The sequence below is a fragment of the Macaca mulatta genome, chromosome 7, assembly GCF_049350105.2.
Source record: "Macaca mulatta isolate MMU2019108-1 chromosome 7, T2T-MMU8v2.0, whole genome shotgun sequence".
Lineage (NCBI taxonomy): Eukaryota > Metazoa > Chordata > Mammalia > Primates > Cercopithecidae > Macaca > Macaca mulatta.
This window is the reverse complement of record NC_133412.1, coordinates 122,677,580-122,749,668: the sequence shown is the minus strand read 5'-3', so window position 1 is coordinate 122,749,668 and position 72,089 is coordinate 122,677,580. Positions and strand designations below refer to the sequence as shown.

Sequence of the window (72,089 nt, the reverse complement as noted above, 5' to 3'; positions counted from 1 at the left end):
TACCCCAAATTAGAAAACATAAGATCTACCTCTTAACACGTCCTTTAAGATGGTTTTAAAGATCTGCTTGTTTTTGCCCTTTGTACTCTGCAGTTTCCTGATCCCTCATGTTTCTTTCAATTTTGTCAGCTCCTTCCTGGTTTCATTTCTTTATCATTCCAGATGAAATTTCATGGCACATCAATCCTTCAATCTTCCTTGCTGGTATCCTTAATTCCTTTGTTCCCTTGTCTGTCTGTTAGACCTGTCCTGCAACTTCCAATTCACATCTTCTTAACATCTAGGGAGCTCCATCTCCAAAACCTGACAGTCTGAGAAATGCTGGAGGCAGTCACATAACATACACATATACTGGTGTAGATGAAGGTTTATAGCATCCGGTGTCAAGGCAATGTACAACTCTGGCAACCCTTTAACATTTTCTTCCACCTCTCCAAGTCTTTCCAGACTTCCAGCTCCCCTCTAGCTACCTCACTTTCTGTGGACAATCTTACCTACCATTTTCCTACCTACTGAAAAGACAGACAGTAATTGCTCCATGTCTACATTTGTCTCATCAGCATCAGCCTTCACCTCCTGCTGCCATGCTTTCAGGATGAGTCTCTCCTTCCCACGGCTCATCTGTGAGCTGAAGTACTACCCTCCAGTCTCTTCCACGACCTCACTCTATCGAATTTCCCTTCTATTTTCTGTATTTTTATCCTCTTCCTGTTCAATGGCTTCTTCCTTGCCAAATATAAACACTTTCAAATCTACCCCATAGAAAACAATGGCAACAAACACACATCTGCTGGTGGCCCAATGCCTCTTGTAGATATTCCCCTGCTCACTTCCAGCTCTCTTCCCTTCACAGTCAAATCTCATCACACAGCTGTCTACACTGCCTCACCTTTGTTTGCTCTTCAGTCATCAGAAATCTATTTTCTTCCCCATCTTGGAAAGGTTATCAATGACTTTCCAGTTGTTAAATTCAATAGACACGTTTCAGGTGACATTTTATTTAAACTTTCTGGGGCATTTGACCTTTTTGATCACTCCTTTCTTGAAATTCTTTTCTACATTTTCTTGGCACTATTCTCCTGTTTAATCTAGTTGTCTCAGTCCTTCTCAATCTCCTTTGTTTAGTCTTTAAATATTAGTTTCCCTTAGGGAAATCTTCCTCAACCTCTTTCCTCTCAACCTTCTTGTATTCTTATTTTCTACCTTCTTCTTGGGTAGTCTCATCTCTGCTCATGACTTCACTCACTTACATGAGTTACTTCCAAAGTCACTGTGTTTAGTCTACTGTCTCTGGAACTCTAATCTAGTGTATTTAATGTATTTTATTTATTTATTTTTTTGTGAGACAGAGTCAGCTCTGTCGCCGAGGCTGGAGTGCAGTGGTGCAATCTCAGCTCACTGCAACCTCCATTTCCCAGGTTCAAGCGATTCTCCTGCCTCAGCCTCCTGAGTAGCTGGGATTACAGGCACATGCCACCATGCCCAGTTAATTTTTGTATTTTTAGTGGAGACAGGGTTTCACCATGTTGCTCAGGCTGGTCTCGAACTCTGACTTCAAGTGATCCGGCCGCTTCGGCCTCCCAAAGTGCTGGGATTATAGGCATGAGCCACCACGTCTGGCCTATTTAATGTATTTTTTGGTGGCATATCCCAAAGGTACATGAAAACAACACTTTTAAAACTTAACTAGCTCATTATCTCTCCTTCTGGTGATCTCCATCCCCACTCAAACTTCCGGGAATTCCCACCAGTCCTTATTTCTGTGAAGTACACTATCAAAACCCAAGTTCCCTGGATAGGAAATTTGGGCATTATTCTAAATCCCTCCATTTTTTTTTTCTTCTTAGAGGTAGAGTCTTGTTCTGTTGCCCAGGCTGGAGTGCAGTGGTGTGATTGTAGCTCATGGCCGCCTTGAATTCCTGGGCTCAAGCCATCCTCTTGCCTCAGTCTCCTGAGTATCTGCGACTATAGGCACACACCACCGTATCCGGCCTAAATTCTTCCTTTTACTTTGCTTCTTTCTGAGCTTGAAGTTAATTAATCTTTTCTATTCTGTTTTCTAAAAATCTTTGGTACTTTTCTCCTCTTTTCCATAGCCGTTGCTTCTCCTCTTTAAATTTAGACTCTCCTGCTTTTTCTTTCAGAAGATTTCTGAAGCTGTGTGACCTGCCTCCTTGCAACTGCCAGAGCTGCTCAAAGCTCCAGGATTCCCTGCTGGGCAGCCACATACCTGCCAAAGCATCATGTTCAAGGCTCTCAAGAAACTGCCATGGAAAGCTTCCCACTTCAGGAAAAATCCCTTGCATGACTTATTCAGAAATCATGGAGGCCCATACAATTGCAGACCAGAGGAAAAAAATCTGGCTATGTTGCTGTTAAAACGCAATTCAAAGACTCAGGCTCCTTGAGCTCCCTGCAGGGTGATTTTACTATTTCCCCAGAGGTAACCCAACTGGAGTCTATCTGACTGTGCCAGTCCAGATTTTCACATTTTGTCTTTTTCCTCTATCTTGTCACTGGGGAAAACAGCTTGGAGTTTAGGTTCATGAATACAACCTCATTGTTTTGCTTTTTTTCCCTAGTGTCTCAAATCTTTTCCTGCTTCTCATCCTCTCCTCAGTTGCCAGTGTGATTTTTCTACATTCTCTTGGATCCTTTCTTCCCATTTCCCATACGCAGCACTTGACCAAGAATGTAAAGGTGGGCTACTGGGCCTGGGGGAAAAAGTGTAACATGTAGTTCCTCCTGCCCAAATTTAGGGCTCTGTAATACCAGCCTTCTTCATTCCATTAGGCAAAGCTCTAAGCTTATTTTCAGTTTCAGCTCAAGCTCAATTTCCACCATGGTTTTCCCAGGCAGATTGTGCCTTCCAGCCTGCTCCTGACGCTTTGTACAAACCTCTCCGGCCCTTCAGCAACCCCTTCATTGTCATTGCTCTTTGCCTGTGTGTTTTCCCACAGCAATATAAGCTCTGTGGGGGCAAGGATTTGCTTGTTTTCTTCTTGATGTTTCCAGGGCCAAGCACATTCTAGGCAGTTAATTAAAGCTTGTTGGATGAGTGAGTCAAACTTTACATCCCTCTCCATAAGCAATTCAAAAAATCCAAATCAACAAAACACAGGCATCCTCTCTCATTTGGATACATCACCATCTATCTGGTTATTTAGAAATATTCAAACTTCCATTTTTTTCATTTCCCAAATCCCCAAATTAAAAAAATTCAAAGTCTTGGTTTTTGCTCTCCTTCTGTTTTTTTTTATTTTATTTTATTTTATTTTATTTTATTTATTTATTTATTTATTATTATTTTTTTAATTTATTTATTATTATTATACTTTAAGTTGTAGGGTACATGTGCATAACGTGCAGGTTTGTTACATATGTATACTTGTGCCATGTTGCTGTGCTGCACCCATCAACTCGTCATTTACATCAGGTATAACTCCCAATGCAATCCCTCCCCCCTCCCCCCTCCCCATGATAGGCCCCGGTGTGTGATGTTCCCCTTCCTGAGTCCGAGTGATCTCATTGTTCAGTTCCCACCTATGAGTGAGAACATGCGGTGTTTGGTTTTCTGTTCTTGTGATAGTTTGCTAAGAATGATGGATTCCAGCTGCATCCAAGTCCCTACAAAGGACTCAAACTCATCCTTTTTTATGGCTGCATAGTATTCCATGGTGTATATGTGCCACATTTTCTTAATCCAATCTGTCACTGATGGACATTTGGGTTGATTCCAAGTCTTTGCTATTGTGAATAGTGCTGCAATAAACATACGTGTGCATGTGTCTTTATAGCAGCATAATTTGTAATCCTTTGGGTATATACCCAGTAATGGGATGGCTGGGTCATATGGTACATCTAGTTCTAGATCCTTGAGGAATCGCCATACTATTTTCCATAATGGTTGAACTAGTTTACAATCCCACCAACAGTGTAAAAGTGTTCCTATTTCTCCACATCCTCTCCAGCACCTGTTGTTTCCTGACTTTTTAATGATTGCCATTCTAACTGGTGTGAGATGGTATCTCATGGTGGTTTTGATTTGCATTTCTCTGATGGCCAGTGATGATGAGCATTTTTTCATGTGTCTGTTGGCTGTATGAATGTCTTCTTTTGAGAAATGTCTGTTCATGTCCTTTGCCCACTTTTTGATGGGGTTGTTTGTTTTTTTCTTGTAAATTTGTTTGAGTTCTTTGTAGGTTCTGGATATTAGCCCTTTGTCAGATGAGTAGATTGCAAAAATTTTCTCCCATTCTGTAGGTTGCCTGTTCACTCTGATGGTAGTGTCTTTTGCTGTGCAGAAGCTCTTTAGTTTAATGAGATCCCATTTGTCAATTTTGGCTTTTGCTGCTGTTGCTTTTGGTGTTTTAGACATGAAATCTTTGCCCATGCCTATGTCCTGAATGGTACTACCTAGGTTTTCCTCTAGGATTTTTATGGTATTAGGTCTAACATTTAAGTCTCTAATCCATCTTGAATTAATTTTCGTATAAGGAGTAAGGAAAGGATCCAGTTTCAGCTTTCTACTTATGGCTAGCCAATTTTCCCAGCACCATTTATTAAATAGGGAATCCTTTCCCCATTTCTTGTTTCTCTCAGGTTTGTCAAAGATCAGATGGCTGTAGATGTGTGGTATTATTTCTGAGGACTCTGTTCTGTTCCATTGGTCTATATCTCTGTTTTGGTACCAGTACCATGCTGTTTTGGTTACTGTAGCCTTGTAGTATAGTTTGAAGTCAGGTAGCGTGATGCCTCCAGCTTTGTTCTTTTGGCTTAGGATTGTCTTGGAGATGCGGGCTCTTTTTTGGTTCCATATGAACTTTAAAGCAGTTTTTTCCAATTCTGTGAAGAAACTCATTGGTAGCTTGATGGGGATGGCATTGAATCTATAAATTACCTTGGGCAGTATGGCCATTTTCACGATATTGATTCTTCCTATCCATGAGCATGGTATGTTCTTCCATTTGTTTGTGTCCTCTTTGATTTCACTGAGCAGTGGTTTGTAGTTCTCCTTGAAGAGGTCCTTTACATCCCTTGTAAGTTGGATTCCTAGGTATTTGATTCTCTTTGAAGCAATTGTGAATGGAAGTTCATTCCTGATTTGGCTCTCTGTTTGTCTGTTACTGGTGTATAAGAATGCTTGTGATTTTTGCACATTAATTTTGTATCCTGAGACTTTGCTGAAGTTGCTTATCAGCTTAAGGAGATTTTGGGCTGAGACAATGGGGTTTTCTAAATATACAATCATGTCATCTGCAAACAGGGACAATTTGACTTCTTCTTTTCCTAACTGAATACCCTTGATTTCTTTCTCTTGCCTGATTGCCCTAGCCAGAACTTCCAACACTATGTTGAATAGGAGTGGTGAGAGAGGGCATCCCTGTCTTGTGCCAGTTTTCAAAGGAAATTTTTCCAGTTTTTGCCCGTTCAGTATGATATTGGCTGTGGGTTTGTCATAAATAGCTCTTATTATTTTGAGGTACGTTCCATCAATACCGAATTTATTGAGCGTTTTTAGCATGAAGGGCTGTTGAATTTTGTCAAAAGCCTTTTCTGCATCAATTGAGATAATCATGTGGTTCTTGTCTTTGGTTCTGTTTATATGCTGGATTATGTTTATTGATTTGCGAATGTTGAACCAGCCTTGCATCCCAGGGATGAAGCCCACTTGATCATGGTGGATAAGCTTTTTGATGTGTTGCTGAATCCGGTTTGCCAGTATTTTATTGAGGATTTTTGCATCAATGTTCATCAGGGATATTGGTCTAAAATTCTCTTTTTTTGTTGTGTCTCTGCCAGGCTTTGGTATCAGGATGATGTTGGCCTCATAAAATGAGTTAGGGAGGATTCCCTCTTTTTCTATTGATTGGAATAGTTTCAGAAGGAATGGTACCAACTCCTCTTTGTACCTCTGGTAGAATTCAGCTGTGAATCCATCTGGTCCTGGACTTTTTTTGGTTGGTAGGCTATTAATTGTTGCCTCAATTTCAGAGCCTGCTATTGGTCTATTCAGGGATTCAACTTCTTCCTGGTTTAGTCTTGGAAGAGTGTAAGTGTCCAGGAAATTATCCATTTCTTCTAGATTTTCCAGTTTATTTGCGTAGAGGTGTTTATAGTATTCTCTGATGGTAGTTTGTATTTCTGTGGGGTCAGTGGTGATATCCCCTTGATCATTTTTAATTGCGTCGATTTGATTCTTCTCTCTTTTCTTCTTTATTAGTCTGGCTAGTGGTCTGTCAATTTTGTTGATCTTTTCAAAAAACCAACTCCTGGATTCATTGATTTTTTGGAGGGTTTTTTGTGTTTCTATCTCCTTCAGTTCTGCTCTGATCTTAGTTATTTCTTGCCTTCTGCTAGCTTTCGAATGTGTTTGCTCTTGCTTCTCTAGTTCTTTTAATTGCGATGTTAGAGTGTCAATTTTACATCTTTCCTGCTTTCTCTTGTGGGCATTTAGTGCTATAAATTTCCCTCTACACACTGCTTTAAATGTGTCCCAGAGATTCTGGTATGTTGTATCTTTGTTCTCATTGGTTTCAAAGAACATCTTTATTTCTGCCTTCATTTCGTTATGTACCCAGTAGTCATTCAGGAGCAGGTTGTTCAGTTTCCATGTAGTTGAGCGGTTTTGATTGAGTTTCTTAGTCCTGAGTTCTAGTTTGATTGCACTGTGGTCTGAGAGACAGTTTGTTATAATTTCTGTTCTTGTACATTTGCTGAGGAGTGCTTTACTTCCAATTACGTGGTCAATTTTGGAGTAAGTATGATGTGGTGCTGAGAAGAATGTATATTCTGTTGATTTGGGGTGGAGAGTTCTATAGATGTCTATTAGGTCTGCTTGCTGCAGAGATGAGTTCAATTCCTGGATATCCTTGTTAACTTTCTGTCTCGTTGATCTGTCTAATGTTGACAGTGGAGTGTTGAAGTCTCCCATTATTATTGTATGGGAGTCTAAGTCTCTTTGTAAGTCTCTAAGGACTTGCTTGATGAATCTGGGTGCTCCTGTATTGGGTGCATATATATTTAGGATAGTTAGCTCTTCCTGTTGAATTGATCCCTTTACCATTATGTAATGGCCTTCTTTGTCTCTTTTGATCTTTGATGGTTTAAAGTCTGTTTTATCAGAGACTAGTATTGCAACCCCTGCTTTTTTTTGTTCTCCATTTGCTTGGTAAATCTTCCTCCATCCCTTTATTTTGAGCCTATGTATGTCTCTGCGTGTGAGATGGGTCTCCTGAATACAGCAGACTGATGGGTCTTGACTCTTTATCCAGTTTGCCAGTCTGTGTCTTTTAATTGGAGCATTTAGTCCATTTACATTTAAGGTTAAGATTGTTATGTGTGAACTTGATCCTGCCATTATGATATTAACTGGTTATTTTGCTCATTAGTTGATGCAGTTTCTTCCTAGCCTCAATGGTCTTTACCTTTTGGCATGTTTTTGCAATGGCTGGTACCGGTTGTTCCTTTCCATGTTTAGTGCTTCCTTCAGGATCTCTTGTAAGGCAGGCCTAGTGGTGACAAAATCTCTAAGCATTTGCTTATCTGTAAAGGATTTTATTTCTCCTTCACTTATGAAACTTAGTTTGGCTGGATATGAAATTCTGGGTTTAAAATTCTTTTCTTTAAGAATGTTGAATATTGGCCCCCACTCTCTTCTGGCTTGTAGAGTTTCTGCTGAGAGATCTGCTGTTAGTCTGATGGGCTTCCCTTTGTGGGTAACCCGACCTTTCTCTCTGGCTGCCCTTAAGATTTTTTCCTTCATTTCAACTTTGGTGAATCTGGCAATTATGTGTCTTGGAGTTGCTCTTCTCGAGGAGTATCTTTGTGGCGTTCTCTGTATTTCCTGGATTTGAATGTTGGCCTGCCCTACTAGGTTGGGGAAGTTCTCCTGGATGATATCCTGAAGAGTGTTTTCCAACTTGGTTCCATTTTCCCCCTCACTTTCAGGCACCCTATTTATTTATTTATTTATTTATTTTTTTAAAGACAGAGTTTCATTCTTGTTCCCAGGCTGGAGTGCAATGGCATGATCTCGGCTCACTGCAACCTCTACCTTCTGGGTTCAAGCAATTCTCCTGCCTCAGCCTCCTGAGTAACTAGGATTACAGGCATGTGCCACCATGCCCGGCTAATTTTGTAGTTTTAGTAGAGACAGGGATCTCCATGTTGGTCAGGCTGTTCTCAAACCCCCGACCTCAGGTGATCCACCCACCTCGGCCTCCCAAAGTGCTGGGATTACAGGTGTGAGCCACTGCATCCGGCCCCCTCCTTCTTGAATGGCCTAGAGTTTACTTCCTATCTTCCATTCCATTAGTACCATTTACTACCATGCTTATCAAGTTCTGTTTTCTTTCACCAAAGACTAAGTAGATATTTTTTTTTTTGTGGGATTAAACACTACTGCTTTAGCTCAGGTTGCTATCCTAAATGACCATAGATGGGGTGGTTTAAACAATAGACATTTATTTCATACATTTCCAGAGGCTCAGCAGTTTAAGATCAAGGTGCCAGCATATTCACTTTTTGGTGAGGATCCTCTTCCCGGCTTGTAGATGGCTATGTTCTTGCTGTATCCTCACATGGTGGAGAGCAGGAAGAGCTCTGGTGTCTCTTCCTCTTCTTACAAGGGCACTAATCCCATAATGGGAGCCCACCCTTATGACCTCATTTAAAACTAATTACCTTCTAAGGGCCTATGTCCTAATACCATCACATTATGGGTTAGGGCTTTGTCTTAGTTCAGTCTGTTTTTTTTTTAAAATACCTTAGACTGGGCAATTTATAAATAATAGGTATTTATTTCTTGTGGCTGGGCATGGTGACCCATGCCTGTAATTCCAGCACTTTGGGAAGCTGTAGTGGGAGGATTGCTTGAGCCCAGGAGTTCAAGACCAGCCTGGGCCACATAGCGAGACCTTCTCTCTCTCTCCCTCTTTTTCTTTTTAGAGAAATTTATTTCTCATAGTTCTGGAGGCTGGGAAGTCCAAGATCATGGTGCCAGGATATTCAGTGTCTGGGGAAGGCTCGCTCTCTGCTTCCAAGAGAAGCACTGCATCCCCACTGTGTCCTCATATGGCAGAAAGACAAAAGGGACTAGCTAGTTCTCTTGAGCCCTTTTATAAGGACACTAATCTCATTTATGAGGGTGGAGCCCTCATGACCAAATCACTTCTTAAAGATTCCGGCTGTTAATATTATCTCATTGGGGATTAAGTTGCAAAGGGAATTTTGGAAAGACACATTCAAACCATAGTAGGCTTTAACAAATAAATTTTGGAAGGACACAAGCATTCAGTGCATAACAACTACCATTTGGGTGACCACCCTATGCCAGGTGCTGATTGGTTGTAAGATTCTGCTCCAGGGATTTTTAACCTAAAGTTCAGGGATGCCCCAGAAAGTCCTAGGAATGGGCTCTAAAGATCTGTCAACTCCCTGAAATATTATGCAAAATTTTCGGTGTTATTTTTTCCCCCGGGACCAAAGGTTTACCTTTCTTCTGAGTTTCAGAGGGATCTGTGCTCCCTTCACTGGTCTTCTCACCTCCAAACCCTTCTCATCCCAACATGGTGTACCTGGGCCAGAACCCCTCCTGAAACATCACTCTTATGCCAATCTCCTGTTCAGACTTGTCTGCTTCCTTGATCTTGTTGCATCCTATTTTTCCAGCCTTAATTTACACTCCTCTCTTGTCCTGAACCCTTTGATCTGGTAGCCTTATCTCCTCTGTCATGGTTTTGACTCTTCCTGCACTTGGCAGAGATCCTGGGCAGTGGCGACAAGTGGGGGGCTCTCACTGGAACACCCATGGAGAGCTGCAGAGGGCAATGTAGAAGAGGGAGGAAGCTGGTACACGTTGCTAAATGTGCCTAGTGGATCCTTGTTGTCTGAACCTGGATAAGTGAAGTTTTAGAGCAGGAGATTTATGGAATATGTGTTTAACAGAAGAGCTCCCAAATATTTAATGATCTAGTTTAATCAGCCAAAAAGACGGAAACAGGGTGGTGGTTTGGCTGATGTTTTGGACCTGTCTGCTCACAGAGGGTGGCAGGAGGGCTCAGATGTGGGCAGTAAGGAAGCAGCCACCGAGTGCAGGTGAGAGAGCACAGAGCAGCGTGTATATGGGGCACCATTCTAGGTCAGGATCAAGGAGACCAGTAGAAGGTAGCTGGGCAGTCAGTCAATGAGTATTTCTTGTATGGCTACTGCATACCTGGCAGAACTCCATCCATGGGTCTGAATTTCAGAAGCTGGATTTTAGTAACCAGATGGAGACTAAAGGCATACAGCCTATGGTAGAGGAATTGGACATTGGGCAGATTATAAAAGCAGGGACAGTTACAGGGGCCCAAGGTTGGAATCTCATTTATAACAGAGTAAGGCAGGAGCATAACTGGTGTCTTAACTTGAGAACATGAATAGAATATAATAGAATATATTTAATAGAATATCCTTGACTAACATCAAGGATAGATTCTTTCCCTCACTTACAAGGGTTAAGTCTTTATTAGGTAGAATTTCAGACATCATGAAAGATAATAGATAATATCTCACATTTATTGAGCACTTACTATGTGCTAGGTACTGTTCTAAGCACTTAATGTGTATTGTTTTATTCAGTTTTCACAACAGTTCTGTGAAGTCAGATGTACTATCATCTTCATTTTTTTAGAGGAGGAAACTGAAGAATGGAATGATTAAGGACTAACTTATTCAAGGTCATGTACATATTTAGTTAGTGATGGAGGTGGCATTTGAATCTAGGCTAGCCATTTTTTAGCAGGAGACCCTACTTCAGGCCCTCAAATTCACCATATAGGTAGTTGACAGCTTTGCGAATCTGACTCCTGGAGGTACTGTAGCCTTCAGGGCACAGACAATGCTCAGTGAATATTGCTGTCTTACTAAGTGTTATTTGTCTATTGCCTCCACCCCTCTATTTCCTCTGCATACCCCACTGTCTTCTACCCTGTGGATGGTCCTGACGTTAAGCATTGAAAAGGCAAAGACAGAATGGGGAAGGTTGAGAGTAAAGCAACAAAAATGATTCAGGAAAGAAAGGGATTGACATATGTGGGAAGATAAAAAGAGATATATTTATCTGACTGGGTTGGGTGATAGCTAAGAAAGGATGTGAACACCCAAGAGGGTAAAGAATGGGCCAGATCTGTCTTTTCTCTAAGGCACTTTACAGATCCAGCATCAATCCTTCTTTCTCTGCAGTCTCTTACTGAAATCCAACAAGGATTTATTGAATGTAGGAGGCTTCGCTTTTAGATTCAATGTGTTTTCAGAGGCTGTGTCTTAAGTGGATCAGTTGTAAGGCAAAAACGCGAGGGCACCTGAGCTAGTGCCTTCATCTGAGCTGATGTGTTTTGGCATCATTGTTGGAAGTCATCAGATGAATGGGATAAGATAGGAAGATATGATTTTTATACCTGAAAGGGACCTTAAATATCATATAATCTTCATTTTATAGGTGCAAAAAAGAAGCCTCAAGCAGTTAAGTGATCTGTGCAAAGTCATATAGTGAATTGGTGATGGGGGCGGTGGGGAGGCATCCTGATTGGAAAGAACAGCTTAAACAAAAGCTGCAAAAAAGGGTCAGGTTCAACCATCACACATATATATTGAGGGACCCCTTTGTACAAAGCCCAACTCTAATCTCTGAGATCCTGCCAAAAGTGCGACAGACAAGGTCCCTGCTCTCCTAGTGCTTTCATCTTCATAGAGATGATAGGAGCTGTTGGCAAAGCCCATGTTACACCCAACCATCCTCCTTCCTGGATCGGTACCCAAGCAGCCAAAAGTCGATTGATAAAAACATAGCCCTGCCAAAGGGTCTCTCTTTAATTCATGAGTACCTATCTCCAATGAGCACTCAGTATGGCCCAATGGTTTTATTATACTTCTTTAATATTTTTGTTTTTCTTTCCACTTGTAGTGATTTCAAAATATCTTGGCAAATTCTTGGGCATTTCTTTCGTTAAGAGATAGAGTCTATGTCCCATTTTCTGGAATATGGGCAGCTCTTCATGACTGCTTTCATGACTTGAACACAGCTGAAAGGACATCAGGTAACTTCTGAGGCTAGGTTAGAAAAAGCCATGAAGATTCCATTTATTTATCTTAGGACATTGGACACCTGAAGCTGCCATGTGAACACACACACACACACACACACATATATAAACAAATTCTATATGTATGTGTATGTATATATATGAATAAATATTTAAAAATATATATAAAGAGAGAGAGACATCTTTGAGGAGCCCCAGCTGTTGCCTCCCCAGCCCAGGAGCTAGCCTTACATGTGAATAGGCCTTCACGATGACCCCAGTACCACCCACCATCTGACTGCAAACTTATAAGGGCCCCTAAGTGAGAACTGCCTAGCAAAAGGGCATATTTGACTTCCAGAATCATAAGTAAAATAAATTATTATATTCTTGTAAGCCACCATTTTGGGGTCATTTATTATGTAGCAGTAAATAACTGGACCACCCCCCTCCAAAAGTGCGATTTCATACCTTTTCTTTTTTCAAATCTCTAACAGTGCTTTCTCACTTCTTACTTCAAAGGAAATGATAGTCCTTTGTCATAATGCATTGAGAAAACAGAAGCAAGCAATCAGATTTCTTCATCTCCCTTCTCCAAACCCACCTCCCTCCCAGCATCTGTATCCAAACTATCCACCCTCTTGCCAGAGAGAATGAGGGGGTGAGGTATCCCTCCCTCATCCTACCAAAGGCCAACCCTCTACTTGGGCAGATAACCTCACCTTGGCTAAATGGTTGCTTCTACTCTGAACTTTGAACCTTGAGGTTGTGAGGTAAAGATACAAGAGGACCAGAGCAGACTCACTGTGGCAGCAGAGTTGAGGACTCAATGGCTCAATGAGAGCATCAGTGTGGCCACTGTCTGTGCATGTACTAGGTGGCGTGGTCATCACCATAAGTTTCTGTGGCATCATGGTGGTGCTCTGGGCTGCCTTGGACCCTGATCATTTTTAAGCTCATTCCCCAGCCTTCCCATCAACTTTGTTAGCCATTTGATGCCTTCAGATGCATTTCTTTTCTGTTTAACGTAGCTAGTTAGTTTCTAGTTTTTTTTCAACCAAGAACCCTGACATGTAGAGGAGTGATCACTCATTCTACAAAAGGTCTTGTTAAGGAATTTTTTTCTTCTTTCCATGTTTCCCTCCCTCTTTTCTTTCTCTACTTCCTTCCTTTCCTCCCCTCCCTCCCTCCCTCCTTTCCTCCCCTCCCTCCCTCCCTCCTGTCCTCCCCTCCCTCCCTCCCTCCTTTCCTCCCTTTCTTTCCTCCCTCCTTTCCTTTCTCCCTCCTTCCGCCCCCCTTTCCTTCCTTCCTTCCTTCCTGCCTCCCTCCCTCCTTCCTGCCTTCCTTTCCTCTCTCCTTTTCTTCCTTCTTTCCTTTTTTTCTAATGGAGTTTTCTCTTAAAATGTTTATTTATTAAAGAAAGATATAAAGGAGAAAACAAAAGGGCTCATAAGTATGCTTTGCAATAACCTTTTGTGGACAATTTCCATTTCTACTTTGTTAATGAAATAACTGCCGCATAAACGCGGTTAGAAAATCTAAACAGTGCCAGTAGACATACACTGAAAAGGTGCTGCCTTTCCTAGTCTCTCCCTCTTAAGGAAACTTCATTTATATAATCACACACAGACGTATCACATACTTTAAAAATAGCACCATTTGTGTCATTCATTCATTCATTCATTCATTCATTTATTTTTTGGGTCTAGGTTCTGTTTTAGGGATATACTGATGAGCAAGACAGATATAATTCTCATCTCCAAAGAGTTTACATTTGTGGAGCATACAGTAACCTTCATGAGGACCTTCAAAATGCATCACTTTTCCTTGCCCAAGTTCTGATCAAATTGAAATATAAAAGAAAAGTTTGAGAGATTACATCATTTACTTCTGTTATTGCTAAAGGCTATGTTGGAAATATAGGATAGTATGCAAATCACATGGACTTCCTAACTCTGATGTCCGGAGTTGGGCAGCTGTACCCACCTAGTCACCAGCAGGGCTGACTACAGCAGGTTTCCCCACTGCGGGGACTGCCTGGTGAATATCCTGGAGAGAAGAGAGCTCCTGTTCCCTGTGGACTTCTCTCTCTAAAGAAGTAAAAGGGAGTTGCTGAGCAGAGCATGTCCAGTTATTCTTCTGAAATTCGCCAATCACACAAGTCACTCTATCTCCCCTGGGTTGAGTGCCTCAAGGGGCAGAGAGAGCTCAGCAGTGTATCACTGCCAGGGTTCTCTCCATACAAAAGGAAAGTTCAGAAGAGGGAACAAGTGTTCTCTTTGCACAGGGAATAAAGAGTAATCATCCCATAACCAAACATACAAAGGTAAAATCCCACTGTGACAAGTCCTGTAAGTGGGGGTTCATAGTAATTAATCATTTGTTGATGGGCATTTGTCACCTTATTTTACTATTACAGAAATGTAGCAGTGAACATTCTGGGACATTGATCTAATAACATATTGTCACCTAGCTAGTGATAGGTGAATTCCCAGGAGTGTAGTTGCTGGATCAAAGGAAATGTGCATTTCAAATTTTGATAGCTATTACCAAATCGCTGTCCAAGAATGTTGTACCAATCTCTATTGTCATTAACAGTATAAAAAAGTAGTTACGGCCGGGCGCGGTGGCTCAAGCCTGTAATCCCAGCACTTTGGGAGGCCGAGACGGGCGGATCACTAGGTCAGGAGATCGAGACCATCCTGGCGAACACGGTGAAACCCCGTCTCTACTAAAAAATACAAAAAACTAGCCGGGCGAGGCGGCGGGCGCCTGTAGTCCCAGCTACTCGGGAGGCTGAGGCAGGAGAATGGCGTAAACCCGGGAGGCGGAGCTTGCAGTGAGCTGAGATCCGGCCACTGCACTCCAGCCCGGGCGACAGAGCCAGACTCCGTCTCAAAAAAAAAAAAAAAAAAAAGTAGTTACAAGCTAAAACAATGGATGTCCAAAGTCTGTTTTATGTTATTATTATTTTTCATTGTATAGGCAGAATCATTTTAAAACACATTTTTTACAGGCAGTGTCAACCAGATGCAGAATCAATTTTTTTGACTGTAGATGATTTAGAGTTAGGGTCAATTGTGTTTGGTGAGACATGCTCCTCTATCTTCTTCCTGGGATTGAGCGGTTCTTTGGGTTGATGAGTAGGAAAGAAGTTGTGCTATGAGCTGCTTCCCTGCATGAGCTCTGAGACTTCCTGTTTAAAAGCACTGCAAGACCTGCTGACCCCGTTTCTTTCCCGATGTAATTATTCTTTTGGAAAGTTGGAAAGCTGGCACTAACCTTAAGGTATGTGAAACACAAGGATCCAGTATGGTTGAAGCTTTAGAACCAAGATAACCATTCCTTTTTCTATCAAACAGCCTCGCAGGGGATTAGTTTGCCCCTTGACTCTTGCCCTGTCATTAAAAAAAAAAAAAAAAAATCAGATATATAGTTTTTATTTATCTATTTATTTTTCCATAGGTTATTGGGGTATAGATGGTGTTTGGTTACATGAATAAGTTCTTTAGTGGTGATTTGTGAGATTTTGGTGCACCCATCACCCGAGCAGTACACACTGCACCCTCTTTGTAGTCTTTTATCCCTCGTCCCTCCCACCCTTCCCCCAAATCCCTAAATTCCATTGTATCGTTGTTATGCCTTTGCATCCTCATAGTTTACCCCACGTATTAGTGAGAACATACCATGTTTAGTTTTCCATTCCTGAGTTACTTCACTTAGAATTATAGTCTCCAATCTCATCCAGGTCACTGTGAATGTCGTTAATTCGCTCCAAAGTCTGTTTTAAATGATTCATATGGAAAGTTCAATTTATGTCAAGTAATATAAAATGGTAACAGGTAAGTTTGTAGAGTGTTTTCTGGGTACTTGACTCACATGTTCTTATCTAATACTTATTCCTATGACGTGAGTATTATGATTTCCATTTCACAAATGATGATATTGAAGCTAAACAAGGTTAAACTGCCCAAGGTTGCAGAGTTTTTTTTTTTTTTTTTTTTTTAAGACAGGGCCTCACTCTGCTACCCATTGGGGTGAACCTGGCTCACTGCAGCCTCAGCCTCCCGGGTTCAAGCAATTCTCCTGCCTCAGCCTCCTGAGTAGCTGGGACCACAGGCAGGCGCCACCTAATTTTTGTATTTTTAGTAGAGATGGAGTTTAACTATGTTGGCCAGGCTGGTCTTGAACGCCTGAACTCAGGTGATCCGCCCACCTCAGCCTCCCAAAGTGCTGGGATTGCAGGTGTGAGCTACCGCGCCCCACCCAAGATCAGTTTTTTTGGAGTCTCGCTCTGTCGCCCAGGCTGGAGTGCAGTGGTAGGATCTCGGTTCACTGCAAGCTCCGCCTCCCGGGTTCACGGCCTTCTCCTGCCTCAGCCTCCCGAGTCGCTGGGACCGCAGGCGCCCGCCACCACACCCAGCTAATTTTTTGTATTTTTCGCAGAGACGGGGTTTCACCATGTTAGCCAGGATGGTCTCGATTTACTGACCTCGTGATCCACCCGCCTCGGCCTCCCAAAGTGCTGGGATTACAGGCGTGAGCCCCCGCGCCCGGCCCAAGATCACAGTTTTAAATGACAGAGACAATTTAAACCTAGGCTGGCTGGTTCCTGCTGTTGTTCTCAACCTTGGACTCCACAACCCTGCATGGTAACTCTGCGAAGAAGAAAAGATGGTAATAAAATGTGATGCTGAAAGAAGATGAATTCTCTTAAGAAAAGGTACTGCTTTCATGCAAATAGTCCTGATAATAAAGACTATGAAGAAATCCTTGACATTGTGTAGCATATATAAGAAGAACTGCTAAATAAAATGTTCTCCAAAGATTTGCCTGAAACATCAGCTGGGTTTTGATGCTTGCTGGTTGTTTAAAATGTTTATTCATGTTGAACAATGTTTATTTATTGAAAGTACCATCTATTTAAATCAAATTATCTCCATAACTGAATATTTATATGGATGCTTTATTGAATATTTCTAAACATTTTGCCCAAACCACAAACGATTTATTCACAGTTATAAATGTTTACTTCTTTAGAGTAAAAAATTGGTTAAAAGGAACTTAAAAGCAAATTGACATTTCTGTAGTTTGTGAACATCTGCAATGCGTTCGGCACATTAGCTGCTAGATATTTCTGCCTTAGCAAATGGTTAGATATTCTAATTATTTATGTTCAATAAAATATTTGAAATTTACACAGCATCTCTTTTATTGTGTCATATAACAGCAGCAGCTCTTGGCTCAGGGACAGGCCACTAGATGGATTTAGAGATTTTTCAAACACCTCAGCTTTGTGCCAGCATTTAATTAGCTGAAGCCCCATTTATTTCACTGTACACTCCAGCACCATGAACATTAGGCCTTAAATAACCCTGAGCTGAACAGATGCCAGTTTGAACTGTGCAAAAAGCAATAAACAACGTGATGTAGTGTCTCACAATTTTATTCACTGTACTGACGGTTCCAAGAAACCAGATTTGGAAACTTTACTGATATCTATAAAGGATCATTGAGCCTCTGATTGATGGACAACGATGTACTTGCTTAGGGGAAGATGAGGGGTCTGGAAGTCCAGAGGACTAGGGGGAAGCCTTGATGTCCTCACCTGTAAAATGGGGCTTCAGGAGAGGATGACCAATGGTCCTCTGGACGGAACTTTGGTGACCTATTTTGCTATCTCATCTATGACGCCAGTGATTTGACAGGATTCTAATCATTGAGTCCCAAGCCTGAGAGGGACTTTGGTGCTTCCTTTCTTTGTAAGTATGTCAACTACGTTGTTGCTGTTTCAATGATCTGTATTTTATTGCTCTTGAATCAGATGGGGGCCCTGTTTTCCAGGATTACACTGAACATCTTTGCTCCCCAAACACAGGGACCTTTTGGTGTCAGCCTTAAAAGTGCTCTGTCTTGGTAGTGAACATGTTGCGCAGACTGAGAATGAGCCAGGTTGGAGCAAAAAGGGACATACGTGCCAGGAAGGTGGCTGGGAAGCCTGACTCTAGATGTCTTAACTAGCCCTCCTCTCCTTCCCACTCCATCGTATGAGCCTCACATTTTTTCTCTCTATCTATAGTTTCTATTACAAAATTTTCATGCAGAGGCATAGGTCTTTTCCATTATTTTTCCATTATAATATCTGTGATTATTGATTCTCAGTTACTCCTTGAGAGTGGTGATAATTTATTACTCATCTTTGGAACCCTAGTGTGTAGAACAGCGGCCCCTTCCTAAGAAAGAAAAGATTTGTTGAATGAATGAATGAGTTCTGGAAGGATTTTAGGGAGCAATAATGATATCTTACATCTGCTTATACAGTAGCCCCCCTTATTTTCAGGGGATACATTTGAAGAACCCCCAGTTGATGGCTGGAACTGAGGATAGTACCAAACCCTCTATATATATTACGTTTTTTCGATCTCATAACCCAGAAGGTGACTAAGTGACTAATAGGTAGTGTAGGCAGTGTGAATATGCTGGACCAAGGGTTGGTTCATGTCTCTGTTGGGATGGAGTGGGATGGTGAGAAATTTCAACATGCTGCTTAAAATGACATGCAATTGAAAACTTATGAATTGTTTATTTCTTGAATTTTCCATGTAACATTTTTGGGCCATGTAGTTAATCGTGGATAACAAATCTTGGAAAGCAAAATCTTGAATAAGGAGGGACTACTACATAGGGCTTTTCCAGTTTTTCAAAGAACTTTGATATTCTCATTTGTTTCTCAAAATTATCCTATATTTGGGCTACCCAATCTTTCCTATTTTTACAGATGAAGAAATTGATATTCAAAATTTGTGATAGAAGTGAGTCTAGGTCTCCTAATACTAAAGTGTCATGTTGTACAAAACATACAATTTTAGTCTTTTTTGTTTATATGATTTTAAAGAGTTACAAAAGTAATAGATAAATGTGTTTTTGTTGTAAAACTTCAAGTAATACAGAAATATAAAGAGCAAAATGTAACTTCCCTTGTCCTACTGACACCATTCTTTGTCCTCTGCACTGCTCCTCCTCACCCAGCCTCTACAGTGTGGTATGTATATACATACATAGGATCTGATTTATTATTTATTTATATTATACTTTATGTTCTAGGGTACATGTGCACAACGTGCAGGTTTGTTACATATGTATACATGTGCCATGTTGGTGTGCTGCACCCATTAACTCGTCATTTACATTAGGTATATCTCCTAATGCTATCCCTCCCCCTCCCCCGACCCCACAACAGGCCCTGGTGTGTGATGTTCACCTTCCTGTGTCCAGGTGTTCTCATTGTTCAATTCCCACCTATGAGTGAGAACATGTGGTGTTTGGTTTTCTGTTGTTGCGATAGTTTGCTGAGAATGATGGTTTCCAGCTGCATCCATGTCCCTACAAAGGACATGAACTCATCCTTTTTTATGACTGCATAGTATTCCATGGTGTATATGTGCCACATTTGCTTAATCCAGTCTGTCATTGATGGACATTTGGGTTGGTTCCAAGTCTTCGCTATTGTGAATAGTGCCACAATAAACATATGTGTGCATGTGTCTTTATAGCAGCATGATTTATAATCCTTTGGGTATATACCCAGTAATGGGATGGCTGGGTCAAATGGTATTTCTGGTTCTAGATCCTTGAGGAATCGCCACACTGTCTTCCACACTGGTTGAACTAGTTTACAGTCCCACCAACAGTGTAAAAGTGTTCCTATTTCTCCACATGCTCTCCAGCACCTGTTATTTCCTGACTTTTTAATGATTGCCATTCTAAGTGGTGTGAGATGGTATCTCATTGTGGTTTTAATTTGCATTTCTCTGATGGCCAGTGATGATGAGCATTTTTTCATGTGTCTGTTGGCTGCATAAATGTCTTCTTTTGAGAAGTGTCTGTTCATATCCTTTGTCCATTTTTTGATGGGGGTTTTTTTTTTCTTGCAAATTTGTTTGAGTTCTTTGTAGGTTTTGGTTATTAGCCCTTTGTCAGATGATTAGATTGCAAAATTTTTCTTGCATTCTGTAGATCACCTGTTCACTCTGATGGTAGTTTCTTTTGCTGTGCAGAAGCTCTTTAATTTAATTAGATCCCATTTGTCAATTTGGCTTTTGTTGCCATTGCTTTTGGTGTTTTAGTCATGAAGTCCTTGCCCATGCTTATGTCCTGAATGGTATTGCCTAGGTTTTCTTTTAGGGTTTTTATGGTTTTAGGTCTAACATTTAAGTCTCTAATCCATCTTGAATTAATTTTTGTATAAGGTGTAAAGAAGGGATCCAGTTTCAGATTTCTACTTATGGCTAGCCAGTTTTCCCAGCACCATTTATTAAATAGGGAATCCTTTCCCCATTTCTTGTTTTTGTTAGGTTTGTCAAAGATCAGATGGTTGTAGATGTGTGGTGTTATTTCTGAGGGCTCTCTTCTGTTCCATTGGTCTATATTTCTGTTTTGGTACCAGTACCATGCTGTTTTGGTTACTGTAGCCTTGTAGCATAGTTTGAAGTCAGGTAGCGTGATGCCTCCAGCTTTGTTCTTTTGACTTAGGACTGTCTTGGCAATGAGGGCTCTTTTTTTGTTCCATACGAACTTTAAAGTAGTTTTTTCCAATTCTGTGAAGAAAGTCATTGGTAGCTTAATGGGGATGGCATTGAATCTATAAATTACTTTGGGCAGTATGGACATTTTCACGATATTGATTCTTCCTGTCCATGAGCATGGAATGTTCTTCCATTTGTTTGTGTCCTCTTTTATTTCATTGAGCAGTGGTTTGTAGTTCTCTTTGAAGAGGTCCTTCACATCCCTTGTAAGTTGGATTTCTAGGTATTTTATTGTCTTTGAAGCAATTGTGAATGGGAGTTCACTCATGATTTGACTCTCTGTTATTGGTGTATAAGAATGCCTGTGATTTTTACACATTGATTTTGTATCCTGAGACTTTGCTGAAGTTGCTTATCAGCTTAAGGAGATTTTGGGCTGAGACGATGGGGTTTTCTAAATATACAATCATGTCATCTGCAAACAGGGACAATTTGACTTCCTCCTTTCCTAACTGAATACCCTTTATTTCTTTCTCTTGCCTGATTGCCCTAGCCAGAACTTCCAACACTATGTTGAATAGGAGTGGTGAAAGAAGGCATCCCTGTCTTGTGCCAGTTGTCAAAGGAAATGCTTCCAGTTTTTGCCCATTCAGTATGATATTGGCTGTGGGTTTGTCATAAATAGCTCTTATTATTTTGAGATACGTCCCATCAATACCTAATTGATTGAGCGTTTTTAGCATGAAGGGCTGCTGAATTTTGTCAAAGGCCTTTTCTGCATCTATTGAAATAGTCATGTGGTTTTTATTTTTGGTTCTGTTTATATACTGGATTACGTTTATTGATTTGCATATGTTGAACCAGCCTTGCATCCCAGGGATGAAGCCCACTTGATCATGGTGGATAAGCTTTTTGATGTGCTGCTGGATTCGGTTTGCCAGTATTTTATTGAGGATTTTTGCATTGATGTTCATCAGGGATATTGGTCTAAAATTCTCTTTTTTTGTTGTGTCTCTGTCAGGCTTTGGTATCAGGATGATGTTGGCCTCATAAAATGAGTTAGGGAGGATACCCTCTTTTTCTATTGATTGGAATAATTTCAGAAGGAATGGTACCAGCTCCTCCTTGTACCTCTGGTAGAATTCGACTGTGAATCCGTCTGGTCCTGGACTTTTTTTGGTTGGTAGGCTATTAATATTGCCTCAACTTCAGAACCTGTTATTGGTCTATTCAGGGATTCAAGTTCTTCCTGGTTTAGTCTTGGAAGAGTGTATATGTCCAGGAATTTATCCTTTTCTTCTAGGTTTTCTAGTTTATTTGCATAGAGGTGTTTATAGTATTCTCTGATGGTAGTTTTTATTTCTGTGGGGTTGGTGGTGATATCCCCTTTATCATTTTTTATTGCATCTATTTGATTCTTCTCTCTTTTCTTCTTTATTAGTTTTGCTAGCGGTCTATCAATTTTGTTGATCTTTTCAAAAAACCAGTCCTGGATTCATTGATTTTTTGAAGGTTTTTTGTGTCTGTATCTCCTTCAGTTCTGCTCTGATCTTAGTTATTTCTTGCCTTCTGCTAGCTTTCGAATGTGTTTGCTCTTGCTTCTCTAGTTCTTTTAATTGTGATGTTAAGGTGTCAATTTTAGATCTTTCCTGCTTTCTCTTGTGGGCATTTAGTGCTATAAATTTTCCTCTACACACTGCTTTTAATGTGTACCAGAGGTTCTGGTATGTTGTGTTGTTGTTCTCATTGGTTTCAAAGAACATCTTTATTTCTGCCTTCATTTCATTATGTACCCAGTAGTCATTCAGGAGCAGGTTGTTCAGTTTCCATGTTGTTCAGCAATTTTGATTGAGTTTCTTAATCCTGAGTTCTAGTTTGATTGCACTGTAGTCTGAGAGACAGTTTGTTATAATTTCTGATCTTTTACATTTGCTGAGGAGTGCTTTACTTCCAACTATGTGGTCAATTTTGGAATAAGTGTGATGTGGTGCTGAGAAGAATGTATATTCTGTTGATTTGGGGTGGAGAGTACTTTATATGTCTATTAGGTCTGCTTGGTACAGAGTTGAATTCAATTCCTGGATATTCTTGTTAACTTTCTGTCTCGTTGATCTGTCTAATGTTGACAGTGGGGTGTTAAAGTCTCCCATTATTATTGGGTGCGAGTCTAAGTCTCTTTGCAAGTCTCGAAGGACTTGCTTTATGAATGTGGTGCTCCTGTATTGGGTGCATAAATATTTAGGATAGTTAGCTCTTCTTGTTGAATTGATCCCTTTACCATTATGTAATGGCCTTCTTTGTCTCTTTTGATCTTTGTTGGTTTAAAGTCTGTTTTATCAGAGAGTAGGATTGCAACCCCTGCCTTTTTTTTGTTTTGCATTTGCTTGGTAGATCTTCCTCCATCCCTTTATTTTGAGCCCATGTGTGTCTCTGCACATGAGATGGGTCTCCTAAATACAGCAAACTTATGGGTCTTGACTCTTTATCCAATTTGCCAGTCTGTGTCTTTGAATTGGAACATTTAGCCCATTTACATTTAAGGTTAATATTGTTATGTGTGAATTTGATCCTCTCATTTTGATGTTAGCTGGTTATTTTTCTAATTATTTGATGCAGTTTCTTCCTAGCATCGATGGTCTTTACATTTTGGCATGTTTTTGTAGTGGCTAGTACTGGTTGTTCCTTTCCACGTTTAGTGCTTCCTTTATGATCTCTTGTAGGGCAGGCCTGGTGGTGACAAAATCAGCATTTGCTTGTCTGTAAATGATTTTATTTCTCCTTCAGTTGTGAAACTTAGTTTGGCTGGATATGAAATTCTGGGTTGAAAATTCTTTTCTTTAAGAATGTTGAATATTGGCCCCACTGTCTTCTGGCTTGTAGAGTTTCTTCCAAGAGATTCGCTGTTAGTCTGATGGACTTCCCTTTGTGGGTAACCCGACCTTTCTCTCTGGCTGCCCTTAACATTTTTTCCTTCATTTCAACTTTGGTGAATCTGACAGTTATGTGTCTTGGAGTTGCTCTTCTCAAGGAATATATTTGTGGCATTCTTTGTATTTCTTGAATTTGAATGTTGTCCTGCCTTGCTAGGTTGGGGAAGCTCTCCTGGATGATATCCTGCAGAGTGTTTTCCAACTTGGTTCCATTCTTCCCATCACTTTCAGGTGCAGCAATCAGGCGGAAATTTGATGTTTTTACATAGTCCCACATTTCTTGGAGGCTTTGTTCATTTCTTTTTACTCTTTTTTTCTCTAAACTTCTCTTCTCACTTCATTTCATTCATTTGATCTTCAATCACTGACACCCTTTCTTCCAGTTGATAGAGTCAGTTACTTAAGCTTGTGCATTTGTCATGTAGTTCTCATGTCATGGTTTTCAGTCTATCAGGTTGGTTAAGGACTTCTCTACATTGGTTATTCTAGTTAGCCATTCGTCAAATCTTTTTTCAAGGTTTTTAGTTTCTTTGTGCTGGGTTTGTACTTCCTCCTTTAGCTCTGAGAAGTTTGATCATCTGAAGCCTCCTCCTCTCAACTCGTCAAAGTCATTCTCCATCCAGCTTTGTTCCGTTGCTGGCGAGGAGCTGTGTTCTTTTGGAGGGGGAGAGGCACTCTGGTTTTTAGAATTTCCAGGTTTTCTGCACTGCTTTTTCCCCATCTTTGTGGTTATATCTACCTTTGATCTTTGATGATGGTGACATACAGATGGGGTTTTGGTGTGGATGTCCTTTCTGTTTGTTATTTTTCCTTCTAACAGTCAGTACCCTCAGCTGCAGGTATGTTGGAGTTTGCTGGAGGTCCACTCCAGACCCTGTTTGCCTGGGTATCAGCAGCAGAGGCTGCAGAAGAGTGAATACTTCTGAACAGCAGATGTTGCTGTCTGATCGTTCCTCTGGAAGCTTCGTCTCAGAGGTGTACCCGGCCGTGTGAGGTGTGAGGTGTCAGTCTGCCCCTAGTGGGGGATGTCTCCCAGTTAGGCTACTTGGGGGTCAGGGATCCAGTCTGTCTGTTCTCAGATCTCAAACTCTGTGCTAGGAGAACCAGTACTCTCTTCAAAGCTGTCAGACAGGGACATTTACATCTGCAGAGGTTTCTGTTGTCTTTTGTTTGGCTATGCCCTGTCCCCAGAGGTGGAGTCTACAGAAGCAGGCAGGCCTCCTTGAGCTGCGGTGGGCTCCACCCTGTTCGAGCTTCCTGGCTGCTTTGTTTACCTACTTAAGCCTCAGGAATGGTTGGCGCCCCTCCCCCAGCCTCATTGCCGCCTTGCAGTTAGATCTCAGACTGCTGTGCTAGCAATGAAGGAGGCTCTGTGGGCGTGGGAACCTCTGAGCCAGGCGTGGGGTGTAATCTCATGGTGTGCCGTTTGCTAAGACCCTTGGTAAAGCACAGTATTAGGGTGGGAGTGACCCGATTTTCCAGGTGTTGTGTGTCATGGTTTCCCTTGGTTAGGAAAGGGGGTTCCCTTCCCCCTTGTGCTTCCCAGATGAGGTGATGCCTCGCCCTGCTTTGGCTCTCGCTTGTTGGGCTGCACCCACTGTCCTGCACCCACTGCCTGACATGCCCCAGGGAGATGAACTTGGTACCTCAGTTGGAAATGCAGAAATCACCTGTCTTCTGTGTTGCTCACGCTGGGAGCCGGAGGCTGGAGCTGTTTCTATTCGGCCATCTTGGCATCACCCCTGTATCTTCTGATTTAACATTTAATAATATATTTTGGAATCTCTTCCATGTTAGACATTCAAGTCCACCTAATTTTCCAACAGCTGCTTAGATTTCCAAGTATATGGGCATACCATATATATATATATTTTTTTAAAAAATTGCTTCTCTATTTATTGCATTTGAGGTTGTTTGCAACTTTCAATTTTTACAAACAGTGCAACATTTCGGATCCTTGTACATACATTTAATGTACGTGTACAACAATTTCTGTAGGATATGATTTTTATTTCGTCTAAGGAGGAATTCAACTGCAAATGGCTGATTGCATTTGTGTTTGTTGGTTTTCTTTGTTAAGAAGTTCTTGCTTATTTTCAGTCTAGAACTCCTTTTTAGCAATTTAAGCTCGTTTATCTTGTAGGTAGTTTTACCTCCCCTCACAGGATTCAGTGATGGCACATACTGCTTTGTGTCCTAAGAGTAGGAGAGATATTACAGTTTGAGAGAGAAAGAGCATTTTTGGTTTTTCTTCTCCATACCTCACGGCAGAAACTGCTGAATGTCCCAACAACCCAGTGTTATTCACCTACATGTTCTGTACTAACAACTCAGATTTTGTTTGGGGCTATACTGGAACAGTGTAGGCTGGCACAGTGGCTCATGCCTGTAATCCCAGCACTTTGAGAGGCCTAGGCAGGATCACTTGAACTCAGGAGTTTGAGAACAGCCTGGGCAACATGGTGAAACCCCATTTCTACTAAAAATACAAAAATTAGTCTGGCATAGTGGTGGGGGCCTCTAGTCCCAGCTACTCGGGAGGCTGAGGTAGAAGGATTGCTTGAGCTTGGGAGGTAGAGGTTGTAGTGAGCTGGGATCATACCACTGTATTCCAGCCTAGGCAACAGAATGAGACCCTGTCTCAAAAAGAAACAAACAAACAAACTCAGAGAAACTAGATTTCCAAGGCTTTCTTACAGAGTAACAGAATTCTTGCCATTGGGATGTAAGTCCAGGAATGCTATTCTTTTCCTGAACAAAAGGGAAGGTTCAGTAGGCGCATATCTTTACCTTTGGTCTTTTGCCTTTCCCCTTCCCTGGAAGAAAGATTCAGTGACTGGGGGTTAAGCAGTCATCTTATGCCAATGAATGCAAAAGCCACATGCTAAAAGGGTGGAAGAGCCAGAAGTTAGAAGAAGCCTGGATCCTTTCTGATTCCTTGCACACCTGCTCCCATCATGGTGGGGTTGCCTCTGAATTTCTGGTTGTGTAAGAAAAATAAACCATAATTTGTGAAGACAGTGTAGTCAAATTTCTATTGCATGCCACCAAACTCAGATCTAATGGTCATACCTTAGTTGTTGAACAAACATGACTCTGCCCAAGTGAGTGAGTTATCTAAAGAATTATTATTTTTTAAAATTATACTTTAAGTTCTAGGGTACATGTGCACAACGTGCAGGTTTGTTACATATGTATACATGTGCCATGTTGGTGTGCTGCACCCATTGACTTGTCATTTAAAATTCTTATCTCTGACCTTCAGAATCATGTGTTCCATGTCAAAGGCTTAAGTTTTAAAAAAAATTCTTGGCTGGGCAGGGTGGCTTATGCCTGTAATCCCAGCACTTTGGGAGGCCGAGGCAGACAGATCACGAGGTCAAGAGATCGAGACCATCCTGGCCAATACAGTGAAACCCTGTGTCTACTAAAAATACAAAAATTAGCTGGATGTGGTGGTGTGCACCTGTAGTCCCAGCTACTTGGGAGGCTGAGGCAGAAGAATCACTTGAACCTGGGAGGCAGAGTTTGCAGTAAGTTGAGATCATGGCACTGCACTCTAGCCTGGTGACACAGCAAGGCTCTGTCTCAAAAAAAAAAAAAAATATATATATATATATACACACACACACACATACACACACACACACGCACACACACACACATATTCTTTTTTGTTGCTTATTTTGCTTGTTAGTTTTTAAGGTAATTATTTTTTGAACTACCATACAAAAAATTAAAAATATCCTCAGGATCATAACAAGCACTTGTGCCTGCTTAGTGAGATTTTTATTGTTTGTTTGTTTCTTTGTCTTTGGCACTGGGCCTTCTGTTCTATGGGAAACTGCATGTAAAACTTCTAACATGGGAGGGCCCTTTTTCTCAGGAGCCCAGGAGGAAGACAGTGTCACAAGCCTTGTCAGGTTGTTATCTTTAGAGCATATAGAGTGGATTCTTTCCTCCTGGTACCAGGTTTGAAGTGGGGTGGTGGAGGGGCTGTCAAATGACAATAATGTAATATTGTTTAAAATAAATATTTAATCAAAGTAAAAGCATGTGGGAGAAACATCTCTTTCACTTTGTTGACAGGTTGAATTTGCTTTCATTTAAAAAAAAGTTTGAAAGTCCTTGATACTACATACTTTGAAGTGATTAATCCACTGGAGTCATTACCTTCCTGAGTCATTGAGAGAGGAATGAGTGTGTTTGGGTGGAGTGGGAATTACTGGAAAATGGTGTGGGAGTTGAAATGAAAAAGTTTGGCATATATTATACATTTGGAAAAGAAGGATGTGTCAGTTTCCTGGGGCTGCCATAAGAACAGACTGGGTGGCTTAAAACGACAAACATTTGCTGTCTAACAGCTCTGAAGTCCAGAAGTCCCGAGCGGGCTGCCAACAGGGCCATGCTCCCTCTGAAACCTGCAGGGCTTCCTTCTTTGCCTCTTCCTAGCCTTTGATGGTGTGCCAACAATCTTTGGCAATTCTTGGTAAGTGGATATATTACTCTAACCCTCTGTCTTCACATAGCATTCTCCCTGTGCATCTTCACATCATCTTTCCTCTGTGTTTATCTATCTCTGTGCCCAAATTTCCTCTTTTTTGAGACTGAGTCTTGCTATGTCACCCAGGCTGGAGTACAGTGGCATGATCTTGGCTCACTGCAACCTCTGCCTCCTGTGTTCAAGCGATTCTCCTGCCTCAACCTCCCAAGTATCTGGGATTACAGGTGTGCACCACCATGCCTGGCTAATTTTTGTATTTTTAGTAGAGATGGGGTTTTGCTATGTTGGCCAGGCTGGTCTTGAACTTCTGACCTCAAGTGATCCACCCACCTCGGCCTCCCAAAGTGCTGGGGTTACAGGCGTGAACCACCGCGTCCAGTCTCTCTTCTTTTATTAAATAAGACCACCACCATATTGGATGAGGGTTTACCCCCAATGACTTCATTTTGACTCAGTTACTTCTCCTCTCCTAAAAGGGTACTTGTGATTGTGTTTAGGGCTCACATGGATAATACATCTCAAGATTCTTAATCTTACCTGCAAAGTCTTGGTCATAGAAGGTGACATTTACAGATTCCAGGAATTAGGACCTGATATTGTTGGGTGCCATCACTTAGCCGATTGTAAGTCCTATGCGTGACAGACATGCAGCTACATCCTGGCATCAGGTATCCCCTCCACACTGGGCTGCCTGTCTTTCGGATAGGCCTTTGCCCCAGTGGGTGAACACTCTCCTTGTTATTACAAAGGCCCCTCCCATTCTCCATGGCCAGTGGCATGATAGCAGGAAGAACTTTGGAGACTGGTCTTCATGCTGTCAGAGATCTCTGATCTTAACAAAGCCGCACTTAGCAATAAATGGCAGACCAGAGAATCTTGGCTAATTGCCCAGAGGTGCACTGAGGGGTGTGTGTATGAGCGTGGTGGCATCACTGCATCCTTGTTAAAGAGCCACATTTTCTCCCACCAACTTTAGAACTTGGCTTTTGCTCTGGACTCAGGGACAGCAGAGCACTGACTATGGGTAGAGGCTCACAAAAACCTCATTCTAACTGAGGTCCCTCTTACCTCTCAACAATAGAGTGTAGTATCCTTTCCTCAAGGTTCTGGTACCCCTGGAGTTCCACTGCCTGAAGGCCATAGGAGGGAGAAGGAAGCCACAGACTGGGCTCAGGATTTCTTGCTATAGCTCAGTAGAGTAAATTATTAGTTCAGTGCTATATTCTATGTAGGGCACTGAGGAAGGTTTTGCTTGGCTTTGAAGTCTTCCTTGAGACCTATTATATCTCGCTAAAAGCCTCAGGGAACATTTTATTCCCCCATCTTGATCCCTGGGATTTGGCTATGCTGTTTGCTATTGATAAGGCTTTGGGAAAATAGTGTAATTTAACAAAGGTTATTGGTTTTACTCTCCTGGTGCTTCTTTAATTAGGCTGCTGACACCATGGAAGGCAGGGTTTTGACATTCAGAACAAGGGTTAGAGCTGTAGTTAGATCCAAACTTTGAGTCACTAAGGATCTAGGAGGTAACTTTTCTGTACCCAATTAGCATTTAAATTTGAATTAGTCAACGTGGCTCTTAGTATGAAGAATTTTACCTTCATTTACCTTTTCCAAACAGGAACTACAGTGGCACAAAGAGTTATCAATATATTAACAAAAATGTAGTTAATAGTAAAACACATTTTACTTCTTGTCTTGCTTTATTAATAGTTCTTAGTCCCTGTATACATTATTCTGAACCTGTCTTTATTCTCCATCTCTCCTCAGTCCCAGGAAAGTCACTTAATCCCTTGCCCTGGGCTATGTTTACTTTGTAGTTAATACCCCTTGATTCATTAGGTTGAGGGCAGATGTATTGTCTTCGGAGGTTGGCTACATCTCCCCAGGTGTATCCTTTTTGAGTTCATTGTGCTTGGTTGTTGCCTTACTGCATTCTTAACACTGATTTCCATTTGGGAAATGTAACCAGTGAAGACATTGAGAATGGTATATGAACATCAGCTGCGATCAGGCTATGATCCTGTGACACTGGTGCTTTACCTCTGACAAAAGGCAGTGACCACAATAAATAAGTGAACAGATGGAATTATCTCTGTTTTAAGCTCTCTTCCTAATAGTTTTAAAATCATTGGCATCTACTATTGCAAGCAAACTCAAGCACCCAGAAAATCACTGGCCAAAGTGCAGGTGAATGTTAATAGGAGACTCTGAAACTGTTGATCTGGCTCTAAGTTGAGAGATGGTTTTTCTGTGGACCCAGGTACTCATAGTTGTAATGCTGCTGAAGAATCACAAGCACTTGCTATATATAACATAACCTTTTTTTTGTCATTGTTGATAAAATTGTTCCTAAGTTTTTGTGATGGAATAAATACGTTTCATGTTTGCCATGCCAGACCCCTATTGACTTCTATAGGGATGGTACCATGTTTGGGAGGCCAAAGAGGAGACCCAGAGCCAGTGAATGAGACACAGAGTTTATCGAGGGGACTTACACATTACTTCTTTTTTTTTTCTCTCCTAAGATGGAGTCTCACTCTGCCACCAGGCTGGAGTGCTGTGGAGTGATCTTGGTTCACTGCAACCTCTGCCTCTCGGGTTCAAGCAATTCTCCTGCCTCAGCCTCCTGAGTAGCTGGGATTACAGGTGCACACCACTACTCCTGGCTAGTTTTTGTATTAAATTTCTGTATTTTTAGTAGAGACGGGGATTCACCATGTTGGCCAGGCTGGTCTCAAACTCCTGACTTTGTGATCCACCCACCTCGGCCTCCCAAAGTGCTGGGATTACAGGTTTGAGCCACCGTGCCCTGCCCACATTACTTTTTTACAAACAGTAGTGGTTCTCCTATCCAGTAGCAGCAGGCTGGACAGGAGAACTGCTACTGTTTGTAAAAAGCATGCAGTTTATATAGCATTTTCACTTAGCACCCTCCCCTGAGCAGCCTCCACTGGCAATCTTCATTTAATCCAAAACAAAGGGCCTTGATCCCCTGTATGGCCTGTGTTCCATGGGATGGGCTGGGGTTCAGATGTTCCTCATAGATAAGGAATGAAACTCAGGGTTGGCCACTCCTAAATTCCTTAGGTTGGAATTCCAAACACACATTCTTCTTAGACCATAGCGTCATTCTCAGGGTATGCGTACCTTATTGCTATCAGGTGCATCTGCCATACAATGATGTCAAAAGAAAAGAATCTAAGTGACTGAACTAGAGGTGGTGTGTCAAGGGGCACCTGAAGACTGAAGACCAGATCACTGCCCAACTGAAGCAGAGTCAGGGTTTTGATTGGGTAGGGAAAGGTTGAAAGTTCAGTCATTAAAACAACTTACTGTTTTAAAAGTTTTTATCATTTATTTGTTTTTTTTTTGTTGTTGTTGAGACGGAGTCTCACGCTGTTGCCCAGGCTGGAGTGCAGTGGCGCGATCTCGGCTCACTGCAAGCTCCGCCTCCCAGGTTCCCGCCATTCTCCTGCCTCAGCCTCCTGAGTAGCTGGGACTACAGGCGCCCGCCACCGCGCCCGGCTAATTTTTTGTATTTTTAGTAGAGACGGGGTTTCACTGTGGTCTCGATCTCCTGACCTTGTGATCCGCCCGCCTCGGCCTCCCAAAGTGCTGGGATTACAGGCTTGAGCCACCGCGCCCGGCCTATTTGTTTTTTTTAAGCTACACCTGTTGGAATGGGAACTTGTGGTTTTAACAGGCAGTCGTTTTAACAGAAACTTGCAGTTTAGGACTGTTCTTGCTTTCACGTTCCTTGCTTGGAGGCATAGCCATTGCAACAATATTTCCGAGGTCTTTTTTTTGGTGAGTCTTGTGGCTAGTTGAAGTACGTAGGAGTGGGAGAGAGAGGAAAAAACCAACAAGGCAGAGACTGGGATGATTTACTCTGTTGACAACAGAGTAAAGGGCATATTCTGCAAAGGGCACTAATGCTTCCAGTCCTTTCCCACTTTAGCATTTTTTGAGAACTGCAAGGACACATGATTAACCTCAAGTGAATTCCATGTGTTGAAAGCTATAAATAAATTTGCTAAACTCAACTGTTGAGATTGAAGAATTTGGTAAATTTAGACATACCCAGTCTCTCTTTACTTAAGAACAGAGATAGTAAGTCAGCCCAGCCTAATGCAGCTGAAGGTGTTCAGTAACATTTATTGAAAACCTTCTTTGTGCCAGGCACTTTACATATATCTTAAAGATGGCTTAGGCTGGGCATCCTGGGTCATGTCTGTAATCCCAGCACTTTGGGAGGCCGAGGTGGATTACTTGAGCTCAGGAGTTCAAGACCAGTGTGGACAACATGGCAAAACCCTGTCTCTACAAAAAAACACAAAAATTAGCCAGGTGTGGTGGCACATGCCTGTAGTCCCAGCTACTTGGGGGGCTGAGGTGGGAGGGTCACTTAAGCCTGGGAGGTTGAGGCTGCAGTGAGTCATGTTTCTGCCACTGCACTCCAGCCTGGGTGAGAAAGCGAGACCCTATCTTAAAACAAACAAAAAAGATGGTGTATCTACAAAGTAAAAAGTCTGAGGTTTAAATTTTTGAATATATATTCTACTCAGGTGTAAATGGAACAAATGATTTTGGAGTGATTGTGAATGGTCATTTTTACCTCCAGATGGCACTCATGTTGCTCATGGCCCAGTTTCAATGCTGTGTTGGATAAAATTTATAGTACTCTATAAGTTATTTCACAATTTATGGACTTATTTTCATGTAGTTTTGACAATCCTATTGCATGTCTTTCAGTTCCAAGAGTTATGCCCCCTCTGGGCTTGGCTGGATATTACTTTGTCAGTGGGCTGGCAGTGGAAGTTGGGGGCCCTGGTTCCCTCTTTATATAACCTGTATCCCTGATGATATGCATTTACTAGAGATTCTCTGTCCAAGCAATTGTTGTCTTCTGAAGAGATCATAAGATCGATGACACACATTTATTCTTCTGTTGTCATTGTCTAAAACATAGAAAAAATTCTTCTTAGTCTGCCTCCAGAACTAGTATGATGAACCGTAAACATTAAAAAATTTAGTCTCATTGCTTTATGGTCATTTTGGATGAAAAAGACAAGTAGTTTTAACAAGCTTTGTTGTCCACATTATTTATTGGCTTTAACTGTGAATTTAGCTGTTCTCAATCATCAACTTCTTTCTTTAAAGGAAAAAAATTCCCATTACTTAGGATAGACAAAAGGATATAAGAAGGAATGTCCACAGTGTTTTCTGCCTCAGCAGGTACGATTGTTGGAATAAGAATATAAGCACCTAAAGGGGCTACTTTGAAGATCATGGGTTTGTGAAAAACCACTCTGCTGTGAATGAGAAGGCATGTGTGCATAACATAAATCAGAGGTGTTGTGTCACAGCGCAATGTCAAGGCCAGGAAGCAAGTATGATGGGTGGAATTACTGTCTTTGGTTTTAGTAAACTCTGGCTTTGGGAGAGGGAGACAAGGAGGTAGAAGATGGAGCAGAGAAGAAACAATTATCTCTTAGGATTAAGACTATCCAGGTATAGCTATGATGGTTCAGCACCATATCTGCAAATTTGCACATGCGAGCTGTGTTCATATTTGTGGTGTTTTTTTTTTTTTTTTTTTTTTTTTTTTTTTGTTTTGTTTTGAGACAGAGTCACTTCGTCGCCCAGGCTGGAGTGCAGTTCAGTGGCGTGATCTTGCCTCACTGCAGCCTCCACCTTCTGGGTTCAAGCGATTATCCTGCCTCAGCTTCTTGAGTATCTGGGAATACAGGCACATGCCACCACACCTGGCTAATTTTTGTATTTTTAGTAGAAATGGTGTTTGGCCATGTTGCCCAGGCTGGTATTGAACTCCTGTCCTAAAGCGATCTGCCCATCTCAGCTGCTCAGAGTGCTGGGATTACAGGTGTGAGCTACCACACCCTTCACAGTGTTTCTATTTGAATTTAGTAAAATTGAAGAACTTGAATGAGAGGAGCTATTTTGCCCCATAGCAAACTGATTTAAAGAACTACTTTTATAAATGCTATTTGTTTTTATTTCTTTTTTTTTTTTTTTTTTTTTTTTTAATTTTTTTGAGACAGAGTGTTGCTCTGTCACCCAGGCTCGAGTGCAGTGCAGTAGCGTGATCTTGGCTCACTGCACCCTTCGCCTCCCAGGTTCAAGTGATTCTCCTGCCTCAGCCTCTCGAGTAGCTGGGACTGCAGGTGTGTGCTACCACACGTGACTAATTTTTTCTATTTTTTAGTAGAGATGGGTTTCCCCATGTTGACCAGGCTGGTGTCGAACTCCTGACCTCAGGTAATCTGCCTGCCTTGGCCTCCCAAAGTGCTGGGATTACAGGCGTGAGCCACTATGCCCAGTTATTTTTATTTCTTGATCTCTAAAATAAATGAATCTCAGGCATGAAATGTAGATTGAAAACACTGTTGATCATTACAGCATTTTTGTTGTTGTTTTTTAATTCTTAGCACGTGAAATCTGAATGACTACTCTATCAGGAAAAATCATGTAAGCTCTGGCTTTGTGATTCTTAGCCACATACCTATATGAGAACTCTAAGCACTGGGTCTGGGGAGGGCATTTTAACTGAAGCATTTGCTTTTCATGGGGTCTAGTTATTCAGATGTCTTTGCTTTCATTGTTTTCTGTCTCCTGGTAAGTACCACGGAGGCTGCAAATCCCCCTTCTAGTCTGTATGAAAGGGTGTAGGGTAAACGCACCTGATAGCGATAATTTAATCATACCCTTAGACTAACCCTGTATGGCAGATGCACCTGAATGTGTGCTGCTGCGCTCGGGAATCTGGGAGCGGCCAAATTGGAGATTCCTTCCTTTTCTACGATTAACATCTGAGTACCCCCGACCCTCACCTCTGTCCTGTCCCATGGAACACAGGCCAAACAGAGGATTGAGGCCCTGAGGTTTGGGTTAAATGAAGGTTGCCAGGTGGAGGTTGTTAGGGGAAGGGTGTTAAGTGAAAAATGTTATAGAAACTGCGTGCTGTTTGCAGGTGGTTGCAGATACCTGGTTCCAATTGTTAAAAAGTTCAGCCGGAGACTTCCTTCTACCTGAGGCGTTCTCCCGGTACTCCTCTGGCCGCCCTCCCGAAGGATCCCCGTGGCGCCAGGCAGGAATGTCCTGCTTGGGGGCCCAGTGAGCTCCCAGGGCCTTTCCCACTACTTCCTCTACTCCTGTATTTCTCTCGACTCTCTAAACGGACTCAGCCCCAGGTAAGGTCGGAAACTTCTCTCGCAAACTAGACCTTCCTTTTCCCCAGTGGAGGTGTGTGTTCCCGAATGGAGGGTTCCCTTTCCCACTTCCACAGTTGGGGCACTCAGTATTTGGGGTGTCTCCCGGGTCCTGCAGGAGCAGTCCGCTTCCTTCAGAGGGTCTGTGGGTCCTCTTGGGATTCCTGGTTTGTTCTTGCAGTTGCTCTGGAGCTAAAATTCACAATGCAAGCCTCTGCATGCTGCTCTGTCCGTTTGAGTTAGAGCTGCAATCTAGTCCTGCCTTCCATCTGCCATGATGATTGCTGGAATCGTGAGCCAATTGTTAAACACAGCCTTCATTTAAAAAGTAAATTATAGAAGCTTCTAGTCAAATAAATTATATTGAGAACAAAAGGTGATACTTAAAACTCATCACTTTCTAATTATTCTACTACATTTTTCTGTTATCCATATTCACAAGGTTTATATGAAACTTATTATTTGTGTGCCCACTGAAATTCATGTTGAAATTGAATCCTCCATGTGTAATGGGCCTTCAAGAGCTAATTAGGTCATGAGGATGGAGACCTTATGAATGACATTAGTGCCTTTATGAAAAGAAGCTAGAGTGCTAGCTAGCTCTCTTTCCAGCACGTAAGGATGCAAGGAGAATTTGGCAGTCTGCAACCTGGAAGAGGCCCTCACCAGAACCTGAGCCTGCTGTCACCCTGATCTCGGATTTCCAGCCTCTGGAACTGTGAGAAATAAATTTCTGCTGTTTATAATCCTCCCTGTCTATGATGCTTTGTTGTAGCAGCCTGAACTGCCCAAGATTATTTACTGTATTGTCGACTCTGTCTGGTGGAATTACTATATAATGGTGTGCTCCTGTACATCTCTTCTCAGCTCCAGAGGTCAGTGACTTCACATTGACAGCTTAAAATCAGCCATGGTAGGAGGGCTTATATTACAAAAAATCAGCAAATGTTACACATCAGGCCTTCTCCCTCAACACCTCACTCACTGAGCCAGACACACTTACTATTCTTCAATAGTTCCTCCTCGCAATAGGGTCCTCGCTATCTCTCCAGTGTCATTTCCTTCTAGTCCCTTCTGCATTGAAATGTATATTCCTGTGGACTGGATGAATGACTTGGCATATCCTTGGTGTGGATGTTGTTTCATGCCCCATGTCTTCATTTCAAAGGTCCTTCTTTTCCTTGTCTACTTACGTGATTTGTTTTCAAAATCTACCTTAGAGGCCATCTCTGCTGAAGTCTTGCCTCCTCTTTCCAGAATTAGCCTTTTTCTCTTCTCAACCAGCTCTGAATTGTGTGTAGTTACCTTTTATTTATTTTTTTTGAGTCGGAGTTCCGTTCTTGTTGCCCAGGCTGAAGTGCAATGGCGCAATCTCGGAGCACTGCAACCTCCGCCTCCTGGGTTCAAGCAATTCTCCTGCCTCAGCCTCTGGAGTAGCTGGGATTACAGGCTTGTGCTACCACACCCGGCTAATTTTGTATTTTTAGTAGAGATGGGGTTTCTCCTTGTTGGTCAGGCTGGTCTCAAACTCCCACCCTCAGGGGATCTGCCTGCCTCGGCCTCCCAAAGTGGTGGGATTACAGGTGTGAGCCACCACGCCTGGCCGTGTACTTACTTTATTATTGTACTTTCCCCACATTGAGCTGTGATAATTGTTTGCAAACTTTTTCCTGCTACATATGGTTGTTGTCTATGAAGATGCATCTATGTATTCTCAGTGTCTGAATCAATGCCTGGCGTATACAGCAGGCATACCTTCTTAGAGATGTCTGGAGAGAGTCTAACAAGTAAATAAGCTAAGATAGGGACTGTTATGGGCTGAACTGTGCTCCCCTCAAATTCACATGTTGAAGTCCTAACCCTCAGTACCTTAGAATGTGACTGTATTTGGAGATAGGGCATTTAAAGCAGTAGTTAAGATAACATGAGGTCATATGCATGGGCCCTACTCCAATAGAACTGGTATCCTTATAAGAAGAGATTGGGACACAGACACATACAATGGGAAGACTGTGAAGACAAGAAGATGGCCATCTACAAGCCAAGGCATATGAGGCTTCAGAAGAAGTCAATCCTGCAGACATCTTGATCTAAGACTGCTAGCCTCCAAAATCATGGGAAAATAAATTTCTGTTGGTTTAGGCTGGGAGTGGTGGCTCACGCCTGTAATCCACCCACCTTGGCCTCCCAAGGTGCTAGGATCACCTGAGGTCAGAAGTTTGAGACCAGCCTGGCCAATGTGGTGAAACCCTGTCTCTACTTAAAAAAAAAAAAAAAAAAAAAAAAAAGCAAAAATACAAAATACAAAATTTACCAGGAGTGGTGGTGAGTACCTGTAATCCCAGCTATTCAGGAGACTGAGGCAGGAAAATTGCTTGAGCCTGGGAGGCAGAGGTTGCAGTGAGCCAAGACTGCACCACTGCACTCCAGCCTGGGCGACAGAGCGAAACTCCGTCTCAAAACAAAACCCCAAAAACTGTTGGTTAAGCTACCCAGTCTCTGGTCCTTCGTGATGGCAGCCCTAGGAAATGAATACAGAAACCATATATAGAGAAGAGGTTTATGAGAGTGGCAATAGGGCATGGTGTGCAGCCCGTGGAGTCTGGTAAACCTTGGCCAAACCCTAGATATGCCACTTGCAAGTGTATAACCCTGGTAAGCTTACTTAAATTCTCTAAACTCAGGTTTATTGTATGTAAAATGAGGATAATAACATCTCAGGATAATCTAGGCTATTTTTTTATTTAACACCGTTTACTATATGCCATACTCTGCTCTAAGCATTTTATAAATATTGAGGATTAAACAGGAATTATGTAATGTGTATAGCACGGTGTCTAGAACATAGTAACTGTACAACAAGCATCTGTCATTCATATGAGCTCTATATGAAATACTTTCGGAAAAAATTCACAAATATTTCTCTAGAAAATTAAGACTGTTGTTTAGCAACTACCACGGTCTCTAATAGTTAAAGCACAGTATGTTAACGATGGATAATTGTCAGTATTTTTCTAGAAATAGTTTTTCTATTAAATGTGTAATTTAAAAAGTTTTAAATTTTGAATTTAAATTTTGAAGTGCCAACTTTATAATGTCTGAATTTTGAAGTGCCAACTTTATAATGTCTGATTTCAATGTGAATGCATATTTAAAATACTAACATAAATCAATGGAACTGTAACTGGATTTGCAAAGATGTCTACATATGTACTTTAGCATTTCATAAAGGAAGGCTCCTCCGTGCCACACAATCACACACATTCTTAACTCGTTAACAAAAAATTGTGTGCAGTTCCCCATATAGACACTAGGCAGCACTCTTGTAAGGCAAACTCAGGCTTCCCTACTAAAAATAAGTCTGGGTTCTGCTGGTAAAGTATAGTCACTGAGCTGATTCTCTTATTTAGTAGTAAGATGTTCAACTTGCTAAGCATGAGAAATGGAGAAGAAATGATTTATTCAGATACTCTAAAACAGACATTACAAGTAGCAATCTTGAAACCCCTATGAGGCCGGGCGCGGTGGCTCACGCCTGTAATCCCAGCACTTTGGGAGGCCGAGGCAGGCGGATCACAAGGTCAGGAGATCGAGACCACGGTGAAACCCCGTCTCTACTAAAAATACAAAAAATTAGCCGGGCGCGGTGGCGGGCGCCTGTAGTCCCAGCTACTCAGGAGGCTGAGGCAGGAGAATGGCGTAAACCCAGGAGGCGGAGCTTGCAGTGAGCCGAGATCGCGCCACTGCACTCCAGCCTGGGCGACAGAGCGAGACTCCGTCTCAAAAAACCAAAAAAAAAAAAAAAAAAAAAAAGAAACCCCTATGAATATGAGACTTAATGGGGCACCACATTTTGTATAGTAGACCCAGAACATACGAAATTATCAAGCACTTTGGTGGACGTGGGTAGCACTCAATTCTGTTTTGAACATTTTAAGCTCAGTACTTATAGATAAGTCTTTAAAGTAATTTTTCTCATTTCCACTATGTGCTTCCACATTCTACTGGTGCTATTTGGATAGAGGGGTACAGAAACGGTGGGAGAGAGAACATGTAGGGAATGCAGTCAGGGAAACTTTCTTTTCACCTGCACACACTTCAGCATAATTTAGCGCTGTATACTGCAAAATGCCGCATAGGTTTAGGAGACCTGGGTCCTGATCAGCTCACCTATGGAGTTTGGTGTGTCTTAGGGACCTCAAATCCTTAGGCAGATGAGAGAGGTGTTTATTTCTACTTTCTTTCTCTTTCCCACTGATCATCGCCCATGGTTACTCTTCCCTCTCATTCTCTGCTACTTCTTACATGTGCCTCAGGCTTTGTCTTCTGTTGTCAAAAGGAATAAACTGTTTGATTTTTACTAATGGTTATGGAAAAATTGTTATGTAGTGTAAACATGTGAAAGGAGAATAAGGAAACCATACTAAAGTAATCAAACTAGTTCTCAGTTTTTTAGCAATGTTGTTATGGTAGGATTTCATTTAGTGTGAGAAAGACTTTATGGGATCCTTGAATTTTGATACTCAAAAAGAATTTGCAGGCCTGGCATGGTAGCTCATGCCTGTAATCTTAGCACTTTGGGAGGCTGTGGTAGCTGGGTCACTTGAGCTCAGGAGTTTGAGACCATCCTGGGAAACACGACAAAACCTTGTGCTTACAGAAAATTAAAAAAAAATTTGGCTGGGTGCAGTGGTGCATGCCTGTAGTCCCAGCTACTCAGAAGGCTGAGGTAAGAGGACCACTTGAGCCCAGGAGGTTGAGGCAGCAGTGACCTGTCATGGTGCCATTGCATTCCAGCCTGGGCAACAGAGTGAAACCCTGTCTCAAAAAAACAAATGAAACAAACCAGAAAAAAATTTGTCTCACTGGCAGGAGGACATGTTCTATTCTGTCTTCTCACCCTCTCTTCACATCTTACGTAGTCCACTGAGGATGTGGAGTCTATTTTTACCTTCCTTGTCATTTAACCATCCATCTATCCGTCCATCCATCCATCTGTCCCTCCCTCCCTTCCTCCCCCTCTCCCCCTCTCTCTGGCTTTTTTCTGTTAGCTGGCAAACATGCCTCAGTGTACTTCGTACAACCACTGTTCAAGGCGAGATCTTATTGAATCAAAGATGATCTTCTGATTTTTCTCTTTTTAACTTTATACTCTAACTTCTAAGCATTACAAAGAAATTTCATTTCCTCATCAATTTAACCACCAAAAGACATAGGACACTCATTTTTCCAGAACCAAAATAAAAAATGGAAAAATATATAGATGTGTATATATTGTAAATAAGAATTTCAGATTATGTAAACAGCACTGAAACCCATTGGCCAAATTCCTACTCCTTTCTGGCTTGGGAGGCTTGAAGTGGCCATGTGTACCTTGCCCTGCCTGCCTTCTCCCCCAGTCCTGAGCTAGATTTGAGTCTGTGGGGCGTTTCCATGCTCTCCGAGTAGAAACGTGACTTGGAAGACAGGAGTTGGATTAGAGCGAATAGGATAGCTTCATAGCTTTCCTGGTCATCACTTCTGAACTGCCTCTAACCCCACCCCCACTCCCACCCCCACTCCCCCTCAGCTTGTGAAGCTTTAATTTCAAGGTTCCAATTTCGCTGTTCTTTAGTCACCAAGAGGAGATGGGACTCAGTAATGTTCAAGTGGCAAAAGTGTGACCCAGCTTCATGCCTAACCTACGGGGTTTTGGTCACAGTAGGCAACTGTGCCAGTTTTCTCTCCTCTTAGGTTAAGTGGGTCCTTGTAATTTTTTGAGCAATTGAGCCACAGTTTTTATTTTTATTTATTTTTTGAGACGGGGTCTTGCTCTGTCCCCCAAGCTGGGGTGAGATCTTGGCTCACTGCAACCTCCACCTCCTGGACTCAAGTGATTCTCACGCCTCAGCCTCATGAGTAGCTGTGATTACAGGCGTGTGTCACCAACATCTGGCTAATTGTATTTTGGTAGAGATGGGGGCCTCGTCAAGTTGGCCAGGCTGGTCTCGAACTCCTGTCCTCAAGAGATCTGCCCACCTCAGCCTCCCAAAGTGTTGGGATTACAGGCGTAAGCCACTGCCCCTGGCCAAGCCACAGTTTTTGGTCAAGGCATTGATTTTGTTAATATGCAAATCTCTAACTTGAGAAAGTTATCTTCATTATCACCTGTTACGAGAGGTTAGTTGATCTGAAAACCTTGCTGTCAGAGAAAAAGGTCCTGGGAGAAACACAACTCAGGAGAGAAGTTTTGACAGAGAAGGGGATAATCTTCTGGGCTTTCGGTCTTGCTTAAGAAGAAGGCAGGCTCAGAAAGCACACTGGATAAGGACCCTGAGGGCCTAGTACATGAAAAGGGTGCAGTAAATGCTGACAGAGAGATAGATGGGCATCAAAGACAAATCACAGCTGCCCCGCAGGCCCCCTTGGCTCTACCCCAGGGATGCTCGGCCAGGTTCTGGCCAGGGTTTGGCTGGGCAAATGCACCGTCTGCAGCACAGGCCTCTGGATTCCCTTCCTTGTCCATGTTCCCAATAAACCTCATATCTCTTTTGGTCCCTGCCTTGAATTCCAGCAATAACAATTCATTTGTGCTTTTGAATGCTTTGTGTACACTGTCTCATGATTTAGATGCTATGGCAGAGCTGAGGCAGGGGCTGCCCCAGCTGTGCAAGGCAGCCATGGGGACTCCAGAGATGCCTCTGAGTGTGAGTGCTTGGGTCACATCAGACTCTGCAGCCTCATCTCAGGCCATCCGACTTGAGTCATTTCACATGCGATTTCTTCCAATGAGCCCAAACTCCCATTCACCAGGTTATTTTTCTTTTGTGATTCTATCTCTTGCAGCTCTGAGACTCATTTGGTCCTGGGGTTCTTGGCTGGCCAAGACTTCTGGGAGGGAAGGGAGAGTTTAATTAGAAAAAGATCTCCTGCTTATGATGGTGATTACTGTACTTTATCAAGGGGCTCAGTCTTGACCCCATTTTTAGTGCTTTGCTGGAGAAGCCAGTCATTAAATTCCCATTGCTGACAGAAGCTTCCTTACTGCTGTTCCGTGGTTGGAAATGGAAAAGCACCTCTCTCCCCACCTCCATGCCTTTAGCTAAATGAAATGGTTCTGTGAAAAGGCTCTGCACAAGGCTTTCAAACCACTCCACAGTGCTTCAGGTAAGGTCAGAGAGAGTTTTTAGTGAAGATTTTATTAGCCCAAACTTTGAGGCTTTCATTGCCTTTACCAGGAAATAGAAGCACATCCTCTCTGAGTGCTAAGGTCACAGCTGTTGAAGTGCATAGAGCCAGGGGCTCAGAATGCCTTCTTCTGATTAAGTGTAGTTAGCCTAAGGCCAAACATTTGTAAGAGTTGCAGCTTGTATGTTTAAAGAGTAAGGTTGGGTTGCACAGGATAGAGCTTCGGGTCTGGGGATCTGGGAACTGCACGTCACGGGTCCTACCTTAATCTTGCTTCTGTGACTTAGAGGCCATGTGCTCTGTCCCCCCTTCCCCAGACTTTTTTTTTTTAAAGGCTATTGTTGCAAAGGAAATGGCCTGGCTGCCCATTGGCCCAAACAGAACTCTTCAAAGGGCAGCTTAACTTCCAAAGATGCATTCTCCCTGCACCAGAGGCAGGAGAGGGACTGACAGGGCCAAAGATCCCTGGGGGCGACTCCCATAGGCCAAGGGCCACTTTCCCTTTGTATCTCCCACAAACTGCATGATCCAGTTCTTAGCAAGTCTTCGTGTTCATAGTGTAATCGCATGGCAAGGCTTGTGTTACCTGAACATACAGTCGCTTTAAAAAAGTGAGAAGTGAATGGGGAAGTGCATGCAGGGTATAATGTGTTCTAATGTTCCTGATGACCTGAAGATCTGGGTATCAGGATAAGACCTTCAATTTAAAAAAAAAATTCAAACTTTCTGTCATCATGTGCTATAGTTAGGGTCTGTTTTTTTCAAGGAAAGAATTGGTAGTCATCAATGTAGCCTGTTTCCAGAAGAGGAGGGCTCCCTGACTAAATATCTAAGAATGTTTATCTTCCTCCCCATTACGGGGTTGTTCATTTTGGTAAAGGAATTGTTTACTCCAGGGCCCCCCTTCACAAAATTCTTAAATCTTGGGTAAGTAAAAGATACGCAGCTCTTGTTATTCATGGACACTTTAGTTTGAATTACTTTGGCTAATAACTTTCTAATGGTAGCTAGCTGAGGGCTTAGGGAGAGAGAAAGTTTCAGGTTAGTGGTGTATGTGCGTGCGCTTGTGTCTGTGTGTGTTGGGGGAGTGCTAGCAGGTGGGGAGGGTGTTGAGTACCTTGGTTGGGGGGTGGCATACTCCAATGACAATTTATTGCTCTGTTGCAGTTTTCCTGAGAACACTATTTCTGTGGCATCAACACCCTCTACAGGGTCACAAGCCATTGTTTTCTCCCTGCCCTTAATGCCAGCCCAATTATTGAGCAATATAGCCAACCAGTTAGAGAGACCCAATTAAAAGCATTTCACTGTGCCCACTCCCTTCCTTCTTTAAAACAACCATTGAGCTGAATAATTGGATCGTCTTCTCATGGCTTTTTAATCTTTTCTGCTTGTAAATGAATTATTTTTTGTTTTTGGGAGGAGGGTAGAAAAAAAATCTCCCATCTATAAAAGACTTTAATTTGTTTCTTAATCTCTTCCTTGGGATGGTACCTTAATTCAGGAATCCAGGCTGTAGACAGGCTGTTATTCGCGGGCACCCACTAGCATGGCTTGATGAGTTGTTAAAATATTGGTGAACTTTTTCTCCTGGTTGGAGTTAGCTGCTGCCCTGAAGCTCCTGAAAGCCCCACCAGCTCCTTCACTGGAAGCTCCCACCTCCCCACAGTTCAGTATTCAAAGGGTTAATGCCTAGCATCACACAGGCCTCCCGACCTGCTCCAGCTCATTAGCCAGTTGAAAGCTTCTGGGGGATGATATTTTGTGACTCTCCCTTACCTTGCCAAGCACTGTGATTTCAGTGCCATTCACATCATTTTCCAAGGGGCTGCAAATCTGGTCTGTGGGACAAATCAGCCCCCTTCCTATTTTATAAAAAAATTGTATGTGAACACAGCCATACTCATTTACACTCATTTTGTAAACACTCATTTACAATAGTGTTATGGCTGCATTCACGCTACAAAAGCAGAATTCAGTAGTTGCAACGGAGACCTCATCACCCCAAAAGGCCAAAATATGTATTTATTTGGCTTTTTGCAGAACAAGTTTGCCAATCTTTGTTTATCCATTCCTCAGACCATCAGCAGGTCTGAGTCACTTGCTTGCTGACCTGTAAACATGGTGCCTGTGACTTGGCCAAAGAGCTTCTTGTTTTCTTGGCCCCTCCTTACCCATTCACCCTATATCAATCTACTGCTGGTAATAAACAAAAAAGATAATGAAAACGGGGAAGCTTTTTTTTAAACAAATGTCAAAAAAAACCCTTTGAGTATTTCTGACATTTCAAAAAAAAAAAAAAAAAAAGGTGGTGGTTCCTTATTTGCATGGAGCTTTATGTGGTTCAGAAAGCCCATCTGTAATCCATTTGAGTGGAAGTCCCATTTGTCACTGCTGTCAGGATGGTAAAACATATTTGAAATCTTTTTGTTTTAAAGAAAATAGAAGGCTTTGCGACACTTGACATTGAGCTGAAGACTTTGCAACTCTCAGGGAAATGTCAATTCTGAGAAAGACTTGTGCAAAGTTAGAGTTGGACAAAATAATTACTCTTGAAAAAGGATTTTGCTTTTTGCTTAAACACATTCCGTTTTTCCCCAAAGTCCCCAGGTTCCTAAAACAACAAGTCATGAGAGGGTGAGGGCTGGGGTTGCCATCACAAGCAGTCGTCTTGACTTCACTTACCCACTCAATGGAGGGATCAGCAGCATGAACACACAAAATGGCAGAGAATCCACACAGCACTTCCATTTAGCATTGGGGTGTGTTTTGTAGCCACTTTTAGAATAAACATTTTGGGCCAGGCGTGGTGGCCTGTAATCCCTGGAATCATACCTGTAATCCCAGTACTGTGGGAGGCAGAGGTGGGTAGATCACCTGAGCTCAGGAGTTTGAGACCAGCTTGGCCAACATGGTAAAACCCCATCTCTACTAAAAATACAAAAATCAGAGAGCATGGTGATACATGCCTGTAATCCCAGCTACTGGGGAGGCTGAGGCAGGAGAATCTCTTGAACCCAGGAGGCGGAGGTTGCAGTAAGCTGAGATCGCGCCATTGCACTCCAGCCTGGGAGACAAGAGCGAAACTCCGTTTCAAAAAAAAAAAGTATTGCTTGAGGTAAAAATGGTAAGTGTTCTCTATTAAATAAACTCATCAACATAGAAAAATACAATGAGGAAACTTAAAAAAAAAAAAAAGAGAGCATTTTAAAGCCCTGGTTTCATTTTTGAGAAAATGTGTCTGATATTTTCGTGCTCCCTTAAATTTACGATCCATGTTAGGAGGAGCAGAAAACCGGGCCACTTTACCCAAAATCTCCTCGCCACCAGACACTCCTTGAGCACCTTCTTCCATTCTGAGGAGTGACTGTCACAGAAATGACCTCATCAGAAAAGACGTGTCCCTTTACAGTCCTGCTTTTTCTGGAGCAGAGGAATGGTTGCTTTGCTGGCAAGGTTATTTTTCAGTTTTCGTTCTTGATCAATTAAGGGAAGATGCTGTTTAGGTCCATTCAGGGGTTTTGTTACCAGACTGGAAGACAAGTTAAATAGTGGCCAGGTGACTTAGGAGACCCAATCCTAAGGGAGATAACCTTACCGAAGAAGATGAGATCATTGTGCCTCCCCATTTCCCACAGGGTCTAAAATGGCGGCCAGCTTAGGCTGTCCAGGCTCAAAGGCAAAATCGACAAAGCCTCAAGCAAACTCGCTTTCAATTTGCAGATAATCTGAATGTGCCCAAAGACTCCGAAGGCTCTTCTTAGGGAATTATCACATTACTATATTATTGTTTCTCTAATGTTCTGTGTCATTTTCCTTTCCCACTTGCTCCCATCCACCTATTATTTTTCACTCAGATTTTCTACACATGTTTGAAAGAGCTGGGAAGAAAGAGAAAATCAAGGAAAGAAGGGTGGAGGTAGTGGGGGATCAGAAGAGTAAGAGAATGGCAGTGATCACACAAATCTTTGAAAAGAAAGAAAAGGAAAAAATGCAAAAAAAAAAAAAAAAGACCTACTATCATCTTAAGTGACAAAAGGAATATTAGAAATCCATCTCATAGGGACATAACAATCTTATGTCCTATCACAGGACAGTGCTAGAGGAGCTGTCTCAGAGGGGGCTGCTGAGGGCCTGCAGAATCTTCAGGGAAAACTTCAGAAATAGGCAATTTTTATAGGTCATTTTATTTCTCTGAATAATGAGCTTCTACATGAAAAAGAGTTGGCTTTTTAAAAAAGGAGAGCGAGATTGACAGTACTAAAAGGAAAGAGGAAGTAGGGGTGTGTGTGTGTGTGTGTGTGTGTGTGTGTGTGTGTGTGTGTGTAGTGTCATGGGAACAGAGAATGGAGGCAGAAGATAGGACATAAAACAATACTGTAATATAAGGACAAGGCATTAGGAAGAACAGGCCTGGATTCAAATTCTGGTTTTGCTATTTTTTTATCATATGAACCCCAATTCTTTCATGTGTAAAATGGAACCAATAATAAACTCCCACCTTGCACAGGACATTGTGATGGTTTAATGAGGTAAGATATTTAAAGTGTTTCAAAGTATCACAGATATAGCAAATAATGTGTGTGTGTGTGTATGTGTGTTTTCCCTTTGTTTCTTGTTTCTACCTAGGGATCCAGTCTGCTTGTCTTCTTTCCTTTCTCCCCCTTTCCTCTTCCTCTCTCCTTCAAACCTTTCTCTTTTCTTTCTTTCTCTCTCCTTCCCTTCTACTCTCCTCCCCCGATTTTTCCTTCCTTCCTTTCTCTTTCTTCCCTCCTGCTCTCCTTTCTTCCTCCCCCTACTTTCTCCTTCCTTCCTTCCCTTCTTACTCATCCAGTTTGTCCTTCCTTTCTTTCTCCCTCCTTCCCTCCTTCTCTCCTTTCTTCCTCATCCCACTTCCTCTTTTTGGCACCTGGCAGAGAGCAGACCAGCTCAGATCTCATATAGTAGGCCAAATAAAACATTTTTTGTTGGAAATATATAAAGCAAATGTTTCTTACTTAGAGGATATACACAAAAAGGAATTGCCACTCTCTTTTTCATGAGAAGCCAGGAATAAGTCTTGAGCACACAACCAACAATTATGGGGGAAAAAATTCTTGATTATCTGAGTGTCAGAAGAAAGAAAGCAGAGGCCAACAGGTTTGAGTTGAGTCTAGTTATGTGCTTAGTGCTCTTCAGGATCTAGTTATTTTTACTTGCCAACTCGTGTTCCCCTGGAGCTCCACTCTCTGGTAATGTGAACTGGGGAAAAGGCAAGGCCAGGTGTCAGTCCTGGTGTCCTCCCACGCGCCAGATGTCAGTCCTGGAGAGTGGGAGGGGTGGTAGGGTTGCGCCCCAGGCACTGCGGGGCTACTGTAAAGCACTCCCATTTGCCATCCTTGTACCAGGGAACTCCTCTGATCTTTATATGTTTAGGAAGGAACATCCTTAGCAGGAGGTGGTCTCCTTAGTTTATAATTCACCAACTTTGGTGCTTAGAGGGAAAGCTGAATGCTTGAGGGATCTCATTACTTATTTTCAATACACGTGAAGACAATATCAGTTTGATTTTTGGAAACTGTTGTAAAGCATTAGTAAACCTCCACGATCTCTGTAAAAAGTGTACTTCTTTTGCAGTGTAGGCTTTAGGCTGAGCAGAACTTGCCTTTCCAGTTGAAAACCGAGAAACTTACAAAATGGGGAACATAGAGGAGTCTAAAGAATTATTATCATCTGAATAACATACTGGTGAAGTTGTGGGGTAAAGGGAACGTTTGTACACTGTTGGTGGGAGTGTAAATTGGTTCAATCATTGTGGAAAGCAGTGTGGCGGTTCCTCAAAGAGCTAAAAACAGAACTACAATCAGACCCAGCAATCCCATTATTGGTTATTTACCCAAATGAATATAAATCATTCTACCATAAAGACACATACATGGGTATGTTCATAGCAGCACTATTCATAATAGCAGAAACATGGAATCAACCTAAATGTCCATCAATGGCAGATTAGATAAACAAAATGTGATACATATGCATCATGGAATACTATGCAGCCCTAAAACAGAATGAGATCATGTTTTGGGGGTAACATGGATGGAGCCAGAGACCATCATTGTTAGCAAATTAATGTAGGAACAGAAAATCAAATACCACATGTTCTCACTTATAAGTGGGAGCAAAATGATAACACATGGGCACAAAGAGGGGAACAGATAATGGGGCTGACTTGAGGGTGGAGGGTGGAAGGAGGGAGAGGATCAGAAATAATAACTGTTGGGTACCAGGCTTAGTACCTGGTGATAATCTGTATAACAAACTCCTATGACACATGTTTACCTATGTAACAAACTGCACATGCACCCTTGAACCTAAAATAAAAGTTTAAAAAAAATGACTTATTATCAGCTGAAAATGTGTCTGGTTGAAGACAAGGAAGACACCCTGGTTTATAACGACTTGAACAAACAGGAGTTTATTTTTCTCCTATAAGAAGTTTAGAGGCTGATGGCTGTTGTTCTTGTGTGATGGGCTCAGTGATATAAGGGTTGATGTATCTGAGGGTCTTTTAGCCTTTTTTTGTTCTTATTTCCTCTTACGAGCAAGACTGGCTGCTCCAACTCCAGAAATCTTGTCAGTAATTGAGCAGAAAGGAGGGAAAAGGCGTCACTGCCGGATACAACTGTCTTCTTTATCAGAGGAGCAAACACTTTTCTAGAAACTTTAATCACACTTCTACTTGTATCTGATTGCCTATAACTGTGTTACATGGCTATCTCTAACCTAAGAAGAGGCTAGGAAAGAAAGTAGAGGCATGTGTCAAGCATAATTCTCAAGACATGACTCTCATACAGATAAAGAATAAGTGTGTGTCAACATTTATTTAATCTATTAATGAGGCAACCAGCAGGATAGGCAAAGATGGTTAGAAGGAAAATTTGAGGAATAACTTGCAGAAATAAGTTTGCTAGGTTAGAGATGAAACTGGTTAATGTCCAATAGGACAATAAAACCATAACCTTTGATGTTATCTTCTCCAATGGACAAAGTCATTGGCATGCCTACTACACAAAAGTATATTAATATGTAATATCACAGAATATGGGCCTTAATTAAGAATATCATGAAATTACGGATATATTCTCCTAGAGAATTAAATAATCCATGGGTGGGCCCATCAGACAATGCTGCAGTATGACATTACAGGAACATGAGTCATCTTTTTGCCTTATTTCTAAGTTTTGGAAAAGTTTTCTTAGGTAGGGGAATTGGTGTTGGGTTCACCAGCTTATCACATCTGCTACAGGGACACTTGTGCAGGTGGCATGGTAAAAATCAACATTTGTTATTGGATTTTATGGGTCATTTTGGGTCATGAAGTTTTTGAAAAGGTGGGACAGATATTCCAAATACTTTCAAAATTCATATATTAGTGTCCTACTTTTAGAAAGTTGAGCACCAAAATAAACTTAAAACCGTCACATCAAGAGGTATATCTTTTCATTAGAAATGGATCCTGCACCTCACAGATGGATTTGCCAACAGGATTCTATCTATTAATAACTACTACTCTGATTGTGAAATATTTGATTAATAAAAAATTTTGATTTACTTCAGCTTTCCAGGAATACATCTCTTGCATGGAGTACAATACACTTGAATCTGAATTTTATTATTGTCTGAAGACATCTTTCTTCCTGTCATAATTGCAGAAAGCTTTCTTTAAATTGTATTTGTAAGGCTTGCTTTGGAAGCTCCGCAAATCTCCCAACCACGAAGATATTATGGAAAGGGTTTCCCATTGAAAGGAAAAAAAAATGTGTATTCTTCTAATGTCTGCTGGACTTTTTATGTTGTTAGAATTCAGTCAGAATTGGAAAGGTCTCCTCCCATCTAGAGGGAATAAAATAAATTGATTTATGATTTTTAACAAGCATGACTGAATAAGGAAGCGTGCCTATATAATTTCAAAGTTATAAAAAGATATTAATCATAATTAAATTTCCTCTAAGAAGACATTTGAAACAGAGATCAGATGCCAGGCTAATTGATTACACAACTATTTGATAGTCACTCTGGCAGAGGCAGGGATAGAACAGTTTAGACTCAGTGTCCAAATATTTAACACCTGGTGGGAAGCAGGGAAATGGAACAAAGGCTGTAATGAGAAATAATAGAAATCAGCTAGAAGGGCAATGGACATGTCCCTCTTGATTATGTAGTATGTAAAGAGGAAAAGCGATTAATAGAAATAAAAGAATGAGAAGCAGGAATGACATTTTTTTTTTCTCAGCTGCAGACAGAAACTACACACTTGTAAAGGTCATGTCCAGCCATTTAGACATAAAATATCCATCTTAAAGAAAAGTAATGTTGCTTTAAAATGGAAATGCAGGGACTTTATGTGCTGCCAGATTTCTGAATTCTTGTGTTCCTTTTAGTTGTAAAATAGTATAGTTTTCAGTCAGTGAAACTTTTCTGTATAAAACCAGTGGACCAAATAGTTTTTAGTAGATCTAGCTTGGAATTGCTTAAAAGGAATAGTGGTTTTGATTTTCTGGGTTCTTATGTTTTAAGGCTCTTTCTTTTCTTCTTATATGGGAATTAAATGCCCACAGACTGGAGAGAAAAGAGACGAAAGGAAGTGTTTTTTATGTGGTGAGATGTTGTCTGCAGTGGTCTGGAATGGGTGCCAGAATGAACCCTAATTTACCTGAAGCTGCCAAAAGGACTTTTTTTTCTAATCGTTTTCATGAGCTGATCACGTGGTTGGCATTTCCTTTTCTGATCTTTGTCCCATGATGTTCCACACAGCATTATAAACCTGGGCGAGAAGGACAGGGGAGACACTGCCCTGGTAGAACTATCTGTTCTTGTTACACTAACCATCCATTTCTGCTGTTTGACGAATACTGCATTCATCTCTGGCAGTGACCTCTCTTGCACTCCATTACTGGCTGGTGTGTTTAAAAGCTCCGGTACCTTAGATGGATGCTTCTAGAGAGATACACTTCTTAAACTATTAATAGTTCCCAGGGAGGAACTTTTGTTTCTGCCCAGTGTCCTTTTTCACTTTCTCATTTTCTTTTTCTCTCTGGAGATCTCAGAGCACAGTTTTCTCCTGAGGGCTTAGTTATACTGTCCTGTCCTCCACAACTGTTCTATAGGTGGCTGTTGAATTTAGGACACCCCATTTGTCTTGAGAGCTTCTGTTTTGGGAAGGCATGGAGACAGCTAGTATTTGCTGCCTTACAGCTTAGGGCACGGAAATGCAGGGAAAGGATGCTAGCCTGAAGTCATGTGGAGAGTGGAAGCCCGAGACCCACCCGGAACTCAGGTCTTTGACTTGATTGACTACTCTCATGCTTATATTGCTTCTCAATGAATACATATGCACTGTGTTGCATAATGCCACTCTTCTACTGACTCCCATGCCTATCCAAAAAAAGAATATCCAAAGACAAATAAGATGCTCAGTGTGGATGCATGGAGGGCTCACCCTTTGTTTAGGAAGGAATCACTGAGAAAGCTCAGTAATCATGTATGCAAAGCTTGCTAATGAGGCATGAGGCACTTAGCACAAAGTAGATGGTATTCTAGGTTGTAATTTGATATTTTAAAATGTGAACTTTCTCTGTTATTCCTTCCAAATGGAGAAGTGCACTATACACACATCATACATTGAGGCCCCTATAAGTACATGATGCTCGTTTTAGGTGATGGATTGAAAGATTTATGAATCTTAGCAATGGAAGGGATTTTAGACATGAACTGATTAGCGTGAAATATGCTAAAGATCCATCTCCCTTAACTCAGGCATTCTACTTCTAGTACATTTTAAATTGTAGGCTCTCCTGATTGCCAGGTGAATCACAATGAACTTGAAGTCCAGCAAGACCCCGAGCTCATTTTCTCATAGACTGTTGTTAGGTCACTTTTCCCTTATCTTGCGTTTTTGCAGTTGAAAATTTAGATCTGCGAGCTGCCTTTTTACATGTCCTTATTACGTTTCATTTTCCTGAACAGTAAAAGTAATTTTGAATTCCTGTCCTGTCATCTATCAAAAATCTTGGTGTCATTCTTGGCTCCTTGCTTCTTCACATACCTTATACTCATTCTTTATCACCTCAGCCTTAAAGTCTATTGAATGCTGTTACTTCTCACGCATTTGCTATTATCATTTAGCCAAAGCTATTGTCATCTCCTGCCTGCAATGACATTATTAACAGCCCTACCTGGCCTTTCTGCTTCCACCTGTATTCTCCTAGAGCATTTCCTCCTCCATTGATATAGGTTACGTACTTTCCTTCTGAGAGGAGGGGAAAGGGCACAGACACATGAAGAACTAGCAGCCTCAGTCATGGGTCAAAGGTAAATACAAAGCCCAATTTGCTGGGTTTCAACAAAAACTAACTTGTCAGTTGCAGCAGCTCCGGGTCAAGAAAGGGAGGGACACAATGCATGTCAAAGGTGTCCTCATTGTGATATCCCTTGATCCAGGCGTGGCTCTCTGTTTCAGGGGCACAGAACTTTTCTCTTTTTTTTATTTTGCATGATTTGAATTCAAGCAACACAATGATTTCACTGATAGTTGGATATAAAATGTATAATCAGTGATTGAGGATGTGACCTGAGTGAGTTCCCAACACTGTGATTGAGATCACACAATGATATGGCTATGGTTACATGACTTGGTGAAAAAGAAATGAATGTTCAAGTGCCAGGACATACAGAAAGACAACTGACAAATAAAAAGAAAAAATATAAGGAGACTACCAGACTCCCTGTTGTCTGCCACCCAACAGAAACCAGATGGTCAGAGCTTATAATTGAAACCTGTCTCCTGAGCATTACTGCCACTTACAGAGGGGATAAAACAGTAGTCATGTGTAAAACAGAACCAGACCTGGCCAAGAACCAGTCTTCATCCAGAAACTGAAAGACAAACAGAAATAGAAACTGAGTCACAGGGAGTTAAAGTTATGTTTCCATAGCTTTTTATTCAAGAAGCTGAAAAAGACAAACTTGAGTGAAGAGGTGAAGTGGTATATTTCTCAAGTAATATATCTTATTTAGCTCCAGGGGGTGAAAGAAATAAAAGCAATAAGAAAACAAAAGGATTTTTACTTGCAATGTTTTGCAAGAAAGACCAGCCTTTAGAACTGGCTCTCCAGGTAAAGGACATGGCAAGCATTTATGGAAAGAAGCTCTTTAAGGTTATCACTAGTTAACTGTTCATGATGGGAAACGATAGTGGTTTTTTCACATAATTACTACATCTGTAGGGTCATCACACATCTGCAGATGCTGGCATTGCAAAAGTCAGGGGCAAATATGTTCACTAATGACTTAGCAATTTCTGAGAAAGGGCTCAAGGTCTCATTTATTTTGAGGACTAATTCTAGATGGGAAATTTCTGTTTTTAAAGTTTACTTCATGATGTAAAGATACTTCTTAAACACGTGCTCCCCACCAGCCCTGACTGTGGTATGTGGTGTGTTTGGTCACTATGGTGGAAGGGCAAAGTGTTAGTTTTGCTTATTCATTATGTTTATTAGATTTTTGTTTAATGTCTATCCTCTGCCTTTAGAATGAAATCTCAATGAAAGAAAAGACTTGGTGTTTTTTGTTTTCTGCTGTATCCCAATGCTTAGAACAGTATTCTGGTACATAGTAGGATACATGACTGGATTTGAGGTAGTAGGTCTTCATTTCAGCTTTGGGTTGTCCATGAATTTGATAAAACTACTTTCTGTGTCTTCATTCTAGTTGTTGATAGTGCCAGTGAACATTAAAGGCAGAATCTTTGAGCAGATCAACATTAGTGGAAAATAATCCACTAATTGACAGCTCTTAGGGACAGTTAAAGGAGTGATTTCTCCCATACCAGTGTCTCCACATTCTTTGAAGGCTTCATCTACTTCATCAAAGTAGATGAATTGGTAGAAGAAACTTCACTTAGTGCTATGAGTGAGACAAAACCAGATAGTAATGTCTGCTTCAGAAAAATCCCTATAAGGTAAGAGTTTATTCCTTCTCCTTCTGCACATGGCTGAGTCTAGACAGTAGTCTTCACTGTATTGACTATTATCAATATCTTATCAGAAAGTCTGATTTATGGAATTAAAGTTATTTTTTTCATTAAATAGTTTAAAAAATGTTAAAATTAGTTTCATCATAAATTAACCACCTATTATCAGTAAGTTATTAGTCTGAGGATTAGATATAAAAAAAAAGGGATATATGACTTCTGCCTTGAAAGAGCTAAAAGTTTTATGGGAAGAACCCTGTATAAATAATCATGATTGTGTATTGAAAGTGTTTACAATGTGCTATGGGAGTACTCAACAAGACTAGTTAGGGAAGAAGAAAGGCCTCCATTTAAATTATTCAGGTCATTCATGATAGGGGCTGTCATGAAGGCAGAGGTAGTAGTTATAGAGAAAAGACAGAAATGAAAAATGTCAAAGCATTTAATGTTTATTAATAGCAAAATTATTGAGCTGCTCCTGTATGACAAACATTAGGCTCAGTACTGAATTATAGAGATGAATAAAACATAATCTCAACCTTCTGTGGTAGAAGGACATGAAAATAAATGCAAAGATAGAGGTACATATATATGCTATGAGCTCAAAGAGGGAGGGTGAGGTGGCAGGTGGTGGGAGGGGAGATTATTGATGTGCTGTTGAGCTGTCTCGATATAAGTTTCCCAGATGGATCAGGTTGCGGAAGGCATCCTAAGAAGAAGAGAATGTGTTTAGGCAAAGAGGTTCTGGAAAAGTTGAGTCACCTCTACTTGAGGTAATAAATGTAGGAGAAGATTTAGATAAGTTTATCATTTAGCTTTTGCTGTGCACCAAACCACCCCAAAACTTAGTGGCCAAAAAGAAAAACTAATAAATAAACAACTATTTATTTATTTTATGATTCAATGGACCAGCGATTTGGGTTGGGCTCTGATGGGTGATTGTTCTGGTTTTAGCTGGGCTCACTTATATATCTTCCATTGCTCCCAGGGTGGGTGGTCATAGCTGATCTAGGATGGCCTTGGCTGGGATGACTCATTTCTGATCTATGTGGTATTCTATCACCCTGTAGGTTAGCCCTGGCTTATTCATGTAGCCACTGGGTAGAATTTCAAGAGTGAGCAGAAATGTGGTCAAATCTTCTGAGGCCTAGGATAAGAATGTGTACAGCATCACTTCCGTGGCATTTTATTGGACAAAGCAAGTCATACGAGATTAGCCTAGCTTTATGGAGTGGGGAAATAGGCTTCACATCTTGATGGGAGGAGCTGAAAATTCACGTTGCAAAGATCATGGATTCAGGGAGGTGTGAACAGCTGTGACCCTTTTCGCTATTTACTGCAATATGTTTGAAAATGGAAAAGAAAGATACTGATGAGTTCTTTTCTCTGCAAATGAGAAATGGGGTAGAAAACTTGAGGAAAGTGACAAATGTTTGGAGTACCAAGTTATAAATAATAGAATAGGGGTATGATCAAACAAAATGCATAGTTTACGAACATGGAGGGTTTAATTGTGAGTGGAAACTGTACATTGACTTGAAACCATACATTGGAAACCAATCATTATGTTTAGGCAGTTTTCTCCCCAGTTGACTGCAATTAACATTGAGGATTTACTTGTATCACCATGACTATAATGGCTTTCTCATGACATGCTTGTAGAATGCTGGCCAAGTCTGGAGTTGACTCTTGTAGCGTTATTTATTGATTGATGCAAAATGACATGGTGGGGATTTCGAATTAAATTCATTGGAGAGTTTTAGTGGAAGAGTGAAGTGATCTGACTTAACATTTCAAAAGGATCAAGTGGTGACTGTCTTGAAAATAGACTTTACCCTTGAGATGTGGATTAAAGGCAGAAGCTGAGAGACCAGTTAGCAGGCTGTTGCAATAGTGCAAAATAGAAGGGCTGGAGGTAAGTGGTACAGTTGGTGAGGAGTGGTCAATCTTTTCTGTTTTTTTTTTTTCCCTAAAGAGATGAGGCCTCCCCTGTCACCTATGCTGGAGTACAGTTGTACGATCTTAGCTTACTGTAACCTTGAACTCCTGGGCTCAAGTTATCTTTCTGCCTCAGCCTCCCAAGTAGCTGGTTACAGGCCCATGCCACCATGCCTGGCTAATTAAAAAAAATTTTTTTTTTAGACATAGGGGTCTGTGTTGCCCAGGGTGGTCTCAAATTCCTGGGCTTAAATGATCCCCCCACCTCAGCCTTCTGAGTAGCTGGGATTACAGGCATGCGCCACTGCACCCAGCTCACCTTTTAATGCTTTGATCGAAATTATTTTCAGGGCTTATCACATAAATGGTACCATGTTTTCTCTTGGTTCTCTCAAGGAACTTTCTTCACAAGTTTTTTAGGAGTGTATATTGAACAACCTCTGGTATATGAATGATCTTTGAGTTTACACTTGAAAAATAGGGATATGAGGAAGAGGATGAGGTGGAAATAAGAACATTACTGAGTCTGATTTGTGCCAGGCCTGGCTCTAGGCACTTTGCCTATATTGTTAGTCAAGGAGAAGAGAACATCTTGCCAAAAGTACTGCTTTGGTTTTCAGCTTGTTTGGTTTTATCCTGGTCAAAGAAACTGGAGTAGTTTGGCAAACTCTGTTTTAAGATTTTCATGATTAGGCCAGGAGAGTGAACGATGCTGTTCAAATATTTATTGAGCGCTATGTGCCAGCTACAGTGTAGGTGCTGGGGATATGAAGACAATTATTCACATTAACAGCCCTCAAGATGCTTGCAGTGTTGTGGTCATACAGATAAGCATGCAAGTAATTTTAATACATGACTATGGGTGCACATGTGACAAGCATCTATGTCAGCTTTGGGACTGCCAGACAAGAGAGGACTTCCTGGAGAAAGAAGACCAGAAAGATGAATAGGAATTACTTGGGCAAAAGTGAAGAAGTAAGACGATAGCGTTTCAGACGGAGAGAACAGAATATGCAAAGATTGGGAGATGAGAAAGAGATAAATTCAGAGTGCCTCAAATGAAGGATGATGGGAAGTTGTGAAAGATGAGACCAGGTTAGATAAATAGGCCCTCATAAGCCACAAGACTTCCACGATATAATTCTTCCATCAAGTTCCTGTTCCCTGGCCTGTTTTGTTCTGGTTTTGTTTGAGCTGTTTGGGTTTTCCTATTTTCTGTCAATAAGGATGTTAGAAATGAATCAAGATGATGCAGGATGCACTATCAGCTGCTGCAGATTTATTACTGATCTTAACAACCTCCGCTCTTAACTTGCCGACTTTAGTGTTTGCTTCTATTGTTTATTCTCGATGAGCACGTAAAGATACCAAGAACAAAGACCCTGCCACTGCAGCTTCTAACTTGTAGTAGATAACATGTAAACAAGACCCATGTACACATATTATTGGTGAGTCTATTTTCTTTCTTGTCTTTTATCTCCATCGTTTTATTCTTATTTTATTGGAATCACTCTCCCGTGATGATCAGGGCAGGAACTATGCCTCACATCAGCCCTGGAAACACATCGAGTCTGTTCATAGACTTCATAAAGGGATAGGGACTCTAGGTGAAGGAGAAAACACAAACTTCAGTTCAGTAAAAACTTCTGCTTGAAGAGGGATACTTGATAACAGCGACAACAATACATTCTCTGTCCCCTCCCTCCCGAAATCCTCCAGCTTGCCCTGAGTCAGCCTCATCCTGTCCTTCCAGCCCATCCTCTTGCTACCCTGCAGTGAGAGGTGTTAGACCCCTCATTTATTCCTAAAGAGACTTTGCCTCTGGAAGCAGTTTTATAGGTTATCTGGATTATTGTTCCCCGTCCCACCCAAACCACATCTTCCAAGAGGTTAAAGAACTTGCCTAAGGGCACAGGCCCAGGCGACTGCAGGGTCTAGATGAGCCCTTTGACTTGGAGCTGGGGGTTGTTCCCTTTGTCTTTTGACTCCCAACAGAGGCAGAAATCAAATGATGAAAAACAGCAGTCTCAAGATCCTGTGACTTTTTACTTGAAGTGACTACTCGTTCAGGACATTTGGGCAGCTGGATGTTTTTGTTAAAGCAATTTTTCCCTAGACTGTCTTGCAAATGTATAAAATAGGGCAAATGGTATAAATCCTGACATTATCATAGGGATATTAAAAAATGATTAGTTATTGAGCAAAATGTTTTGCTATAAGCCCTCCTTTAATTTTCTAGGAAAAAAATATATACATTAACGTGTCTATAAATGATTAAAATATAAACATACTATATGTGTCTATATATGAATATCTATATATCTTTCTATCTCTCTATTCATCTAAGATTTACATGCAACTTTTGTAGGAAGCTAATGCAAGTGAGGCCTGTTCATGGACCAGGATTTTATAACCCATTCTAACTGCGTTAAAAGGCTCAATGAAAAGTTTTTGATTTTCATGCTAGGCTCTACAGCAATTTGTGGCAAGTCAATCATGGCTTATCCTGTAGAGTTCCAACTGCGTGTGTGACTGAGCCAGCAAACATAGGACAGGGCAGGAAATAGGAGATGCTTCAGTTATGTGGAGGTGAGGGTGGATATGGCTTACTCTGTCATGACAACACTCTGGCAAGCTTTTCTTATAAAAGGTTGCTTTGAATCTTTAGGCCAGGACCTATTCTGTGATCATTATAGCTTTTCAAGTTCTGACATCTACGTATCTCTTCAGTAGGCTCCTGTATGTCTTAGAATTTTAACTCTTTGTGATGCTGTGATAAGTAGGTAAGCAGTGGGAGGCCACCATATCTATTTCTTCTTGGAGAGTCAGAAGGATAAAGTTTCTTAGTCTATTCAGACAACTTAGACCTGTTTTAACAAAAATAGAAACATCTTAAGGCCTAAAAAACATTGCTAGTGAAAATTTACTAAATATATCCAGCAATTTTTCAAGCTATAAAAAAATCTAGTGATGTTTTAAAGATGTTTAAAAATAGATTTTAATATTAGCATCAAAGAAACATCCTTTAAAATTACAATAAATAGTGAGGATCAAAGACAACTGCTTACTGAAGAATAAGATTGCAGTGATATCAATGACATGGTTCTTTCTCACATCCAGGAGTTCAGCTGATGAATCCCTATTCTGTGAGATTAGTGAGATGAGTCAGTCTACAGCATTTACTCACTTTTTCTGTAACTTCTCCTGTCTGTTAGGATAGGCTAGGTGAAGCGATAGTTAACAAACAACCCTTACATTTTAGTAGCTTAATATAACAAAACTTTATTCTTTCTCGTGCTACAAGACTGGTGAGAATTGGCAGGAGGGTTCTGCTTATCACAGTCACTCAGAAACCCAGACTGATAGGGATTTTAACTCAATATGAGCTTCCATGATCCCCAAGAAGGGTGAATGGCATTCGGCAGTCTCATCTTAGTAATTAAATGCTTCTGCCTGGAAGAGACACATATCACTTCTACTCACATTTCACTTGCCAAAGCAAGTCATGTGCCCACACCTAGTTTAAGGAATCAGAAAAACACAGTCCCACCAAAGGACTGGAAAGAAAAAAACTACTAATGATATAGTTATATTACTATAGGAGCGCACTGAATCGGTAAGATATAATCCCTAATACTTTTCTCTCCTCTTGGCATTTTCAGTAAATGAAATAAGAAAGTGGTATTTTCCAGTGATTAAAGATTTATTTTTATTTAAAAGGCTGAGTAGGTTATTTTAAAACACCCTCATTTATTGCTCCTATGTAGTTAAAATGTATGGCACTTGAACCCATAATCATTTAATTTATTTATGTCATGCCCAGAAAGCTTACTTAAATATTGAATTGAATTGTTAGTTTTATAATTTCTAGAATTTGAATTACTCTGTGCTCATTAGATTTCTTCTGGAATTAACATTTTTTTTTCAAAACTTGTGAGTTTCTTATAGAAAAAAAAACCAAAAAACTATTTGTACATAACAAAACAACCAGAGCCTTAAGTCCTAAAGGCTATAGCTTAATGAACACTTACTATGTGAAAGACATATTAGTAGGTACTTTATGTAAGTTATCTCATTTAATCTCTCCAGTAATTCCATGAGATCGGTATCATGATCCCTATTTTACAGGTATGAAAACAGGGACTTATAATACTTAATCAACAAACCTAGAGACATTTTATTTCTTTTTCTTTTTTTTTTTTATTATACTTTAAGTTCTAGGGTACATGTGCACAACGTGCATGTTTGTTACATATGTATACATGTGCCATGTTGGTGTGCTGCACCCATTAACTTGTCATTTACATTAGTTATAACTCCTAATACTATCCCTCCCCCATTCCCCCACCCCACTACAGGCACTGGTGTGTGATGTTCCCCTTCCTGTGTCCAAGTGTTCTCATTGTTCAATTCCCACCTATGAGTGAGAACATGCGGTGTTTGATTTTTTGTCCTTGCGATAGTTTGCTGAGAATGATGGTTTCCAGCTTCATCCATGTCCCTACAAAGGACATGAACTCATCCTTTTTTATGGCTGCATAGTATTCCATGGTATATATGTGCCACATTTTCTTAATCCAGTCTATCGTTGATGGACATTTAAGTTGGTTCCAAGTCTTTGCTATTGTGAATAGTGCCGCAATAAACATATCTGTGCATGTGTCTTTATAGCAGCATGATTTATAATCGTTTGGGTATATACCCAGTAATGGGATGGCTGGGTCAAATGGTATTTCTAGTTCTAGATCCTTGAGGAATCACCACACTGTCTTCCACAATACTTGAACTAGTTTACAGCCCCACCAACAGTGTAAAAGTGTTCCTCTTTCTCCACATCCTCTCCAGCATCTGTTGTTTCCTGACTTTTTAATGATCGCCATTCTAACTGGTGTGAGATGGTATATCATTGTGGTTTTGATTTACATTTCTCTGATGGCCAGTGATGATGAGCATTTTTTCGTGTGTCTATTGGCTGCATAAATATCTTCTTTTGAGAAGTGTCTGTTCATATCCTTTGCCCACTTTTTGATGGGGTTGTTTGTTTTTTTCATGTAAATTTGTTTGAGTTCTTTGTAGATTCTGGATATTAGCCCTTTGTCAGATGAGTAGATTTCAAAAATTTTCTCCCATTCTGTAGGTTGCCTGTTCACTCTGATGGTAGTTTCTTTTGCTGTGCAAAAGCTCTTTAGTTTAATTAGATCTCATTTGTTAATTTTGGCTTTTGTTGCCATTGCTTTTGGTATTTTAGACATGAAGTCCTTGCCCATGCCTATGTCCTGAATGGTATTGCCTAGGTTTTCTTCTAGGGTTTTTATGGTTTTAGGTCTAACATTTAAGTCTTTAAACCATCTTGAATTAATCTTTGTATAAGATGTATGGAAGGGATCTAGTTTCAGCTTTCTACATATGGCTAGCCAGTTTTCTCAGCACCATTTATTAAATAGGGAATCCTTTCCCCATTTCTTGTTTTTGTCGGGTTTGTCAAAGATCAGATGGTTGTAGATGTGTGGTGTTATTTCTGAGGGCTCTGTTCTGTTCCATTCGTCTATATCTGTTTTGGTACCAGTACCATGCTGGTTTGGTACTGTAGCCTTGTAGCATAGTTTGAAGTCAGGTAGCGTGATGCCTCCAGCTTTGTTATTTTGGCTTAGGATTGTCTTGGCAATGCAGGCTCTTTTTTTGTTTCATATGAACTTTAAAGTAGTTTTTTCCAATTCTGTGAAGAAAATCATTGGTAGCTTGATGGGGATGACATTGAATCTATAAGTTACCTTGGGCAGTATGGCCATTTTCATCATATTGATTCTTCCTATCCATGAGTATGGAATGTTCTTTGATTTGTTTGTGTCCTCTTGTATTTCACTGAGCAGTGGTTTGTAGTTCTCCTTGAAGAAGTCCTTCACATCCCTTGTAAGTTGGATTTTTAGGTATTTTATTCTCTTTGAAACAATTGTGAATGGGAGTTCACTCATGATTTGGCTCTCTGTTTGTGTGTTATTGGTGTATAAGAATGCTTGTGATTTTTGCACACCGATTTTGTATCCTGAGAGTTTGCTGAAGTTACTTATCAGCTTAAGGAGATTTTGGGCTGAGACAATGGGGTTTTCTAAATATACAATCATGTCATCTGCAAACAGGGACAATTTGACTTCCTCTTTTCCTAATTGAATGCCCTTTATTTCTTTCTCTTGCTTGATTGCCCTGGCCAGAACTTCCAACACTATGTTGAATAGGAGTGTTGAGAGGGCATCCCTGTCTTGTGCCAGTTTTCAAAGGGAATTTTTCCAGTTTTTGCCCATTCAGTATGATATTGGCTGTGGGTTTGTCATGAATAGCTCTTATTATTTTGAGATATGTCCCATCAATACCTAATTTATTGAGAGTTTTTAGCATGAAGGGCTGCTGAATTTTGTCAAAGGCCTTTTCTGCATCTGTTGAGATAATCATGTGGTTTTTGTCTTTGGTTCTGTTTATATGCTGGATTACGTTTATTGATTTGCATATGTTGAACCAGCCTTGCCTCCGAGGGATGAAGCCCACTTGATCATGGTCGATAAGCTTTTTGATGTGTTTCTGGATTCGGTTTGCCAGTATTTTATTGAGGATTTCTGCATCAATGTTCATCAGGGATATTGGTCTAAAATTCTCTTTTTTTGTTGTGTCTCTGCCAGGCTTTGGTATTAGGATGATGCTGGCCTCATAAAATGAGTTAGGGAGGATTCCCTATTTTTCTATTGATTGGAATAGTTTCAGAAGGAATGGTACCAGCTCCTCCTTGTACCTCTGGTAGAATTTGGCTGTCAATCCATCTGGTCCCGGGCTTTTTTTGGTTTGTAGGCTATTAATTATTGCCTCAATTACAGAGCCTGTTATTGGTCTATTTAGGAATTCAACTTCTTCCTGTTTAGTCTTGGGAGGGTGTATGTGTCCAGGATTTTATCCATTTCTTCTAGATTTTCTAGTTTATTTGCGTAGAGGTGTTTATAGTATTCTCTGATGGTAGTTTGTATTTCTGTGGGATCGGTGGTGATATCCTCTTTATCATTTTTTATTGCGTCTATTTGATTCTTCTCTCTTTTCTTTTTATTAGTTTTGCTAGCGGTCTATCAATTTTGTTGATCTTTTAAAAAAATCAGCTCCTGGATTCATCGATTTTTTTGAAGAGTTTTTAATGTCTCCATCTCCTTCAGTTCTGCTCTGATCTTAGTTATTTCTTGCCTTCTGCTAACTTTTCAATGTGTTTGCTCTTGCTTCTCTAGTTCTTTTAATTGTGATGTTAGGGTGTCAATTTTAGATCTTTCCTGCTTTCTCTTGTGGGCATTTAGTGCTGTAAATTTCCCTCTACACAATGCTTTCAGTGTGTCCCAGAGATTCTGGTATGTTGTGTCTTTTTTCTCAGTGGTTTCCTAGAGAAGCTTTATTTCTGCCTTCATTTCGTTATGTACCCAGTAGTCATTCAGGAGCAGGTTGTTCAGTTTCCATGTAGTTGAGTAGTTTTGATTGTGTTTCTTAATCCTGAGTTCTAGTTTGATTGCACTGTGGTCTGATGGACAGTTTGTTATAATTTATGTTCTTTTACATTTTCTGAGGAGTGCTTTACTTCCAACTATGTGGTCAATTTTGGAATAAGTGCGATGTGGTGCTGAGAAGAATGTATATTCTGTTGATTTGGGGTGGAGAGTTCTGCAGATGTCTATCAGGTCTGCTTGGTGCAGAGCTGAGTTCAATTCGTGGATATCTATTTTAATTTTCTGTCCCGTCAATCTGTCTGATGTTGACAGTGGGGTATTAAAGTCTCCCATTATTATTGTGTGGGAGTGTAAGTCTCTTTATAGGTCTCCAGGGACTTGCTTTACGAATCTGGGTGCTCCTGTATTGGGTGCATATATATTTAGGATAGTTAGCTCTTCTTGTTGAATTGATCTCTTTACCATTATGTAATGGCCTTCTTTGTCTCTTTTGATCTTTGTTGGATTAAAGCCTGTTTTATCAGATAGTAGGATTGCAACCCCTGCCTTTTTCTGTTTCCCATTTGCTTGGTAGATCTTCCTCCATCCCTTTATTTTGAGCCTATGTGTGTCTCTGCCCGTGAAATGCATCTCCTAAATACAGCACACTGATGGGTCTTGACTCTTTATATGGTTTGTCAGTCTGTGTCTTTGAAATGGAGCATTTAGCCCATTTATATTTAAGGTTAATATTGTTATGTGTGAATCTGATCCTGTCATTATGAGGTTAGCTGATTATTTTGCTTGTTAGTTGATGCAGTTTCTTCCTAGCATCGATGGTCTTTACATTTTGGCATGTTTTTGCAGTGGCTGGTACCAGTTGTTCCTTTCCATGTTTAGTGCTTCCTTCAGGAGCTCTTGTAAGGCAGGCCTGGTGGTGACAAAATTTCTCAGCATTTGCTTGTCTGTAAAAGATTTTATTTCTCCTACACTTATGAAGCTTAGTTTGTCTGGATATGAAATTCTGGGTTGAAAATTCTTTTCCTTAAGAATGTTGAATATTGGCCCCCACTCTCTTCTGGCTTGTAGAGTTTGTGCCGAGAGATCCACTGTTAGTCTAATGGGCTTCACTTTGTGGGTAAGCCTACCTTTCTCTCTGGCTGCCCTTAACATTTTTTCCTTCATTTTAGCTTTGGTGAATCTGACAATTATGTGTCTTGGAGTTGCTCTTCTCGAGGAGTATCTTTGTGGCATTTTCTGTATTTCCTGAATTTGAATGTTGGTCTGGCTTGCTAGGTTGGGGAAGATCTCCTGGATAATATCCTACAGAGTGTTTTCCAACTTGGTTCCATTCTCCCCATCACTTTCAGGTACACCAATCAGACGTAGATTTGATCTTTTCACATAGTCCCATATTTCTTGGAGGATTTATTTGTTTCTTTATACTCTTTTTTCTCTAAACTTCTCTTATCACTTCATTTCATTCATTTGATCTTCAATCACTGATACCCTTTCTTCCAGTTGATCAAATCAGCTACTGATGCTTGTGTATTCATCACGTAGTTCTCATGCTGTGGTTTTCAACTCCATGGGGTCATTTAAGGACTTCTCTACACTGGTTATTCTAGTTAACCATTCGTCTAATCTTTTTTCAAGGGTTTTAGCTTCTTTGCGACGGCTTCAAACTTCCTCCTTTAGCTCGGCGAAGTTTTATTGTCTGAAGCCTTCTTCTCTCAACTTGTGAAAGTCATTCTCTGTCCAGCTTTGTTGCATCGCTGGGGTGAAGCTGTGTTCCTTTGGAAGGGGAGAGGCACTGATTTTTAGAGTTTTCAGCTTTTCTGTTCTGCTTTTTCCCCATCTTTGTGGTTTTATCTACCTTTGATCTTTGATGATGGTGACGTACAGATGGGGTTTTGGTGTGGATTTCCTCTCTGTTTGTCAGTTTTCCTTCTAACAGTAAGAACCCTCAGCTGCAGGTCTGTTGGAGTTTTCTGGAGGTCCGTTCCAGACACTGTTTTCCTGGGTATCAGCAGCAGAGGCTGCAGAACAGCAAATATTGCTGAACCGCAGATATTGCTGCCTGATCATTCCTCTGGAAGCTTCTTCTCAGAGGGGTACCTGGCCATGTGAGGTGTCACTCTGCCCCTACTGGGGGGTGCCTCCCAGTTAGGCTACTCGGGGGTCAGGGACCCACTTGAGGAGGCAGTCCGTCAGTTCTCAGATCTCAAACTCCATGCTGGGAGAACCACTACTCTCTTCAAAGCTGTCAGACAGGGATATTTACGTCTGCAGAGGTTTCTGCTGCCTTTTGTTCAGCTATGCCCTGCTCCTAGAAGTGGAGTCTACAGAGGTCAGCAGGCCCCCTTGAGCTGTGGTGGGCTCCACCCAGTTTGAGCTTCCCGGCTGCTTCATTTACCTACTCAAGACTCGGCAATGGTGGGTGCCCCTCCCCAAGCTTCTCTACCACCTTGCAGTTCAATCTCAGACTGCTGTGCTAACAGTGAGTGAGGCTCTGTGGGCGTGGGACCCTCCGAGCTAGGCGCGGGATATAATCTCCTGGTATACCTTTTGCTAAGACTGTTGGAAAAGCACAGTATTAGGGTGGGAGTGACCCGATTTTCTAGGTTCGGTGTGTCATGGTTTCCCTTGGCCAGGAAAGGGAATTCCCTGATCCCTTGCACTTCCTGGGTGAGGTGATGCCTCGCCCTGCTTCGGCTCTCACTCAGTGGGCTGTACCCACTGTATTGCACCCATTGTCCAACAAGCCCCAGTGAGATGAACCCAGTACCTCAGTTGGAAATGCAGAAATCACCTGTCTTCTGTGTCACTCACGCTGGGAGCTGTAGACTGGAGCTGTTCCTATTTGGCCATCTTGGAACCGCCACCTGGGACGTTTGATTTCAATCACTTTGACTCCACATCCCAGCCTCTGTCCACTGTAGTTTGCAGCTTCTGTGTACCTATATCAATTCTGTAGCATAGAAACAGTTTTCATCTACATGGGCTGATAGATTTGCTGATGTTGTTGTTCATGATAATATATACACAGGCAGACCTTCTAGAACATCACAACTCTAATAAGAGCCCTGGAACTACATGAAGAGGTGGCATGACTTGGTGGTTAAAAGCACAGACTTTGGAATCAGCCTGTCTGACAGTTACTAAACCCCTCCTGGCCTCAAGTTTTCTCCTTTGTAAAATGGGAATAATAACAATACCTTACCTACCTGATCATTTATGAGGAGTAAATGAGCTATTTTTGTAAAAGTGCTTAGAACAGTGCCTAGAACATAGTAGGTGTTGTACAGTTGTTTTATATAAGTAAGATCTGGGACACACAGACGTACTGTGGTTCTCTTAGTTAGCGGTGAGGCTCAATGTGGCTACAAAGGCAGTGAATATGCTTGCCCTACAATGCAGAAATGGTTTTCAGAGGAGTTGTGTGGATTCTTTGGGACTTTGAAGAGAGGGAGTGGCATGTGGTCAGCCCACTTCTATTGAAGAGGTTTAGTTTTGGTTTGGGGACTTTTTTGCTTTCCTTGTTGAGGACAACATAAGCAGCATTTCAGGGGATGGGCAGGTGGCTTTCTTCTGTTGGCTGGCTGACAGCGCAGGTGCTGCTGGAGCAGCAGGCACTGCAGAGCCAGTGTTCTCCTCCAGTAAGCCCTCTGCCACTGTTCTTTGCTTGTTTTACCTGTGAGGATGGCCTGCATGGAGGTAAGAATATAGTGAGAGTATGAACTTTTCTTATGCCAGCCTGTAATTCTAAAAACAGTGAATTCTGAGATAATTTTGATCTCAGGGTTTGGGACTGAGCATTTTGGAAGCTGGATAATAGTTCAGGCCAAGCTGCTGACAGCTTTGCCTCCTCAGGGACTTTTATGAAGTGCCTACTGTAAGCTAGTCATTGTGCTAGGTTTGCAAACATTATCTTTTTTTAATTTTTATTTTTAAAAATTGTATATAGGCAACCCTGTGAAATATGTTTATTTTCCTTTTTTTTTTTTTTTTAGTTAAGGAAAAACCAAGACTGAGAGTGCTTAAATGACTGCCCAAGGCCAGCTAGCTGGTAAAGGGAACAGGATGTGGTTTGAATGCTTGTCCACTCTTTCCACAGGGAGAACATGGGATTGAAGGGAGAGTCTGCTCCATTTCTGTGAGTGAATTGTTTTGAAGCCAGGTCTTTGAAAATTAAAAATTGCCATGTGTGAGGGTGAGTGTGAGCTTGGGTGAGGCGGAGGTGATGGGGTAGATGTTGTCTTTAACAAAACCTAAAGGGTTAGAGAAAATTAATGTCTTTTGTCATTAAAAAAAAAATTGAAACCCTGAACAACAAATAATTCCCAAGAGAGTAGGGGCAGGAAACCAGGAATACCTTTTTTAGGCAGGTGGAAGCAATCCAGTTTTTGACAAGAAAAAACAAAAACTATAATCTTCAATTACATTTGGTAGAAGAAAGTGTGGAGGTCATCTGTGGTAAGGCTCTATCTACTTTTAGGTGGTTGGTCTTTCTTCTACTCATTTTCTTAGACAGGCTCTACTCTAGAACACATGCCATAGAGTTACTTGGCTAAAACAGATCAGTACCCCATTTAGGCCCCTAATGAGCATGCTTCATTACTTGGAAAAACTGGGGAATGAGTTTCTTGGGAGCAAGAACTCTTTGGGTCTCACCCACCTAGCATAGTACCTCATGTGTAGTAAGTTCTTAATGAATGTATGAAACTACAGAAGGCCATCAAGCAGTGCTTGATGGTTTGAGCATTTTCCTAGATAAAATACAATATACCCTCATGGTTAAATTTGCAATTTATTTCTCTCTTCTTTTTTTTTTTTACATTTTTATTATTTTTTAAGAGGCAGAGTCTTGCCCTGTTGCCCAGGATGGAGTGCAGTGGCATGCTCACAGCTCACTGCAGTCCTGGACTCCTGGATTCAAGCAATCCTCCCATTTCAGCCTCCCAAGTAGCTGGGGCTACAAACGTGCACAACCACGCATAGCTATTTTTAAAAAATTTTTGTAGAGACCAGATCTTGCTTTGTTGTTTAGGCTAGGCTGAAACTCCTGAGCTGAAGTAATTGTCCTGCCTTGGCCTCTGAAAGTGCTGGGATCACAGGCATGAGCCACTGTGTCTGGTCTCTCTCTTCCTTTAAAGTCATGAATAGAATAGATACTAGGTAAAACTCAGCTAAGAATATTCACTAATACAATCTGAAAGGAGCTCTAGTATTTAGTAGGGATATCCTGATTTATGTTTTCATCTTTTATATAGTGAAACAGGTAATTTTCCATTTTGATATTTATTTGGTATATTTGGAGTTTTTTCTTAAACTTTGTTCATAGGATGACTGTCTAGATTTGTGCTGTTTTACTACAGTGACTTAAACTAGATCATGATAGCCACTGTGAAGTCACATTACTAACATAAACAATACCGACTGTGACAGCAACAACAACAAAAAACAGGAGACTTGTTTTATTTGTATGTTAATGGAAACATAATGTATCTATTTATATATAATTTTTCAGGTTAGGAATAACATTCCTGTAGAATCAGTGAAACTTAAATTCAGTCATTAGAAAATAAGTTCCATTTTATGTATGTTTTTATTTTTCATTTCTGAATTTAAATCTTTTACCTTTTGAATCATTATGCTCTTTTTCTATTCATTTTGTAAAGTTTTAAAAAATTGTGGTAAAATATACATGACATAAAGTTTACTTAACCATTTTTAAGTGTGCAATTCAGTACAATATAATGTGAATATATTCACATTGTTATACAACAGATTCCCAAACCCTTTGGCAAAATAGAAACTCTACACATTAAGCAACAACTCCCCATTCCTCCCTCCCCTCATCCTCTGGCAATCACCATTCTACCTTCTGTCTCTGTGAATTTGACTACTGTAGGTACCTCATCTAAGCTGAATCATACAGTATTTATCTTTTTGTGACTTAGCTTATTTCACTTATAGTGATATCCTCAAGGTCCTTCTATGTTACAGCATATGTCAGAATTTCCTTCCTTTTTAAGGCTAAACAATATTCCTTTGTATGGATATACCACATTTTGTTTATTCATCTTATTTTTTATTTTTTGAAACAGAGTCTCACTCTACTGCCCAACCTGGAGTGTGGTGGTGTGATCATGGCTCACTGCAATCTTCATCTTCGGGCTCAAGTGATCCTCCCACCTCAGCCTCCTGTATTCAGGAGGCTGAAACTACAGGCATGTGCCACCATGTCCAGCTAATTTTTTTTTTTTATATATATTGTAGAGATGGGGTTGCATCACGTTGTCTAGGCTGGTCTTACACTCCTGGACTCAAGTGATCCTCCCACCTTGGCCTTCTAAACTGTTGGGATTACTAGTGTGAGTCACCGTGCCTGGTCCCATTTGTCTGTTGATAAACTTTTGGGTTACTTCTCCCTTTTGATTATTGTGAATAAGGCTGCTATAAACATGGGCATGCAAATATCTCTTTGAGACCCGGCTTTTACTTCTTTTGGGTATCTACTCAGAAGTAGGATTGCTGGATCAGATGGTGATTGCATTTCTAATTTTTTGAGGAAGCACCATGATGTTTCTGATAGCTTTTTCTTATTCACTTGGAGTTATTTCTAACTTTAATCAAAGTAACATGTGCATATAAACAATGAGATAATGCTGAAAGGATTTAGGTGCCCTACCCAGACACAAAATAGTTATATTACAAATTTTAAGTGATCAGTGTTTACATTATTATGCCTTATAAATATTTTCCCTGATGAACCCATATGAGTCAAACATATGGCATGTTTCCTTTCTTGTGTTAATTTTTTTTTCAGATTTACTATAACATTCCAGGATAATCAGTGAAATTAAAGTCAATCATTAAATTATGATGCCTATTTATTTATTTATGATATTTCTTTTTATTATTCTTGGATTGTTAATGTCTCATTTTTCCTTTGCTTTGTTTTAGTACCTATTGCTAGATTTCTAAAATGCTTCTCAAATGCTCCAAGAGAGCTGCCAAATGCCCATCATTAGTCTTTTTTTTCCTGATGCTCAAGCACTTATTCATTCTCCAGTTACGTTGTTTCCCTCAGCAGTCTTTCTCCTGCAATGCTCTGCCTTTTTGCTCGACTCTTGCTTGGTTGAGGTCTAGGCTTGAAGCACAGCTGATGTCCTGAGAATTCTCTTAGGACATCTTGTGTGTCAGATTCCATGCTTCTTAGTTCTCCTGTCTTACGCTTACTTTTGTTCCACTCCACCCTGCTTTTTTCTTTCCGGAAACTTTTAGAATCTTCATTCCTGGTGTGAGTCTTTCTTCATTCATTGTGCTTGGGACATGGACCCTTTCAATTTGAGCACTTGTGCCACTCTGTTTGGAAATTTTTCTTGTATTATGTCTTTGCGAGATCCTCCCCTCTGTTTTTCTCTGTTCTCTCATAATGGAACTTACATTATTTCTGTGTCTTAATTGGTTCATGGTTCTGCAAGCTGTACAGGAAGCATAACCAGGCATCTGCGTCTGGGGAGGCCTCTGCAAGCTTACAATCATGGCAGAAGGAGAAGCAGGTGCTTGCAGGTCACACGGCAAAGGCAGGATATTTCAGTGAATTATTGTCTAATTTTCTTATTCATCTCCTAGTTTCCATTTCTTTGTTTGTTCTATTTCTGGAGATTTCCTCAACTGAGATTACATTCCAAACTTTATTGAGTTTTTCTTTTTGCTTTCATATGTATTAAAAGATTTCCAATATTTTCTTAGCCCTCATGTCTATTTTTTTTTAAAGCAGCCCTCCTTTCCATTTCATGAATGCACTATATTCTTTTCACTCTCTGTGGACATTTAATTTGGATTTTAAAAATTATTATTATTTTAATTGCACATGATATTTGTACATATTTATGGGGTACATGTGATGTTTCAACACATGTACATAATGATTAATAACAAAGTCAAGGTAATTGGCATATCCATCACCTCCAACATTTATCATTTCTTTGTGTTGGGAACATTAAAAATTCTCTCTGCTAGCTATTTTGAAATATACAATAAATTATTGTTAACTGTAGTGATCCTACTGTGCTATAGAACTCTAGAACTTATGCCTCCTATCTAACTGTAACTTTGTACCTGTTAACCAACCTCTCTGTATCCTTCCCTCCCTCATACCCTTCACAGCTTCTGGTAACTAGTATTTTACTCTCTACTTCTATGAGATCAATTTTTTTTTTTTTATTCTAGAAATTTTATTGTGTCACTTTTTGCATTTA

General features: G+C 41.0%; 2 long non-coding RNA genes across 2 annotated transcripts in view; both read left to right on the top strand.

Annotated features, from left to right (window-relative positions):
- Window positions 1-3,227, top strand: part of LOC106999419 (uncharacterized) — a 16,098-nt gene extending 12,871 nt beyond the window's left edge. The window contains exon 3 of the long non-coding RNA XR_001446235.3: window positions 2,145-3,227. This is a non-coding gene — a long non-coding RNA (uncharacterized LOC106999419). The remainder of the gene's footprint in view (window positions 1-2,144) is intronic.
- A 31,875-nt stretch (window positions 3,228-35,102) lies between these two features.
- Window positions 35,103-35,999, top strand: LOC114679560 (uncharacterized). The gene is made up of 2 exons (XR_003731576.2): window positions 35,103-35,238; window positions 35,869-35,999. It is a non-coding gene; the product is annotated as an uncharacterized LOC114679560 (long non-coding RNA).
- Window positions 36,000-72,089: the final 36,090 nt, after the last annotated feature.